The following is a 72,089-nucleotide window of genomic DNA, read 5'->3' on the forward strand; positions in this document are numbered from 1 at the left end:
ACTATGCACTCTCTACTTCTAAATTAAGTGAAATTAGGAGGTTGGGTCTTAGAAAGGAATGGAGTAATCTGTGTGATGTAGTTACCAAGGTCTTTTCTGGTAAAATCTGTAATTTTGATTCTGTCAATATCTCTATGCTTAACATGCTTTACATGCTTGTTACTGATAAATTTTTCAACTTTAGTGATCTTATCATAATTGAGTTGGGGTTTAAGTTAGGGGAGTTAAATAAGAGGGGTAAAAATGTTTATTATGCTAGATTTTTAATGATGATTGCTAACCACCTCTCTGAGGATATTGTTTTTGAGAACCCAACCAACAAATTAGATTGTTGGGTTCAAGAGAGAAGGATTATTGCAGATTTGAACAGGGCAAACCATCACAAAGAGGTGCCACTCTTCTATTTTCCTGTTATGGAGGCACCTCAGTTAAGTGAGGTAAGTTCAGTTGTCCCTACTCTTCCAGCCTCACAAATTTCTTTGCCTTATAGTGTAGCTCTGGCAACTGTGTCAATGACCAAACAATTGCCTACCCAAGCTACCAAACCATCAAAATTTTTTAAATCCAAGTCAAAGAAAGCCCCCTATGGTATCTCTCAAAAGATGCCAGTTGCAAAATCCACTAAACCAAAAGAGGGGAGTGTGAAGGTGGGTAAGAAAGGTGAGGGACAGGGTGAACATCAAAGAAACCCTAAAGATAAGGTTGGAGATGTGAGTGTTTCCCAGCCTAGTCACACTGCAGTTTCCCAACAAACTGCAGTGCTTAATAAGGACATAAGCTCATTGCTAGTTGCATCCTCCCAAAAGGATGTGACTATTGAACAAAGCTCTCAGCCAAGAGCACAGGCCAAAAGGGTAAAGGATACAAGCTCACCTCAAACCTATAGAAAGAAGAAACCAAAAACCCTTGGGGATGCACAAGGTTACACACTGTGCAAACTGGTGCTGAAGACACAGTCACTGCACCTTTTCATAGTCAGTTTGATGTGGCTCCAATAAATGTGGAGTCACAGCCAAAATCTTTAGTTATAGAAGCACCTCAAACACCAAATTCTCCCACAAACTCGATGGATATGGATATGATCAACACATCAATTCCTGATTCCCCTTCTTTAACTCTGTTGGAGAAGCCAAAATCTAGTGCAAGTGAGCATCATCTTTTGGATGATCTGTTGGCTCACTTGCCAATTCTTTCAGGAACTGTTGAGACATATGTGCCAAAATTCTCATTAATCTGCACAGAGTCCACAATAGTCTCCACTCCAAACTCATTTATTCCTACTCTCTCGATGGATATTGTTCATCCGTCGAGTAGTGATTGTATCCCGACGGATAAGCTTAACAGTAGTTATCCATCGGATAGTCAAACTGTTAACCCGACGGATATCCCTTATCTGTCGAGTGTCTCTGCACAGCTTCAAATTTCATCAATTATCTCAAGTGCAGAAGACTTAGTGGTAGTACAATCACTCCTAGAATTGAGGGAAGGGAGTGAACTGAGTGAGAGTCTGGGTTGCTCCCAGGAAAAAGGAGAGGAAAAGAGTGAAACTATGCAGTCCATTTCTTCAGGAGTGGCAAAAGAGAGTGTGAGGAGTCCCACCTTAGATGGTGAAGGTGAGGTTATGAGGGTGGGGATCCAAGGTGACACCTTGATGCAACAAAAGAGAGATAATGATAGAAATGTAGGTAGGGCTGAGCGCGGTGCGGGCGGTGCGGTTTTTTCCTCAAACCGCAAACCAAACCGCACATGCAGTTTGATCAAATTTCCAAACCGCACCCACAACGCGTACCCTCAAAAACCGCGTAAACCACACCACGAAAATGCGGTGCGGTGTGGTGCGGTTTACTGCGGTTTATACTTTAGAAGTTCATAAATCTAAATAAATACAAAACTTAGATTTAATTAAATTTCCAAATAATATAACAAAGTCGCAAATATTCTTCAATAATACAAATTAGAAATTACACACTGTAAAGTTTAACATAGAAGCTTGGCTCGACAATTAAATGAGTTCACTATTAAATAATTGGCTTTATATCCAGTGTCTCATTGTTTGTGAAGAAACACAAACAAGATGATCACTACGCAATAATTGGTCTTGAAAAAATAAGATGATCACTAAGCAAGCACTACCAGTATGTTAAATTAAATCAGACTTAATAAATGGAATCATGAAATATAAGTATATTATATATATAACATATTAAATATTACGGTGTGGTACAGTTTGAACCACATTTCAGAAATTTAAAATCACAACCCGCACCGCACCGCACGGTTTATTAAAAATTCAAACCATAACCGCACCACGAAAATTAAAAACCGCGTTTTGCGGTGCGGATTGGTGTGGTGCGGGCGGTTTTTGCGGTTTGTGCGGTTTTCTGCTCACCCCTAAATGCAGGTACAGGAGATATAAGGGTGGATGTCATTACAAGTGAGTTAATGAATGTCCAGGATGCAGACAGGGAGGGACTATCTCAGCAACCTCAAGCTATTATAGATTCTAACACCCTTGATGTTGAGACATTTACTCACCCTATTCCAACATATCAACTCTAGATGAACAGGGTAATGACAATGCAGAAAGGATGCTCAACTTGGTGCACACCACACAGTCAATGCTAAGAGCTAAGGATGCCATCACAGGTTTGCCCTCTACAGCTGGTGATGTTGATTATGAGACTGGTGGTTCAGAAGATTTCTTTGAAGGTGACGATGCAGAAAGTGGAGAAGAGCTATTGAACTTAGGGGGAGAAGCTGGCCCTAGTTCAAGGTCAAGCATGCCATCATGGGCCTTCTCCAAGAAATGTGATGAACATCACTTCAAATCTACTATCATCCAGCTAATCAGTCAAACACAGTCTGCACTTCAATCATCCACAAATGCTAGCACCAAGAAGCTTCTGCAAGCACATCTTGTTTCTCTCCAACTACATCAAATTCAAGGCTATCAACAAACTCTCAATATCTCTACTCTCAAACAAGAAATTGGTGAACTCAAGAAAGACTTTTCTGAGAGATTGGAAGCTAGACTTCCAGGGACAACAATTACAGACATCAAGAGACAGCTCAAGAAAAACTCAGATCTTGCCACCAAAGTTGATGCCTTGGATAAAAGAATGTTTGCTATGGAAGCATCTCTTACAGCAATTCATCTACACCAAGCTCAATAAATAGACTTGCTTCAGAAACTGGTGGCTGCACAAACCTCCTCCTCTACTCAGCTTGATGTCTTGTAATTCTGCATAAATGAAATGAAGTCAAGTGCCAAATAGCTACCCGACGGATAAACAACAATGCCACTCGACGGATGATCAACAAGGCAACCCGACGGATGATCATGTACCCGACGGATGATCAATTCAAACATCTGTTGACAGTGACAACACAGTCACATGCGTCGAGTGTATGCAAAAGGAATGTGGAACCTATTCAACTGGGTTTTAGAGAACAAAGAAGCATTGCCATTTCCATGCTATTATGAAGATATTCAAAGATGCTGGAATAGAGTAATGAAGCAGCATAGTATTAGACTTGATAGGTTTTGTTTTATTTTCTTGTCTTATTACTTTGTAATCTTGGTGATATATAAACCAAGAAGTAGCAAATAGAACAACAAGAACAAGACTAAGGACATTATCTCAGAGAAACAATTGTAAGCTGCATCCTTAGCATTTCTCTGTAAATATAGTTGTTCATATTTGTAAGCAGCTGTGAGCTAATCTTGCTACACAGAGTTCTCTTGATATAATATATATCTATGGTGGATACATTCAAATCCACCAGAAAGTTTTTAAAGACTTGTGTTTTGATTTTACTAACTTATTCCGCACTTTGCAAATCAAACACTTATATATTATTAAGATAGAACATTTTATATCTTTTGAAAAAGGTTCAAGAATTCCATTCAACCCCCCTTCTGTAATTCTTGTTGCATTGTTAGGGACTAACAATTTTGAATAATATTACAACTTGGGACGTGGGGTTTTAATGTCAAAAATATTATTGTGTGTGTACTACGTATTGGTAGAATTGAATCTCGGATATGTGTGTGTATGTGTATGTTTTTCATAACAAAGAATACCTCAGAACAATGTAAGAGATATAATAGCATGGTTGGGAATTGTGATCGAATAATGGGATTTATTCAGTGAAATCGGGATATCAGTATTGGGTCTCTCGTTTTATTGGTGCTACTAGTGTGCCTGCAGATATGGGGTGGAGAATTACAACTCCCTCATAAAGTCAAAACTTTTTTGTGGAGACTTTACAGGAATAATATTCCTGTCATAAATCTGCTTCGTAGTAAGGGAGTGTCGACCTCGATTATTACCTCAATGTGTAGTGTAGGTATTGAGCACATGAGACATTTATTCTGCAAATTCCTATACACAAAGGATGGATGGAAGCAATCAGGATTGGTAGTGAGCTTTGAAGAGGTGGAATCAACACGTGATGGTTATTGGAGGTGATGCGTACAAGTAGCAGTGAGTTGGTGGAAAAAATTAGATATGTTCTATGGGGTATATGGTTTTCAAAAAATAAAAAAATATGGTACGAGAAGATCATTACTCCAAAAGTGGCTTTGAAGATCAACTCTAATTTGGTATTGGGATGGCAGGAAGCTAACAAGAGGAAGCACTTATGAAAAAATGCAGTAGGTCTACCTCCAGCTCATAAGAATGTCCATTGGAAACCTTCCGAAGCTGGAACATTGAAAGTGAATGTTGATGCATCAGTTTTTAATGAAGATATTTCATTTTTGACGGGTATGCTGATTCAAGATAATTAAGGTAAGTTAGTTGCAGGGAAAAATGTGAGAATTGGAGGTAAGGTATCGGTGTTGGAAGCAGAAGCCATAGGTGTACAAGAATCTTGCAAATGGGTGGAAGAGTTACGACTGCAGAACGTGTTAATCGAGTGTGATTCTGAGTCTTTGGTGAATATTGTTCATGGGAAGATTGTCTTTTAATTATAGGGTTGGTCATGTAGTTGATGATTGCAGGGAGAAGATTTGACTGAGAGATGATATTTCCATTTGTCACATCAAAAAGCAAGCAAACATGGCTGCTCATGTGCTAGCTAGAGTCCCATATTTGTTAGATAGCTTTAGACATTTCATGTCTCCTCCAAGTCTGTTGTTGGAGATGCTACCTTCTGAATTTCAAAGTTAATGAAAATCTAATTCAAAAAACATTCATATCGTTCATAAGTTATTTGCTTAATAATATAATTTGAAGATTCGATCTCTAGTACAACCAAATAAAAGTAAATTATGAGTCGAACCTCACATCGAATTTGCCTAATTATTAGTAAGAAAGTAGCCCCAGAGTAAGAAGATTGTAAAGAATTAAACCATCAAATCTATCACAAGCCGGAAATAAATACTTCTGATACAAGTAAAATACTAGAGATAAAAAATTAGTTTCTAAAATAGTTAAAAAATATCATCATGTGTCTGGTTTTTTATTAGTTAAATATAAATGGACCCTTACATTTAGAATAATAACATTAATTAAATTATTTCATATGGGCACATTATCCACGTCACGTCATTTTATAAAAAAATGTAACTTTTTTTTATCTCTAGTATTAATTTTTAAAAATGTTTGTGTAATTTGGGAATGTCCGTGTATCAAATGCATAAATATACATACAAAATAACAAAGGAGATTGATAGGGCTGAGCATTCGGGCGGTTTGATCCGACCAACCCAGTAAACCGAAAACCGAATTATTGTTTTTTTAGGAATTGAAACGGACTGAAGTTATTTTTGGGTCTGGACCCAATCGAACCGAAATATTTCAGTCCAATCAGTGCGGGATATAAGGAAACCAAAATCTTTGAAGAATTTTCAATTTTCATTTCTGGTATATGATTAACAGTCTAACGCTAAGAGACTTTGTTTACATGTATATATCTTAGGCTCTTAATGGTACTTTGTCTAGTACTTGCTCAATTTAGAAAATAAAATGCAAAGGTTCCATGGAAGAATAATCATTTTTACTATATATAATTATTGTTATTAAAATCATACATTTGTATAATTTCTTGAGCCCCCATCATACTGGAGCCTGGAGGAACACAATGCTCTAATAATTTGGCAAGCCCATATATACACGGATTATACATGGATCGATAAAATGAAAGTCATATTAGACCACTAATGTTGAGCTGACTACTTATCAATAATCATGACACGGTCACATATGAAAATTATATGATCAAGAAATAAACTTTAGGCGATGAATAATGAGTATTAATACACACCAATTAGTCATCTAGTGGACATGTTCGTGATACTGTTGGGTTTGTGGAGTCTATTAATTATGCCCATAAAAATAGACTATCCAGATTCAGATTAGTTTATGGATTAGTCTACTTTTTAAATTTGTACTATAATTTGATTTGGACCCAATTTCTTCTCTTATAAATACTCATGTAATTGTTAAATCATAACACAACAAATTGTGAAAGATCAATACAAAATTATTGCGGCTTGTGAAGCAGAAATTTTAAAACCACGTAAATCTTTATCTTGTGTGATTGTCGTTTATTTTCTTGTTCTTGTTTATTCATTTTGGGTTTTTCTTTTGTATTCGTATACTCAATAACTGGTATCAGAGCCTAGATTTTTAGGCAAGTGGGAGCGATGACAGAAGACGGGAAGGTAAAGAGCGATAAATATGATAAGCAATGATAATTTATCTTTATAAAAACTCCTTGGTTCAAGGAATCCTGCAGATATGTTGAATAAGGTGGTTACCAATGAAAAATTAAAGTTTTGTGTAGTTTCAACTAGCCTTCAGAATTGATTGATGAGAATGCGTTGTACTAGTTAGAGTTATTGATTGAAGTATTGATTTTACTAGTTACAAAAGTGAAGTGGAGATGTGGTTAGACTCCAAGTGGTATCAGAGTTATGGTTATAACGGTACAAAATAATCTCACAGGGCTCCCAAAAGAGGTTTAGGAAGGGGCATATTGGGTTATCCCATGATTGGCTTTAAGGGGGAGGCAGATGAACCTTCCAGTATGGGTCTAGGGGAGCAGATAACCAGATGGACTTCCAGTATGAGTCAAGGGGAAACAAGATTACACAATTAGGAAGCAAATCCGACAGGTGTTGAGCCCGATGTGTGAAGGAGAAGATTGTTAGGATTTGTCCCACATCATTTATGGGAGAGCAGATTGCTAGAATATAAGGAGCCAGATAACTCCATTACTATGAGACTTTTTGGGAGTGATACAAAAACAAACTCATGCGAAGTCGGCCCAAAGCGGACAATATCATACTAATGTGGAGTTAGGTCTTCTTAGCAAGTCCAACTGATATAATACATCAGGTGCAGACAATTTGATAGAGCAATGCAACTTAGGCTTAATAGCTAGTCTGGTAATAATAGTATATAGGATATATGTAATTCGATTTATTCAGCCGAGAACCGATTTTTTTGAAAATTTGGAATCGAACCGAACCAAATTAACAAATTTTGGTTCAATTTTTCATTTTCGGTCGATTTTGCTCAGCCCTATGGACATCTCTAACAGTGATCTAAATATCCAAATTTGGGGCAGATTACTCCAAATTTTCCTTCAACAGTGATCCAAGTAATTTCTGTAATATTCGGGATATATTGTGTAATTATTTTTGCTAATAAATAATTATTATATGGGTTCAGTATCTATTCTGTGAATTATTTGTTAAGTGTTAAATGTGTTTGGATGTTTAAAAATATTATTAATTGAGTATTTTAATTTTTATATGTCCAAAATAAAATATAGATAATTGTCATATCTTCCTAATTATTTTTATGTTGATTTATGAATTTATAAGAATCATATGAAATTTATAAAATCTTTTTCCGGGTATTTAAAATCTATTTTATAAAAACGGGAACCAACTGACGTCATCCGTTGTTACGTTTTTGGAACCCGAAACTCTTCTGAAAACTCCTTCCTAATCTAATTGTAATATTCCGAGCATATTCCATATTTCGACTTTTTCGATCCGGTGTACGGTTTGTTCTGCACGGGCGCAACATTTTCGATACAATATTCGTTTCGGTAAATCAATAAAACTTGTATTTTCGAGAAACGGGAGCTTTTTATTAAACTATCATAATTATCACCTCGTAATACGTATAACCAGGCGCTGAGACCAAGACCGCAGTACAAATTGTACTGATTTGGATAATTATCCCGAAAACCGATACCGTTTGGATCAGTTTTTACAAATAAACGTACCGTTTTATATCCGGAATATTCCAACGAGATACTAATTTTCCGTAATTATAAATAGCCTTTTACCATATTTTATTTCGTATCAAAATTATTTGCAGTCAGTAATTATATAAATTTCCAGAGAAAATCCTTATATTCAAAAACCCTTCTGAAAATCAAACCACAAATTGAAGGTGTTATTGATCTCCGTTTGGAACGCTCGAGTAACCAAAACAGAGGTTTTAAGGTGTTCTTTCAGTTTCTTCAAGTTTCAGAACTGCATAAATCAAGGTTATTTTTCTATATTTTTATTTAATTTCAAATTATTTTTATTAAAAATATGAATTTTTGTTCGGATGATTGTTTGTAAGATTTGATGATTGCATGTGGTAGAGCTTGTTTTCCTGATGATTTTCATATGTCATACGTCTGATTTGGAGTTCAATAACATGCTCAAAAGTGGGTTTAATTCTCGAATTTTAAAATTAGGGTTTATCCCGTATGAATGTTTTCAATTGAAATTTGGGGCTTTTTGATTTAGGGGTTATTAGCTGTTGATTTATAGTGGATTATGTTCCTTATGAAATTTGCAATCGATTGGCATATAGCTCGTTAACAGAGGATGCTTGAATCGAAGGGAGTTGTGTTTTGAAAATTTTCGAAGTTCGCCAGAAACCGGCGATGTTCCTGGCTAATTTCCGGCCAGGACATGGATGATTGATGTGCTTTGATTGCATAAATAAGTTCCTGGTAATGTATAGATTAATTCTGGACAGTTTGGGGGCCTGAGGTGGCCGGAATCGTGTTCACCGGCCACACTCCGGCGAGTCGACGACGGGGGTTTGCAAAATTGCAAACAGGCCCCTAAAGTATTGAAGAAGAAACAGTTTGGTCCCTGAGGTTTCCAAAACTTGCAAATTTTTGATTCCTGTTTTAAAAATATTCAAAAATCATATTTCCTATTTACTTTTATTATAAAATTCGATTTTAATTTCTGAAAATTCAAAAAATTATTATTTTAATTCCAAAAATTATTTTTAATTCAAAAATAAATCTAAATTAATTAGTTAATTAATTTCAGTTAATTTTTTAATCGATTAATTGATCAATTAATTCGAAAATTAATTGATTAATTGATTTAATTAATTATTAATTGATTTTAATTAATTATTTAATTAGATTTAATTATTTAAAAATGATTTAAAAATTTCGAAAAACAGTTTCGAGCTTTAAAATATTATTCTAAATTATTTTCAAGGCTCAATAATTATTATAAAATTGTTTTGAAGCCAAAATGGGCCAACCGAACCCTGTTTATTACTCCGAAATTGATCCAACGACCCGTCTTAATTCCGAAAAATATTTTAAAAATCATTTTAAATATCTGAAAGCCTATTTATGACCCGAGACTTCCTTATAAATGATATATCATTGATTATGTGACGTGTTATGTGTTATATGTGACTTGTTGGTTAACTGTCGGTCTGTATATTCAATGTTTACTTGTTTATTGCGTAACTTTCAATCCGTTAATCGAATTTGGGTGAAACGAAGGGTAGATAGAAGTATGTGTCGAATAGAATCGTATGAATTGAATATTGATAGATGCCTATGATATGTGAGCAGAAGAGGCAAGACGTAGGAAAGGGAAACAAGTAGTCAAAGAGTAAGACAATGGTGATTGAAAGCAAGTGCAGTGTAGTAAGCTAGTACCAGGCAAGTGTTCTGAACTTTCTCGAGATGTTGTATTGATTGATAATCTTATTTTATATTGCAAGTGCTTTGAAGCACTGAACCCAAAACCATGATTCCAGTTATTGATCTTTAGCCGTAAACCTGATTCTTTCTAGACCATTGATTGTTGTATATCCAAATACGAACCTCAAATATACGATGCTACTCCACAAATACATACAAACTAAATATCAGACACTGAACCAGATTGCTTACACACTCAAACCATTGTATCTTATGCTTTGAAAGGCCAAATCCTTGAAACCCTGAAACACTGATTCTTTTGTTATCCAATTCTTTCATTACCTAACAGCCAAGATTTGGAAATGCCATATTGATCTTTATGCAGATTGAAACCATTTTCATTATTGAACGTCCAATATTGTTAATGATTCTGTTTATTGTTTATTACTTCATATTCTGTTATTATGTTAGAATTGGATTGTTTTTATAAAATTATGGACCAGATTCGTGGTCAGACCATATAATGGTCAAGTTAGGCCAATGTATGCCTTGGATCCAGTAGTTAGAGCAGTGTTGTGTGCTTTGCTCGGGGTTAGTGCGTGACTGATCAACAGCCTAACCTTGGTTTTTAAAATGAAAGTATAATATCCAATTCTAAATCATAATTCATTGTTCACTTGATATCGTAACCATTTTCACCTGATGATCATTATTCTCAGTTTTGTCATTATGACTTGATGAGCTAGTTAGCTCATTTGTGCGATGTTGTTTATGTTCTTTTCCAGTTAAGAAGGAACCGGTTGGTAACGAAAATCCCCAGTCCAGCGCGAGAGCTAGGGGTTCAGGTTGATCGAGTTGAGTTAGTAGGCTTCTTTTGGAATAATCTAAGTTTGTAAAAGTTTGTAATAATATTTAATACTCAATTCTGAGTTTGGAATAGTTGGGATTTGAACGTTTGTAATATAAGTAGGTGTGTTTGGCTTGTGGGCATACTTTAACCTGTTGTGGTCCGTGGTAGTTGGTAAGTAGGGTCGCCGCATATTATTATTATCTTTATTATTGTTATAAGCAGGTTATAAATAGTGTGGTGTGCGTGGACCCCAAACTTCTGACCCGGGTTTGGAGGGCGCCACAATTTCACTAATTCAAATTTGGATCACCACTATTGACTGATCCATATTTAGTTTAATATAAAATAATAGTTTTCTAATTAGTGTATTTTAGTTTTTTAGATTTAAAATTGATTTCTGATTAAATTAATGAATGTTAACGATGTTTTTATCTCTTATTTAATAAAATGAATGTGTTTTTCGTTAATTAAATATATATTTTCGATTATTTTTACGTATATCAATTTTTTTTACTTTGATATAAATAATCTATCAAATATAATATAAATAGTTCATAATGGTTAAACATTAATTTTAAAAATAAAGAGTTTAACATAATATTTGTGAATTATAATATGTAAAAGATAATTTGGATCATGTTGTTGGAGTACGTCAGATAATTAGATTAGAATTTGAACCAAATGATGATTCAAATTTAGATTTTTAAATTAGAACTATAGAAAGATGATATAAGAATGCACTCAGATAGTTACGAACATCATTTATTACTACGCCTCCGACTAAGATCCAATATTTTTGGGAGGAAATATCGTTGGTTGGTAGGTAGCAGAAGGCTATAGTCATTAGAAGGCTACAGTCATTAGGTCACCCGCCCTACTTTTTTTTCCAAATTCCAGCCACAACACCAGAATCACATGTTCAGATCAACTCATCCAAAGCCATAAAAGTCTCCCACACTGCATCGACGCATACACAGAGATGGCTGAAGCAGGGTACAAAAACATGAATTTGTTCGAGAAGCTATCAGAAGAATGTATGGAAGAGGTTGTTTCACGTACCGGGCCTATGGATGCATGTAGGTTGTCTGTTGTGTCTAAAAGCTTTCGGTTAGCTACCGAATCCAACTTTATTTGGGATACATTTCTTCTAGTTGATCATCAAACCTTACTTAATCGTGCAGATTCTTTCCCCACCAATGTTAAATTCGCTTCCAAGAAAGATTTATTTCTATTCCATGCTGCAAATCATATCCTCATGGATGGGAATACTTGTTGGGTATAATCCTAACTACACAACAACAATGGACAGTTATATATATAATAACAAGAACAAGGGAAATAATCAAATAACCAACTAACGAAACAAAACACGAAGGCAATAACAAAGTATAATTAGAGATTGTAATTGACAAAGAAAGTAAAGAAAACTGATCTCTTATCGCTTTCCAAATTCTGATAAGAAGAACACAAAATCTGAGTCGCCAAACCCTTCAAAATGACTTGACTGTTCTTCAAGAGATTATTGCCCCCACTTACATTGTGAGGGAATGCAACAATATCGCTTCCAGGATAAAACATCAACAGATCAATCTGGCCACAGAACCAGTAATGATCAACGGCGACTCACACCTCAGTTTACCAATAAAAAACCTATGCAACTCATATATGTTTGTGAGGTAGGCACCGAGACTTGTGTTATATTTATCTCAAGTATACCTCTCAATATAAAGGCATCTCAAGTTGCTCTTTTTCTATTTTACTCGATGTGGTATCTCAAGTAACAAACCAGAAAAATTAAACAAAATGGGGTTTCCTTATTATTTATATTATATCCTGATTAATTAATGTTAATATTACAAAATATATTCAGAGTATGTTTAAAATAATCCTTACTCAATATATTTAATATTAATAATTAAATAATCAATATAAATAATTAAACTTGTAATAGAAAGAAAAATATATGAGTTCCCACTAGCACTAGGCCATACAAGCATTCCACTTTTGCTAGTAGTTGTAAACAACACTAATACAAGATGTTATATAAACTCAATATCTTTCTTTTACAATATCAATGAGGAACAAAATCCCCATAATCCATTTCAAACAAGCAACTTTGTCTCAATATATTCATGGATTCCACTAAGAAAATGTCTTAGATCCAAATATGAAAGTTTAAGTCCTCATGTCAAGGAACAACCTCCAAGTGTTAGCGTCCGAAAATCATATCAAGAACATAAATAAAATATGCCTCAAACTTTCCATTTTCTAACAATCCCCCACAAATCCATATATAAATTGCATACCAGATTTTATACATGACATGTTTTTCAGAGTCGGTACCCTTTTGGGTATGAACCCTCCTAAGTCCTCTATTCGATGGCTACCAGATACAGATGGAATGTTTCACCTTGAATCTTTATGCATTGGGTGTAACCACACTCCATAGACGACGACAAGTCAAAGGCTATGGTGCCAATCTACGGCTTTGAGACGTTAATGGTCATGTCTCGATCCTGTTCGTCGAATGTTTCGAGGAATAACCCTTTCCTCTAATTATGACCACACAATTGCATTCGCTTAGCTGGGCATCTCAAAAGATGTATTACTAACATCTCATCTTTCGACTTGACCCCACTCAGAGTTTACAAATTCTGACACAGTATTTGGTCCATCGGAATTTATCAAATCCTGATCCAAAACGATTACAATCAGAGTTATTAAAACTCTTGCTAACTAGCAGTTCAAGTACCTCTTAAGGTTTACAGGGGATAGACTCAGATACATAAGTATCTAAATGTATATAGTAGAGGTACTACCAATTCATCCTTCTAACTTGTTATTACCACATTGAATACACTTCGAGGGATCTCCTCTCAGGTGTATTGGGTTCCCACTGTTGATGAATTATGATGGGTTACCAGCCCCATCCCCAACCCCGACTTAAAGACTACAACATGCTCAAGCCCTTTAGTCAGCGAATCAGCTATATTATCCTGATTTTCTATAAACTTTATAACAATAATCCTATCAGACACACGACCCCTTATAGACTTTAGTCTAACATTGTCTCTTTGTTTTAGCATTATACTTTACACTTCTGACTTTGTCGATAGTTGTAAGGCTATCACAATGAACAGAAATGGCAAGAAGCGGCATGCTTACTACAGGTAACATACTCATAAGTCCATGTAACCATTTAGCCTCCGTCCCCATGGAATCAAGTGCATACAACTCAGCCTCAAAAGTAGACCGAGTAATCAAAGTCTGTCTAAAAGACTTCCATGATACTGCACCACCCGTAAGGGTAAACACATATCCAGTCACTCCATTGGAACCAGATTTCTTAGCTATCCAATTTGCATCACTGTACCCCTCGAGTACCCCCGAAAATCTCCGGTAATGCAAGCCAAGGGAAATAGTTCCCTTCTGTTAGGTCACACACACTGTAGAGGGAGTGAATACAGTGTAAAGTACAATCAAATCGAACTCTAAAAACTCAAGTAACAGAAAACAAACTTTATTGAAACAATAAACTCTGTTACAGTACGGAACTGTTACCTCTCAGTGATGAATAAATATCACGAGAGCTGCTAGGGTTACAATGAATAATCTTCTCGAATATGATAACACTTATAGTGTAAACCCTATGTCTGTGTTTATATACTACACAGTTACAAGATAATCGCTAATTGATATGAAATATAATTCTGCTTCCTAAAATATATCAATCAGATATCTTTTCTTCCAAGTATTATATTCTTCATAGAATTCCTTCTTCATGCATATCTCTTCTTATGTTTATCTCGATCTTCTTTCCTTTAATCAACTACTGTCCTTATCTGAACATCCTTCAGCACTTAAGTTCTGATATCCATCTTCTGATGATTATCTCCTGATAATATAAGTACTGATATCCTTAAGTCCTGACCTCCAGTAAGTACTGATTTATCCTGTTTAAGTAAGATCTAAACATAAATCATATTAGTCATGACATTATCAAATATATCTAACAATCTCCCCCAACTTGTAAATTAGCATAATATACAAGTTTAATAGATATTTGATGATGTCAAAAACATTAAGTACAAATGCATGAGAATTAGACTAGATAACTACAACTTACAGTCCTTAAAGCTTTACCAACATTTAACTTCTGATATCAGCTTCAGTCTGTACAAATATCAGAATATAATCAGTTGTAGATCTTGACTTGGCTTCATCTTCTGATCTCTCTGATGTCAGGAGTTGTTCTGAGATAGTTCTTCAATAAACATCTCTCAGCATATCTAAGTTCATCAATCATCCTCCTTTTAGCATCTTTAAGCTCTGCAGTATCTTCACCAATTTGAAAGATTGCAGCCCTGAGATCATTAATCTTGGTTTTTCTTATATCCTGATCCAGTCTGATTAAATACGCCTTATCAGACTCAAGATTGAATTCCACAGCCCTGTAACCCAGAAAGGTAGTTATAATTTTAGCAGTGTTGGACTTCATTTCAAATATATCACCCTTGTGATCTCTGTACTTTGGAACATATGTGCTGTCAGACTTAACAGAATAAAGCCTTTTCTATCTCTGAATCTGATCCTTCAAATAGTTTGCAGCACTTCCTGTCAATCTGTCATCCACTTGAAGTAAGAATAGTACATGCTCTAATTCTTCAAAATTATTCAATGGAATGGCATTTTGCCTTATATGATAAACCCTGCCATCTATCATGAAGTACAACAAGATGTGTTCTTTCAAGTAGGTATGGTAAACCATTTGTACAGATTCCAGTTGATTCAATCTCTCAGGAGTTGCTCCAATACCTGGTTCACTCAAGGAAGTTGGATCATTGGTAGTGTTCTGTATTCTTCTTTCATCGGCACTTCCCAATCTAGTTTTATCTCTTGCTTCCTTTCCAGTAACTACTCTTGCTTCAAAACCACTTGCAGCAGTCTTCAAAGATTGAGTCTGTTTTGCTTTAGTGAATCCTGGTAGGAGTTTCTTTGATCTATCTTCTGATATCAAGTTAACTTGAGCTGTGTCAGAGGTTACTTGCTTCTTCAAAATATCAGAACTTACAGTCTCTTGACTCTGAACAACTTGAGCCATGTCAGAGGTTGTTTTAAGAACTTTTCTTGAAGTCAGAGCAAGATCATCCTTTTCATCAGTGATTTCTTCATTCTCAGGAGGCACATAAACCTTGATAGGTTCACCAACCTTTTCTTTACCCTTGGATCTTGGATCTATCTGCGGTTGTGATTTAGCCAATGTTGCTTCAGTATTTGTCCTTTCTTTTATCACAATGCCTTTGAGTTTTGGAAGTGTCCTTTCACTAGAAGCTTCAGATTTAGATGTGACTTTCTCTGATTTAAGTCTGGCTTCTTCTTCCATTAAACTCTCCAAGTCCATTCCTGGATTTTCCTGAAGAAATAATTGTCTTGACATTTCTTCATCAAGATCTAAAAGTTGATCAGAACTTTTACTTTTACCAGTAGCAGAACTAATTATTTTCTCAGTATCAGAACTTGTCCTGTGACTTGTGATTTCAGCTTTTCTTGATGAGAAACCTCTACCTCGACTATGACCTCTACCCATTCCAGAGTTTCCTTGATCATCCCTTTCATCATCCTTCCCCTTCAGTGTCTTATCAGTTTTGCATTTGGACTTAATTACTTTCTCCCCCTTTTTGGCATCAGCAGGTAATAGAAGAGAGACAAGAAATTCCACTGAGGCTTGGATTTCATTAAGTTGAGATTGCTGAGAAGCTTGATTTTTCAGAATATCATCAATCTGAGCTTGGTGAGTATCTTGAGTCTTCTCAATATAAGCAATCCTGTCAAAGGTAGGTTGGAAGAACTTTTTCTTATCAATCTTTTGAATTTGTTCCTGTTTTATGAATTATTCCTGAATCTTGTGTAGCTCTGAATGAGTAGTAGAATGAAGACCTTGTAGATGTTTAGTATTCAATGCAGTGACTCTAAGCTGAGTTTTGAAATCATCAGTATTTAACATCTCATCAGCTTTTATCAAGTGCACAGCCAGATTCTTTGCAGATAGAACACAAGTAATTGAGTTCCATTCCTTAGTCCACTCCTGTCCTGCAGGAGTATCACTCCAAGGCACTGGTGCTTCTCTTGTAACAAACTTCTTAACAAGTTCAGATTTAAGAACAGTTTGTTGAGGGGCATGTCCTGAAGGACCTGCTCCATCAGCATCTGCATCTGGAGCAGCATCACCAGTATCTCCAGCATTGGCAGCATCAGAACTTACAGAATCAGTATCTTCTGATAAAACAACAGTGTGAGTAGCAATGGAGGCTTCAGCATCCTCTAATTTCTGATCTGATTCCAAGTTCTGATCAACAGCCATATTCTGATGCTCACCTATATTCTGATCATCAGCATCTAGATGCAGAGAAGGTGTAGTAGATAATTCTGGAGTTTGAGCAGCATCAGTAACAGGTGTTGTTGATGGATTAGTTGCTATTGGAGCTTCTAAGAAAATTACTTCAGGCACAACCAAGGTCTGGATATCTATATCAGCACTTGTGCCTGTATTAACAGGAGATACAGTCTTAGGAGACACAGATGGTGTGTTGGCATTTTCAGTAACAGCTTCCTGAGTTGGAGTTGATGGAGAAACAGTGGCTTTAGCAGATTCTGGTTCTTGTGAGATCAGAGATTCCTGATCTCCTTCCTTAGCTGCTGCTTCCTCATCATCTGAATTTGGCCTTTTTGCCCTCTGTTTCTTGTATCTCTTTGAAGATATAGATTCCTTGGGAGTTTCAGCAACAGTCATTCTTCTAAGCCTTTTGAGAAGCTTAGATCCCCCAATTCCAGAATCCTTCTGAGAAGTCACTTTCTCAGCTTCTTTGACAACAGGTTCTGATGTAGAAACCTGTTCCTCACTGTCTAACTCATCTCTCAAAGCAATCCTCCTTCTCTTTTGAGGTGTTTGAGGAACAGTCTTTGTCCTCTTAGGCTTGGAAGATGAAGGCTTCACAGTAGGTTCTGAGGATGAAGATTGAACTTTCTGTGAAGTGGTGAGATATGATTTGAGATATTGCCTGAGGGTTGGTTGAGTAGTATGGGTGGTATGTTCTGATGGTTGTTGTGGTGTTTGGGAGGTGGTTGTTGGTTGAACATCAGGAAAAACAGATCTATAGGATTCAGGATCAGCATTTACTAAGATCTGTTTTACAGACTGAGGAATCTGTAAAGGTCTAACCACTTGTTTCTTAGTGTCAGCATTTACCAGGTCATTAAAGTAACGTTTTGCAACTTTGAAAGGTGGAGTTAAGGTACTGGCTAGTCGAGGTTCATCAGTACAAAAAGTATATATAAGTTCACAGAATCTAGCAAAGTAGACAACATTCCTATCTTCTGTCATCCTATCCCCAATAAAACCTATTACAACAGTTGCAAAATCAAAATGAGTTTGGTTAATGATGGCATACCCGATGTGCTGACTCATTATAGGGATGGCATCAAAATTTGAACACTTGTTCCCAAAAGCTTTAGTGATGCAGTCGAAGAAGAAGCTCCATTCCCTCCTGATATGAGCCCGTTTCAACTGCCCAAGCTTGGCCAAACTCTGCTCATACCCCAAACTGGCCATTAACTTCTGAAGAGCTGATTCATCTGGAGTTGAAAAAGTACATCCTTCTGGTAGATGTAGAGCCTTGCGTATTGTACCAGGAGTGACTGCATATGGAGAATCACCCACTTCGAAAATAATACTAGGAGTACCATTTGGACCACCATTATCAAAGTTTCCAGTCCTCCAAAATGTCAGAACTTGTTGGCTTGAGAAGACTAAAGGTTGGGTCAAGGCATACCCGATTTCACTGTGTGCAAGAAGATCCTGCACAAAATATAATTCAGACGGAGCTTCAGCATTATCAAGAATTGTAGCATAGTTGTTTGGAACAAATTTTGCTCCATCAATGATTAAATCCTTAGGTGTCATGAAATTAATCGAGATTTATAAGTGTCTGTTAGGTGTTTGATAGAATGTCTATATGAAAAACCAACTTTAGAAGAAGAAAGAGAGTAAAAGCAAATAGAGAGAAAAAAGTATAAAAGTGAATAAAAGATTAGAAAATCCTCTCTCTGTCTTACTTATACTTTTGAAAAAATGTAACCGTTGGACACCTGTCAGACATGCAGTAATAACGAATAGTTAATGGGCACGGGAAAACAGTAATCATTACTTACCCACTTGCAGTTTTTCAAGGAAAAACCGTTCCACTTACCCAGTTATTCCATTAAACAAGGTAAATCAGTTTTAATTTAGAATTGAAATTGTTCCCACTTATTCAATTTTTTACTGCAACACCAATATTCTGAAAAAAATTCGAGTGAAAATGACCAAAATAAATTAGATGAGCAAGTACTGATAAAGTAAAATCAGAACTTAATTTAAAACAAAATTTATATGGTCAACAGAATATGAATATTTATCAGGATTTATCAATGCATTACAGAATATCTCAGAGACAAGATCTTGAAAAAAAACAAATTTCATTAATATATCAAGAGAATACATACATGAAATTTAAATTACATCAGAACTTTTACAAGATTTCCCTAAGCTGCTAAACCTAACGTCAACAACCTTTGTCCTAGCTCAAGAAGCAGGGCAAGGCTGATGATGAAGAAAAATAGGAAGAAGAAAATAAATCATTTCTTCTTCCTACTCTCAACAAACAGAATAGCGAGTCGTATGATTCGCTCTTGCTGGCGGAGAGCTTCCAGCCTTTCCTCCTCCAATCGCTCCAGATGGCGATGGTAGTCCATGTAGAAGAACAGGAGGTGGGTGAGTACCTCCTGGGGAACTGAGTCCCATATCTCATCAGGAATGGCAGTGACGTGACATTTCTGCTGCCAATCGGCACAGCTCAGCTCCATGTTGAATGTTTCATAGTTCAAAAACATATTATAATTGACCATGGTGTTTTTGATATGAAGATAATGAAGGTGAGTTTGTGAGAAAAGATTTGATGGGAAGGCTGATGTGAAGTGGTTGTTTATATAGGCAAGAGAATGCCAGGAGACGCAAAGAAATTTAATGCTGACAGGTAGAATTAATTCTACCTCGTCTCCCCAGACTTGGAAAAAGAAAAACAGTCATTGGAAAGGTAAAACATGGTTTAATGCGCATAAGTAGCAAGTAAAAATTGACTGTGCATGTACGAGTATCACTATCCCTAAATATAGTGACTGTTAATCTTCCACTTCAACATATTCTGGTTTAAACTGAGACTGTTTGCAAATTTTATCCACAAATAAGTCAAGTAAAGAATCAGAATTTAATATCAGAACTTAGACTTATATCAGAACTTATCAGTCATCAGAACATAATTTCTTAACTTGATAAATGAATGCATATCTTAGTAAGCCCTCACACAAATTCTGATATAGGTTCTTCATAACTTAATCATCAGAACGTGCAATCAGAACTTGTCCTCAGAATTTTTTGCAATGTGACACAATAACTGTTCATCCAAAATAACATAGATCACCACAGTAATGTTCATCATTCATATGGAGTGTTTAATGTGTGCATTAAGCTAAATATCAGACAAAGAGAAAAGTATGATTCACTTCAGTACATCTTAGAAATAAGGCATAACTAAAACTTTACTAAAAACCTGTCATTATTCTGAAACCTACTATTGAATAAATTCATGCTTGAGTCCACCTCAACTATTTTGTGCTAATTTTGTGCATCTTTTTAAATTCCATTTTACAGTGGCTTCTCAGTGTAAGTGAGTCACGACTACTTATCAGAATTTATGCTATTATCAAAGTATTTCTCCAGTAATCATAGAGTGTGAAAAGTCACCAAGAAAATATTTTATTTGCTTTTCTGATGCATATTACTTAATACCAGCAATGCACTTGGGTCTTCCCTTCCACATTGTTTACTCTAGATCTCAAAGGAGTACCTGATTTTTAATCCTTGTTTCTTTTTCTATTTCTTTTGATAAGTGAGGTTTATCAACACTTAGGACATTCAACAGATTTACTAGCATCAGAACTTAACAGATGAGTAGCATTATTCTAGTTTGTGACTTAATAATAATATAGACAAAGTAAATTCAACTAAGCTCAATATCAGAATTTGCTTGTGTCAATAGATTTCCACAGAAATAATTACTTCTAACATGGGATCATTAGTATATTGAAGATTACTAGGTCAGCATCTAGCACAAGTATCCTCATAGGATTGAGTAATTATATTAACATACATATCACAATCAGAGTTTAGAAATTTACATCAGACAACAGTCAGTACTTTAGCAAATTTTCAATTAAGCACAGAATACACAAAGAGAGTAATTTCTGTAAATACTGATCATAAGGTCTGATGCATCAGAACAAAACTAAGCAGATTTAGAGAAAGAACCTGAAACCATTCCAAGTTCATTTACCAATCTTGTAAAGGTAGCTTCACATAGTGGTTTTATGAAGATATCTGCTAGTTGTTGATCTGTTGGAACAAAGTGCAATTCCACTGTACCTTCATCCACATGTTCCCTGATGAAGTGGTACCTGATGCTGATGTGCTTTGTCATAGAGTGTTGAACTGGATTACCTGTCATAGCAATAGCACTTTGATTATCACAGTAAATAGGGATTTTGAAATATGTTAACCCATAATCCAGTAACTGATTCTTCATCCAAAGAATCTGTGCACAACAGCTTCCTGCAGCAATATACTCTGCTTCTGCAGTTGATGTGGAAATTGACTTTTATTTCTTGCTAAACCAAGAAACCAATCTGCCTCCAAGAAATTGGCAGCTTCCACTTGTGCTTATCCTGTCAATTTTGCAACCTGCAAAATCTACATCAGAGTAACCTATGAGTTTAAAATCTGATTCTCTGGGATACCACAATCCCAGATCAGTTGTTCCCTTAAGATACTTGAATATTCTTTTTACAGCTGTTAAGTGAGGTTCTCTAGGATCTGCTTGAAATCTTGCACAAAGACAAGTAGCATACATGATATCAGGTCTACTAGCAGTTAGATAGAGTAGAGAGGCAATCATACCTCTGTAATCAGTAATATCTACTGATTTACCAATATCCTTGTCCAGTTTTGTTGCAGTGGCCATGGGAGTGGATGCACTTGAACAATCTTGCATTCCAAATTTCTTCAGCAAGTTTCTGGTGTACTTAGTTTGACAAATAAAAGTGCCTTCTTCATTCTGCTTGACTTGAAGGCCCAGAAAATAGCTAAGTTCCCCCATCATACTCATCTGATACCTTGACTACATCAGTTTGGCAAACTTTTTGCAAAGTCTGTCATTTGTAGATCCAAAAATGATATCATCAACATAAATCTGGACCAGAAATAAGTCCTCTCCATGGTTGAGGTAGAACAGTATTTTGTCTATTGTTCCTCTGTTAAATCCACTTTCCAGAAGAAATTGAGCTAAAGTCTCATACCATGCTCTAGGAGCTTGCTTAAGTCCATAAAGTGTTTTATCTAGCCTGTAGACATAATCTGGATATTTGGAATCTACAAAGCCTGGAGGTTGTTCGACATATACTTCCTCCTCCAATTCTCCATTGAGAAAAGCACTTTTCACATCCATTTGAAAGACAGTAAACTTTTTGTGAGCAGCATAAGCCAAAAATATCCTTATGGCTTCTAACCTAGCAACTGGTGCAAATATTTCATCATAATCAATTCCCTCCTGTTGAGAATATCATTTTGTAACCAGCCTTGCCTTATTCCTTGTAATTATGCCATCACTGTCAGTTTTGTTTCTGAATACCCACTTTGTACCAACAACAGATCTATTCTTTGGTCTTGGCACTAGGGTCCAGACTTTGTTTCTTTCAAATTCATTTAGCTCTTACTGCATTGCTTGCACCCAATCAGCATCTTGAAGAGCTTCTTCCACTTTCTTTGGCTCAGTATGAGAGAGAAAAGAATTGTAAAGACATTCATTTGAAGTACCTGTTCTAGTTCTGACACCTGCATCAGGATTTCCAATTATCAAATCAGGTGTATGTGATTTAGTCCACTTCCTTGCAGATGGAAGGTTTTCTCTAGAACTGGATGCTCCCCCATGATCCATGCTGTCTTCATTTTCATTTTCTGATGCTCCCCCTGAAACTATGCTCTCTGAGTTGGAATCTTCAGAATTTAGATTTTTAGAACTATCAGAACTTGGCTTATCAGAACTTGACGGATCAGAACTTGAAGAGCCAGATGTATGTTCTGATGCTTCTTGAGATGTGGTAAGATCTTGAGTATGCCCCCCCTGCATAGGTGCATCTTTCTTTGGCGTAGTCACCACAGTTTCAATAACATCAGAGTTTAATCCATCAGAGTTTACAGTATCAGGACTTTGACTGTCAGGATTTTCAGTATCAGAATTTGAGTCTTCATTTTCAAATCTCAGCTGATCATGATCAATAAAATCTTCAAGTCTAGTAATCTTCTTGTCATCAAAAGAGACATTGATAGATTCCATGACCACTCTTGTTCTCAGATTATAGACTCTGAAGGCTTTTATGGAAAGTGCATATCCAACAAAGATTCCTTCATCAGCTTTTAGATCAAATTTGGATAGCTGTTCAGGATGAGTCTTGAGAACAAAACACTTGCATCCAAATACATGAAAATACTTCAGATTTGGCTTCTTTTTCTTTACCATCTCATATGGTGTCTTTCCTTGCTTGTTAATGAGTGTTGCATTTTGAGTAAAACAAGCAGTATGCACAGCTTCAGCCCAGAAATAGGTTGGAAGCTTTGCTTCTTCAAGCATTGTACGTGCAGCTTCAATGAGAGTTCTATTCTTTCTTTCAACAACTCCATTTTGCTGTGGAGTTCCAGGAGCAGAGAATTCCTACTTAATTCCATGGTTTTTGCAGAACACTTCCATTATCAAATTCTTGAACTCAGTGCCATTATCACTCCTTATGGTTTTCACAGAGTCTTTGACCAATTTATCCAGTTGTTTGACATGATCAATCAAGATAGATGCAGTTTCACTTTTTGTGTGCAAGAAATACACCCATGTGTATCTAGTGAACTCATCTACTATGACCAAGGCATATTTCTTCTTTACAATAGACATGACATTCACTGGACCAAATAGATCAACATGTAGTAGATGATAAGGCTCAAGAATTGATGATTCAGTCTTGCTCTTGAATGAAGATTTTCTTTGTTTGGCCTTCTGACAAGATCATAAAGGCCATCAGGAGCAAATACTGACTTTGGCAGTCCTCTCACAAGATCTTTCTTGACTAGTTCATTTATATTGTTGAAATTTAAATGAGAGAGTTTCTTGTGCCAATTCCAGCTTTCTTCAATTGATGCTCTACTCATAAGACAGATTGCAGAACCATCAGTAATTGTTGTAAGCTTAGCTTCATAAATGTTACCACGCCTGTATCCTTTCAGAAAAACTTTTCCTTTAGATTTACTCACAATTTCACAGTGTTCTTCAAAGAAATCAATATGATAACCTCTGTCACAGATTTGACTTATACTCAGCAGATTATGTTTAAGTCCTGAGACTAGAGCTACTTCTTTAATGATGACATTCCCAAGATTGATATTGCCATATCTCAATGTTTTTCCAATGTTGCCATCTCCATAAGAAACACTTGGGCCAACTTTCTCCACAAAGTCTGATAGCAGGGCTTTATTTCCAGTCATATGTCCTGAACATCCACTATCCAGAACTAGGATATTTTTCCTGTTCCCTGCAATCACAAAGACCACTAATGATTAGTTTTAAGGACCCAGACTTGCTTGGATCCTTTGGCCTTATCAAGTTTGTTAACATTTGCAGCGGATTTAGCATCAGAATTTATGTTAACATTTTTCTTATCAGAATTTACACTATCAGACTTTGTATCATAATTTATACTAGAAGGAACAATGGAAACTTTCTTTAAAGAAAGTTTTATTTGATAATAATCATAGTACAAACTATGATATTCCTTACAAGTATAAATGGAATGCCATAAACTACCACAATGAAAACAAGGATTTTGTGGCTTATATCTAACAGACTGACTCTTAACTCCTGACTTTGAAGGTAAGGAGTTTATGTTCTTATTCTTCCTGCAAAAAGAAGCCAGATGGTTAGAACTTCCACAGTTATGACACGTTTTCCTAGGAGCTTCAGGAACAGGCTTATAATCATTGCTTTTATTCACACATTCCTTTCCATTCCTATTTTTCCTAGGCGATTTTACCTTGTTTGCATTCTTAACATCTTTCAGCTTATGCTTAAGCTGCTTCTTAGTCATTAAGCCTATGTTTACTTCAGCTATCTTTTCCTGTTTTAGTTTGTCAGAAGTTAATCCCTCTTTAACTTCTGATTTCTCATTATCAGACTTTACAGTTATAAACTTAACAGGTTTTAACTTTTGCTTTTGCTTAACAACAGGCTTAATTTCTACAGTTCCTGTGGCGCCCTCCAAACCCGGGTCAGAAGTTTGGGGTCCACACACACACCTTAATTATAACCTGCTTATAACAATAATAAAGATATTAATAATATATGCAGTGACCCTACTTATCAACTACCACGGACCGCAACAGGTTAAAGTATGCACACAAGCCAAACAAACTAATATATTACAAATCGTTCAAATCCCAACTATTTCAAACTCACACTGAGTATCAAACATTAATACAAACTTTTACAAACTTAAATTATCCCAAAAGAAGCCTACTAGCTCAGCTTCCTCAACCTGAACCCCTAGCTCTCGCGCTGGACCGGGGATCCTCGCTACCAACTGGTTCCTTTTTAACTGGAAAGAATATAAACAACATCGCACAAATGAGCTAACTAGCTCAGCAAGTCAAAATGACAAAACTGAGAATAATGATCATCAGGTGACTATGATTATGATATCAAGTGAACATTGGATTATGATTTAGAATTGGATATTATACTTTTAATTTAAAAGCCAACGTTAGGCTGCTGATCAGTTACGCACTAACCCCGAGCAAGGCACACAACATTGCTCTAACTACTAGATCCAAGGCACACATTGGCCTAACTTGACCATTATATGGTCTGACCACGAATCTGGTCCACAATTTTATAAAAACAATCCAATTCTAACATAATAACAGAATATGCAATAATAAACAATAACCAAAATCATTAACAACAATGAGTGTTTAACAATGAAAGGTTTTCAATCTTTGTAAGGATCAAATAAGTAGTTTAAAAGCTTGAACGCTGGGTAATGAAAGAATTGGATAACAAAAGAATCAATATTTCAGGGTTTCAAAGATTTGGGCTCTCAAAACATAGGATACAATGGTTGAATGTACAAGTAATTCAGTTCAGTGTTTGGGATTTTATTTGCAGGTATTTATGGAATAGTATCGTATACTTGAGGTTCGAGTTTGGGTTTACAATAATCAATGGCTTAGAAAGAATATGGTTCATGGCTCAAGAACAATAACTGAAATCAGGGTTTAGGTTTCCGTGCTTCAAAGCACTTATAATGTCAACAAGACTATCAAGAATTACAATGTCTCGAGAAAGTTCAGAACACTTGCCTGGTATTAGCTTACTACTCTGCACTGACTTCCAATCACAACCGTCTTACTCTTCAACTATCTGTTTTCCTTTCCTACGTCTTGCCTTTTCTGCTCACATATCATAAGTATATATCAATCATCAACTCATAGAGTTCCATTCAACACACACTTCTATCTACCCTTCGTTTTACCCAAATCCGATTAACGGATTGAAATCTATGCAATAACGAAGTAAACACCGAATATATAGACCGATAGTCAAACAACAGGTCACGTATAACACATAATACATCACGTAATCAATGACATATCATTTATAAAGAAGTCTCGGGTCATAAATGTGCTTTCGGGTATTTAAAATAATTTTTAAAACATTTTTCGGAATTAAAACGGGTCTTTGGATCAATTTCGGGTTAATAAACAGGGTTCGGTTGGCCAATTCTGGCTCCGAAACAATTTTAGAATAATTATCGAGCCTTGAAAATAATTTAGAATAATATTTTAAAGCTCGAAACTATTTTTCAGAATTTTTAAATCATTTTTAATAATTAAATCTAATTAAATAATTAATTAAAAATCAATTAATCAATTAATTTTCGAATTAATTGACTAATTAATCAATTAAAAATTAACTGAAATTAATTAACTAATTAATTCAGATTTATTTATGAATTAAAAATAATTTTCGGAATTAAAATAATAATTTTTAGAATTTTCAGAAATTAAAAATGAATTTTTATAATAAAAATAAATGGGAAATATGATTTTTAAACATTTTTAAAACAGGAATCCTATTTTTGCAAAGTCTGGAAACTTCAGGGACCTAACTGCATCGTTTTTAAAACTACAGGGGCCTGTTTGCAATTTTACCAACTCCGCCGTCGACTTCGCCGGAGTGTGACCGGAGAACACGATTCCGGCCACCTCAGGCCGCCAAACTGTCCAGATCACAACTACACCTCACCAGGAACATATTCATGCAATCAAATCATTATAATCATTCAAGTTTTGGCCGGAAATTGGCCAAGAACATCGCCGGTTTCCGGCGAACATCGAAAATATTCAAAACACAACTCCCTTCTCTACAGACCTCATTAGTTCATGAAACTTATACGACTGGATTGCTAATTTCACAGAGAACACAACCCACTATAACACAACATCAATCTATCACAGAATAAGAAACCCCCAAATTTCAATTAAGAACATTCATACGGGTTATAAACCCTAATTTTAAAATTCGAAAATCAAACTCAAATTTGAACATGTTATTGAACTCCAAATCAGACGTATGACATATGAAAATCATCAGGAAAACAAGCTCTACAACATGCAATCATCAAATCATACAAACAATCATCCGAACAAAAATTCATATTTTTAATAAAATAAATTCGAAAATAAATAAATTTTTAGAAATTAAACCTTTGATTCTGCAGTGAAACAAAGCTCAGAATCTGATAGAACACCTCAAATCCTTCGTTTTGGTTACTCAAGCTTTAAAAACAGAGATCGGTAACGCCTTCGTTTTGCTGTTTGATTCTTAGAACAGTTTATGAATATAAGATTTTTCTCTGTAAAATTATATAATTATCTGTTTGCAAATGATTTTTATACGAAATAAAATACGGTAAAAGGCTATTTATAATTACGGAAAATTAGTATCCCGTTGGATCATTCCGGATATAAAATGGTACGTTTATTTATAAAAACTGATCCAAACGGTATCGGTTTTCGGGATAATTATCCAAATCAGTACAGCTTGTACTGCGGTCTTGGTCTCAGCACCCAGTTACACGTACTACGAAGTGATAATTGGGATAGTTTAATAAAAAGCTCCCGTTTATCGAAAATACGGGTTTTATTGATTTACCGAAACGAATATTGTATCGAAAATATTACGCCGGGACCCGCACATGACAAACCGTACGCCGGATCGAAAAAGTCGAAACATGGAAAATGCTCGGAATATTACAATTAGGTTAGAAAGGAGTTCTCGAAAGAGTTTCGGGTTCCAAAAACGTAACAACGGTTGACGTCGGTTGGTTCCCGTTTTTATAAAATAGATTTTAATTACCCGGAAAAAGATTTTAAAAATTTCATATGATTCTTATAAATCTATAAATCAACATAAAAATAATTAGGAAGATATGACAATTATCTATATTTTATTTTGGACATATAAAAATTAAAATACTCAATTAATATTATTTTCGAATATTCAAGTACATATAACACTTAACAATTAGCTCACAGAATAGATACTGAACACATATAATAATTATATAATAGCAACAATAATTACACGATATATCCCGGATATTACATCCTTCCCCCCTTAAAAGGATTCTGTCCTCAGAATCTCCTAAGAAAACAAATGAGGGTACTTTTCTCTCATATCACTTTCTAACTCCCAGGTTGACTCTTCAACCTTTGGGTTTCTCCACAATACTCTTACTAACTTTATCGCTTTATTCCTCAATACTTTCTCTTTTTCCTCTAAAATCTCTATTGGATTCTCTACATATGATAAATCTGCCTGAAGCTCTATTGGCTCATATTCTATTACATGCCTGGAGTCTGGATTATATTTCTTGAGCATCGATACATGAAAAACATTGTGAATGTGCCCCATGTTCGGAGGTAACGCCAATTCGTAAGCGACTTTGCCAACGCTCTTTAGGATCTCAAAAGGTCCGACATATCTTGGGCTTAGCTTCCCTTTCTTCCCAAACCTCGTTAGTCCTTTCCACGGTGATACTTTCAATAATACCAAGCTCCCTTCTTCAAATTCCATGTCTTTCCTTGACTGGTCTGCATATCTCCTCTGACGATTTTGTGCGGCTATTAATCTCTTCTGGAAAATTTCAACAACTTCCTTTGTCTGTTGCACCAATTCAGGTCCGAGTATTTTGCGTTCTCCTACTTCGTTCCAATATAATGGAGATCTACATTTGCGTCCATAAAGGGCTTCATAAGGTGGCATCCCAATGCTGGCGTGATAACTGTTGTTATAAGCAAATTCTACCAGGGGTAAATGCTCGTCCCAACTTCCTTTGAAATCAATAGCACAAACACGTAGCATGTCCTCGATTGTCTGGATTGTTCTTTCACTTTGGCCGTCCGTCTGCGGGTGATAGGCCGTACTCATATTCAATTTTGTTCCCAAACATTCTTGAAAACTCTTCCAAAATCTTGAATTAAACCTTGGATCTCGATCAGATACGATAGACACTGGAACTCCATGACGAACTACAATTTCTTTTAGGTATATATGGACTAACTTGTCGAGCGAAAATCTTTCATTTATAGGCAGAAAATGAGCTGACTTGGTAAGTCTATCCACTATAACCCAAATGGCATCATGATTAGCCCTTGTCCTTGGTAATCCAACTATTAAATCCATGGTAATATGTTCCCACTTCCATTCTCGAATCTCCAATGGCTGTAGCAATCCGCTTGGTCTCTGATGCTCTGCTTTAACTCTCTGACAGGTATAACATTTGCTAACCCATTCCGCAATTTCCCTCTTCATATTTGGCCACCAATAATTCTTCTTTAAATCTCTGTACATTTTGGTACTCCCTGGATGGATGGAATATCTTGAACTATGTGCCTCTTGTAAAATTTCATTCTTTAACTCCGTCACTGGTGGAATCCAAACTCTTGAAGAAAACCTAAGAATACCTTGATCATCTTGTTGCGTGCATAATTCCTCACCTACCAAACTATTTATATCTTGATCCATTACCTCTTTCTGGCATTTCTTTATTTTCTCCAATAACTCTGGTTGGAAAATCATACTGTACACTTTTGCTTCCTTAGGCTTGCAAATTCTAACCTCCAATTCTAATTTCTGAAATTCTTTATATATTTCTTCAGGTACAGATAACACATTTAACCTTTCCTTCCGACTTAACGCATCTGCTACAACGTTCACCTTACCGGGATGATAATTAATCGAGCAATCATAATCCTTGATCAATTCTAACCATCTCCTTTGCCTCATATTAAGTTCCTTCTGGGTAAATATATATTTCAAACTTTTGTGATCCGTGAAAATCTCACACTTTTCTCCATACAAATAATGTCTCCAAATCTTCAAAGCAAAAACTATAGCTGCTAGCTCCAAGTCATGAGTAGGATATTTCTGTTCGTGTGGTTTCAATTGCCTTGACGCATAAGCAATCACCTTGTCGTGCTGCATAAGAACACATCCTAATCCTTTATGAGAAGCATCGCTATAAATTACGAAATTCCCTTGATCGTCTGGAAGTGACAAAACAGGTGTCGTGATTAATCTTCGCTTCAACTCCTGAAAACTTTCTTCGCACTTATCGTTCCATATAAACTTTTCATTCTTTCGTGTAAGCTTTGTTAATGATGTGGCAATCCTTGAGAAATTCTGAACAAATCGACGATAATATCCCGCCAATCCTAGGAAACTTCTTACCTCAGTGGGTGTTCTCGGTCTCTCCCAATTCGTAATTGCTTCGATGTTTATCGGGTCCACTTTGATCCCTTCGTTACTGACTATGTTTCCTAAGAACTGAACTTCCTGTAGCCAAAACTCACACTTCGACAGTTTAGCATATAACTTCTTTTTCCTTAAAATCTCCAAACCGTTCTCACATGTTCCGCATGATCCTCTTCCGTCTTGGAATAGATTAAAATATCGTCTATAAACACAATAACAAACTTATCCAAATATTCCTTAAAAATTCTGTTCATCAGGTCCATAAACGCTGCTGGGGCATTGGTCAATCCAAAAGACATCACTAGAAATTCATAATGCCCATACCTTGTTCTGAAAGCTGTCTTTGGTATATCTTCTGGCTTGATCTTTAGTTGATGATATCCCGATCTTAAATCAATTTTGGAGAAGTACTTGGCTCCCTTCAATTGGTCAAACAGATCATCGATTCTGGGTAACAGATACTTGTTCTTGATTGTCAGCTTGTTGAGTTCCCTATAGTTAATGCACAGTCTCATGCTTCCATCTTTCTTCTTGACAAATAATACCGGGGCTCCCCACGGGGATACGCTGGGTCTAATTACTCCTTTCTCTAACAATTCTTGCAATTGCCTTGCTAGCTCTTTCATCTCAACAGGCGCCATTCTGTACGGGGCTTTGGACACCGGTTCTGTTCCAGGTTCTAAGTCGATCGCAAATTCAATTTTTCTATCTGGAGGAAGTCCTGGTAACTCGTCGGGAAATACGTCTGGAAATTCATTCACTACTGGAATATCTTCAAGTTTTGCTGGCTCCTGACTTCTGTCGATTACATATGCTACGAAATGCTCACATCCTTGTCGTAGTAACTTCTTGGATTGAATCATTGTTAAGAATTTCCTTATTTATTTCTGACCTTTGAACATTATTATTCTTTCGTCTGGCATTTTCACCATTACTTTCTTATTTCGACAATCTATCTGAGCATCATGCTTAGATAACCAATCCATCCCTAATATCACATCAAATTCCCCTAACTTAAATGGTATCAAATCTACACAAAACTTACTACCAGAAATCTCAATCTCACAATTTCCACAAACTTGGTTTACAGTTACACGTTCTTGATTTGCTAATTCCACAGTCATTATTTCATTTAAATACCCAACTGGACAATTTAACTTACTAACAAAATCTTGTGAAACAAACGATCGAGTTGCTCCCGAATCTATTAACATTTTCGCACATAAAGAATTCACATTAAGCGTACCTGCCACGACATCCGTATCCTGGATCGCATCCTTCACCGACATGTCAAAAACTCTAGCCCTTGAAGTCTCATTCACTGTTGGGGTAGATCCCATAATCCTCAATGCATTACTGACTGGGGCTGGTGTCTTGCAATCCCTGGCCATATGTCCTGGCTTCCCATATTTAAAGCATGTAAATCTAATGACTGGAACCTTCACTGCTGGATTCCGGATAGGCTGATCCTTATTTGCTGGCTGATTTCGGCACTCCCTTGAATAGTGCCCTTTCTGGTTGCATTTAAAACATACCACATTCAACTTGTTACAAACTCCTCCATGCTTCTTTCCACAAACTTGACAATCTGGAAAAGTTAATCTCAACTGATTCGGCTGATTCACATTAGCTGGACGATTGCCCTGGCCTCCGTCTCCTGCATTTTGTCTCCTGAAATTAAAATTTCTCCCTGGCTGAAACTTGCCCTTCTTAAAATTTGGAAACTTCCCTGTTTGTGACTGACCCTCACTTCCCTCAACTTTCCTTTTCTTGCTTTCCTTATCTTTCTGGAACATCTCACTCTCCGTCTCTGCAATCATAGCCTTCTGTACAACCCCGGCATAGGTATCTAATTCAAAAATAGCTACCTTCCCTCTGATCCATGGCTTCAAGCCTTGCTGGAATCTCTTAGCTTTCTTTCTATCAGTATCAACATACGACGGCACATACCTTGACAATTCCTCAAACTTCCCCTCATAATCTGTTACCGACATATTCCCTTGCTTTAACTCTAAAAACTTCAGCTCCATTTGATCCTGAACAAACTGAGGAAAATACTTTTCTAGAAACAATTCCTTGAACCTTTCCCAAGTAATAACATCCGTACCTTCCAATGTCTTCACCATCTCCCACCAATAGGTGGCTTCATTCTTCAGATAGTAACTTGCAAACTCAACCTTCTGTTCTTCCATTACTTTCACTAAGGCAAATGCCTTCTCTATTTCCTTTAACCAAACATTTGCTTCAATTGGCTCTAAGGAACCCTTGAATTCTGGTGGGTTTATTGCCTGAAAAGTTTTGAAAGTTACCTGGGGATTGGTCTGTCTTTGTTGTTGTTGTGCTAGGTGAACTGTTTGTTAGGCCAAGATTTGAAGAATCTGGGCTATTGCTGGGTCCATAGGTCCTGGGTTCACATTCGGGTTTGTATCATCTTGATTGTTGTTGTTGTTGGTTTCTTCATTTCGGGTGTTGGTGCGGGTATTTCTTTTGGGAGGCATTTTCTGTAAAGAATCAATCAATTTATTTAGCTTTTGAATCAAATACTTGCATAGAAGAAAAGTTTTGTAAAACAGGAATATCTCTTTTTTTTTTGAAAACAGTGGTAATTAAATAAATTGCATGCTTCTTTACAGAATATAAGCAGTTATGGAAAACAGGGTACATGGCATCACAGGGTATAACTGGTGCAATGAATAAGGTAAGGTAAAACAAGTGCAGTAAAATAAATGTCACTGCTGGAAAGGAAAAAGGTACTGATATATATAGATCAAAAGTTTTAGGGTAGTACAAGCGTAAAGACGCTTCGAAAGTAAAAGCAAAAAGGGTACAACAACCTACTCACTAGTCAGCATAGCTAGTCTATAAATACAACTCAAGAGTCTACTGATACACACTACACACTACTATCCATACTACATAATCATAACAACACTACTCAACATCTTCATCTCAAAATCTCTAACTCAGCTCCAAGGAAACTCTGGTCCTGCCAGCCTCTCAAAGTCCTCCATCACCTCAGTAGCCCAGCCCAGCAGTGCATCAGGGCCTCTTTCAGGTAGTGTAGCTCCATGTAACCTAGCCTCAAGAACCCTCCGTGTCACATGAATCTCCTCTCGGAGCTCCCTCACACCACGATCAACATCTGTAGTCCTGATGATATGCTGTAACTCTCTAATCTGAGCCAACAAGGAATCACGCTCCAATAGAAGAGCCTCATACCGGTAATAAGGAACTGGGGGCAATGTAGACTGGAATGGGGCACTCGCTACTGAATGCCCAGTGGAATCTGAATCAGCTGGTGGGGGTCCTCTAACAGGTGGCCTCATGCCTGGAGGTGGAATAGCCTGCAGTGGCACGGGCTGCAACACCGGTGGAGGTAGGATAGCCAATGCTGGTGGAACAACAGGACGTGGATGCGAAAACGGCACTCCAACTGAAGGCTCTGAGTGATCAGCTGATACGGGAATAAAAGAGTCGACCATCTCTGCTATCTGAAATCATATCGCAATATAAGAATCTCGTTCCATAACGCAAACTATACTAATACCTGATATACCGAAGCACTCAACCTCTCAACGTTCTCTCATCCTATGCCTTACTTCTAATCTTAACCCTCTACCCATTCCCGTTAACCTAGGCTTGTGTCAGTGACTTATAACATGTAGCTCTGATACCAAACCTGTGGCGCCCTCCAAACCCGGATCAGAAGTTTGGGGTCCACACACACACCTTAATTATAACCTGCTTATAACAATAATAAAGATATTAATAATATATGAAGTGACCCTACTTATCAACTACCACGGACCGCAACAGGTTAAAGTATGCACACAAGCCAAACACACTAATATATTACAAATCGTTCAAATCCCAACTATTTCAAACTCACACTGAGTATCAAACATTAATACAAACTTTTATAATCTTAAATTATCCCAAAAGAAGCCTACTAGCTCAGCTTCCTCAACCTGAACCCCTAGCTCTCGCGCTGGACTGGGGATCCTCGCTACCAACTGGTTCCTTTTTAACTGGAAAGAATATAAACAACATCGCACAAATGAGCTAACTAGCTCAGCAAGTCAAAATGACAAAACTGAGAATAATGATCATCAGGTGACTATGATTATGATATCAAGTGAACATTGGATTATGATTTAGAATTGGATATTATACTTTTAATTTAAAAGCCAAGGTTAGGCTGCTGATCAGTCACGCACTAATCCCGAGCAAGGCACACATCATTGCTCTAACTACTGGATCCAAGGCACACATTGGCCTAACTTGACCATTATATGGTCTGACCACGAATCTGGTCCACAATTTTATAAAAACAATCCAATTCTAACATAATAACAGAATATGCAATAATAAACAATAACCAAAATCATTAACAACAATGAGTGTTTAACAATGAAAGGTTTTCAATCTTTGTAAGGATCAAATAAGTAGTTTAAAAGCTTGAACGCTGGGTAATGAAAGAATTGGATAACAAAAGAATCAATATTTCAGGGTTTCAAAGATTTGGGCTCTCAAAACATAGGATACAATGGTTGAATGTACAAGTAATTCAGTTCAGTGTTTGGGATTTTGTTTGCAGGTATTTATGGAATAGTATCGTATACTTGAGGTTCGAGTTTGGGTTTACAATAATCAATGGCTTAGAAAGAATATGGTTCATGGCTCAAGAACAATAACTGAAATCAGGATTTAGGTTTCCGTGCTTCAAAGCACTTGTAATGTCAACAAGACTATCAAGAATTACAATGTCTCGAGAAAGTTCAGAACACTTGCCTGGTATTAGCTTACTACTCTGCACTGACTTCCAATCACAACCGTCTTACTCTTCAACTATCTGTTTTCCTTTCCTACGTCTTGCCTTTTCTGCTCACATATCATAAGTATCTATCAATCATCAACTCATAGAGTTCCATTCAACACACACTTCTATCTACCCTTCGTTTTACCCAAATCCGATTAACGGATTGAAATCTATGCAATAACGAAGTAAACACCGAATATATAGACCGATAGTCAAACAACAGGTCACGTATAACACATAATACATCACGTAATCAATGACATATCATTTATAAAGAAGTCTCGGGTCATAAATGTGCTTTCGGGTATTTAAAATAATTTTTAAAACATTTTTCGGAATTAAAACGGGTCGTTGGATCAATTTCGGGTTAATAAACAGGGTTCGGTTGGCCAATTCTGGCTCCGAAACAATTTTAGAATAATTATCGAGCCTTGAAAATAATTTAGAATAATATTTTAAAGCTCGAAACTATTTTTCAGAATTTTTAAATCATTTTCAATAATTAAATCTAATTAAATAATTAATTAAAAATCAATTAATAATTAATTAAATCAATTAATCAATTAATTTTCGAATTAATTGACTAATTAATCAATTAAAAATTAACTGAAATTAATTAACTAATTAATTCAGATTTATTTGTGAATTAAAAATAATTTCCGGAATTAAAATAATAATTTTTAGAATTTTCAGAAATTAAAAACGAATTTTTATAATAAAAATAAATGGGAAATATGATTTTTAAACATTTTTAAAACAGGAATCCTATTTTTGCAAAGTCTGGAAACTTCAGGGACCTAACTGCATCGTTTTTAAAACTACAGGGGCCTGTTTGCAATTTTACCAACTCCGCCGTCAACTACGCCGGAGTGTGGCCGGAGAACACGATTCTGGCCACCTCAGGCCGCCAAACTGTCCAGATCACAACTACACCTCACCAGGAACATATTCATGCAATCAAATCATTATAATCATTCATGTTTTGGCCGGAAATTGGCCAAGAACATCGCCGGTTTCCGGCGAACATCGAAAATATTCAAAACACAACTCCCTTCTCTACAGACCTCATTGGTTCATGAAACTTATACGACTGGATTGCTAATTTCACAGAGAACACAACCCACTATAACACAACATCAATCTATCACAGAATAAGAAACCCCCAAATTTCAATTAAGAACATTCATACGGGTTATAAACCCTAATTTTAAAATTCGAAAATCAAACTCAAATTTGAACATGTTATTGAACTCCAAATCAGACGTATGACATATGAAAATCATCAGGAAAACAAGCTCTACAACATGCAATCATCAAATCATACAAACAATCATCCGAACAAAAATTCATATTTTTAATAAAATAAATTCGAAAATAAATAAATTTTTAGAAATTAAACCTTTGATTCTGCAGTGAAACAAAGCTCAGAATCTGATAGAACACCTCAAATCCTTCATTTTGGTTACTCAAGCTTTAAAAACAGAGATCGGTAACGCCTTCGTTTTGCTGTTTGATTCTTAGAACAGTTTATGAATATAAGATTTTTCTCTGTAAAATTATATAATTATCTGTCTGCAAATGATTTTTATACGAAATAAAATACGGTAAAAGGCTATTTATAATTACGGAAAATTAGTATCCCGTTGGATCATTCCGGATATAAAATGGTACGTTTATTTATAAAAACTGATCCAAACGGTATCGGTTTTCGGGATAATTATCCAAATCAGTACAGCTTGTACTGTGGTCTTGGTCTCAGCACCCAGTTACACGTACTACGAAGTGATAATTGGGATAGTTTAATAAAAAGCTCTCGTTTATCGAAAATACGGGTTTTATTGATTTACCGAAACGAATATTGTATCGAAAATGTTGCGCCGGGACCCGCGCATGACAAACTGTACGCCGGATCGAAAAAGTCGAAACATGGAAAATGCTCGGAATATTACAATTAGGTTAGAAAGGAGTTCTCGAAAGAGTTTCGGGTTCCAAAAACGTAACAACGGTTGACGTCGGTTGGTTCCCATTTTTATAAAATAGATTTTAATTACCCGAAAAAAGATTTTAAAAATTTCATATGATTCTTATAAATCTATAAATCAACATAAAAATAATTAGGAAGATATGACAATTATCTATATTTTATTTTGGACATATAAAAATTAAAATACTCAATTAATATTATTTTCGAATATTCAAGTACATATAACACTTAACAATTAGCTCACAGAATAGATACTGAACACATATAATAATTATATAATAGCAACAATAATTACACGATATATCCCGGATATTACAGTTCCTTTATCATCCTTATCATCTCCATAACCTAAGCCTTCTTTCCAATTTTCACTACTTAGCAAATTTTGAGTTGTTCTTCCAGAGTTAGTCCAAGTCCTGATAATCTCTCTTTCCTTTTCTAACTCATTTTTTAGAGATTCATTCATTTTTAGCACTTCATCCCTAACATAAAAAGCATCATCTCTATCCTTCTGAGTTTGATGGAACATAACTAACTCTTTTTCTAAGAAATCATTTCTTTTCTTAAAAGCAAGATTTTCAGAAGTTAATCTTTCACATGTTAAAGTTTGATCTCTATAACTAACAAACATGGTTTTAAGATATCTTCTAAACTCATTAATATCATCAGTATGAAAAGCATAAGTAGTCTGAGATACCTTTGTTTCAGCAGCTTCAGAACTGCTCTCAGCACTTTCTTTATCAGCATTTTCCATCAAAGCATAGTTCTCCTCACTTTCAGAGTCTGAGGTGTCTGTCAAGCTTTTCTTCTTTGTGACAAGAGCCTTGCCTTTGTCACCCTTCACTTTCTTGCAATCAGGAAATATGTGGCCTTTCTCACCACAGTTATAGCATTTGACATTGGTATAATCTCCTCTATCAGACTTTCCTCCTCTGCCCTCAGATCTTCTGAAATTCTTCTTATCAGAACTTGTGCCTTTCCTGGAAAACTTCTTTCCCTTCCTGAACTTCCTGTATGCAATCTTTATGATCCCTTTCACCATAAGAGCACACAGCTTCATGATCTCCTCATCAGCATCAGTCTCAGGTAAGCTTTCAAAATCTGAGTCATCATCACTTTCAGAACTTGATGACTCAGTATCAGACTTTGTGAAAAGAGCTTTACCCTTGTCTTTCCTTGAGGTAGCTGCCTTGGGGGATTCTTCTTCAGCTTTAAGAGCAACTGTCCTTGACTTTCCTCCTTTCCTCTTGCTTCTTTGTTCCATCTCAAGTTCATGAGTCTTGAGCATTCCATAAATTTCATCAAGAGTTGTTTCATCAAGACTGTAGTTGTCTCTTATTGTTGTTGCCTTCAAATCCCAATATTCAGGAAGAGCTAACAGGAATTTAAGGTTTGAATCTTCAAGATCATACTCCTTATTAACCAGTGACAAATCATTCAAGAGTTTGACAAATCTATCATATAAATCAGTCAATGACTCATTAGCCTTTGAGTCAAAGTGTTCATACTCTTGAGTGAGTATTGTCTTCCTGTTCTTCTTAATTGTATCAGTTTCCTGACACCTTGTTTCCAGAGCATCACATATCTCATTTGCAGTCTTGCAGTTAATTACCTTGTTTGACATTACATTATCAATGGCACTATGCAGTAAGTGTCGTACCTTAGCATCCTTAGCAATTGATGCGATATCTTCAGCAGTATAATCACTCTTCTCCTTTGGTACAGTCTTTGCTGCTTCACCTGCAACTGCAACAGCCAGCTTGGTTGGTTTGTGAGGTCCTTCCTTAATTCTATCAAGATATTCTGGATTTGTAGCTTCTAGAAACATGGTCATCCTCACCTTCCATATGGCATATTCAGATGGTCTTAATATGGGAACTCTGATGGTCTCATACCGACTTTGAATTTGTGTCTTTGGAGGTTCTTCAGTTTTGGTAGGCTTAGTTGGAGTTTCTGTGTCAGACATGATTGTGTTTGGATCTTAAAATGTATGTGCGTTAACAGATAGGCTCTGATACCACTTGTTAGGTCACACACACTGTAGGAGGGGTGAATACAGTGTAAAGTACAATCAAATCGAACTCTAAAAACTCAAGTAACAGAAAACAAACTTTATTGAAACAATAAACTCTGTTACAGTATGGAACTGTTACCTCTCAGTGATGAATAAATATCACGAGAGCTGCTAGGGTTACAATGAATAATCTTCTCGAATATGATAACACTTATAGTGTAAACCCTATGTCTGTGTTTATATACTACACAGTTACAAGATAATCGCTAATTGATATGAAATATAATTCTGCTTCCTAAAATATATCAATCAGATATCTTTTCTTCCAAGTATTATATTCTTCATAGAATTCCTTCTTCATGCATATCTCTTCTTATGTTTATCTCGATCTTCTTTCCTTTAATCAACTACTGTCCTTATCTGAACATCCTCCAGCACTTAAGTTCTGATATCTATCTTCTGATGATTATCTCCTGATAATATAAGTACTGATATCCTTAAGTCCTGACCTCCAGTAAGTACTGATTTATCCTGTTTAAGTAAGATCTAAACATAAATCATATTAGTCATGACATTATCAAATATATCTAACACCTTCAGATATCTAAGAACTCTATCCAGTGCCTCCCAATGAGTCTTGTTTGGACAACTTGTATATCTAGCCAACTTAGACACATAATAAGAAATATCTGGCCTAGTCACATTAGCAAGATATTGTAAACTCCCAATAATCTGAGAATACCTTAATCGAGACACAGGAATTCCTGAATTATTCTTGACTAAGGCAACTTTTGAATCATATGGTGTACTAGCGATTCTATAATTTGAATAACCTTACTTCTCCAGTATAGATTTCTCTATATAATAAGACTGTGACAAAGTTATTCCATCAGTTGACTGAGTCAACTTGATCCCAAGAATCACATTTGCCTCACCCATATCCTTCATCTCAAAGTGCCTCTTCAAGAAACTCTTTGTCTCGTTAATAATCTCAATATTGGTTCCAAGTAACAAGATATCATCTACATACAAGCACACGATCACACAATTATTACCTCTAAACTTATAGTAAACACACTTGTCACTTTCATTAACTAAAAACTCGAAGTCTAAAACAGTTTCATCAAACTTTTTATGCCAGTCTATAGGTGCTCGTTGAAGGCCATAGATGGACTTGACTAGTCTACATACTTTCCTCTCATTACCAGAAGCAACAAATCCCTCAGGTTGATCTATATAAATCTCTTCTTCAAGGTCACCATGAAGAAAAGTTGTCTTTACATCCATTTGATAGATGATAAGACCATGTACAGAAGCCAATGCAATAAGCATTCTGATTGTTGTCATTCGGGAAACTGGAGAATATGTATCAAAATAATCAATGCCTTCCCTTTGCCTAAAGCCCTTAGCAACTAGTCTAGCCTTGTACTTATCTATTGAGCCATCAGGGTTTAGCTTCCTCTTGAAGATCCATTTACATCCAATAGTAGAACACCCAGGAGGGACATCAACTAACTCCCATATTCTGTTTGAAATAATTGAGTCAATTTCACTCTTTATAGCGCATTTCCAATGCCTTGACTCCGAAGAATCCATGGCTTGACGGAGAGTTAAAGGTGCATCCTCGACATTATAAGTGATAAAGTCACTTCCAAAGTCTTTGACTACCTTTGCACGCTTACTCCTTCTAGGTTCCTCTACTTCGCTAGGAGTAGAGCTACTACCAGGATCCACCCCCATATTTGTCATCTTTTCCACATGATCAAGAATAGAACTTGATGTGTGTGTGGGATCATCCTCATAACTACCCAAAGTTATATCAGTCTTCATAGGGAATACTTTCTCAAAGAAAGTTGTATCACGAAACTCAACTATCATATTCGCTACAATACCATCTATGTCAGATTTTATTACTAAAAATCTCATAGCAGTAGTAGTTTCAAGATAGCTCAGAAAGATACAATCAACAGTTTTCAGACCCAGTTTCTTTCTCTTGTGTTCAGAGACAAGCACCTTAGCAAGGCACCCCCACACACGAAGATAACTCAAACTTGTCCTATGCTTTCTTCATAATTCATATGGTTTCTTGTTCATATGTTTCAGAGGGACTCTATTCAGAATATGGCAAGCCATATTCAGAGCCTCTCCCCACATGTACTTAGGCAACCCGGAATTAATTAGCATACTGTTAATCATGTCTTTAAAAGTTCTATTTTTTCGCTCTGCCACCCCATTAGACTCAGGTGTGTATAGTGGAGTAACCTCATGAACTATACCATTGCTTGCGCAAAATTTATTAAACAAGGTACTCGTATACTCACCACCGCTATCAGACCTCAAACGTTTAAGTACTTTTCCAGTTTGTGTTTCAGCTTCATTTTTATACATAATAAATTTATCTAGTGCTTCATCCTTATGTGTAAGCAAATAAACATAACAATATCTACTACAATCATCTATAAAGATAATGAAATATCTACAGTGATCCTTAGTCAACACACCACTAAATTCACATATGTCCGAGTGAACTAAATCTAATAGGTCTAAATCCCTAACAACATTATGAAAAGGTTACCTTGTTTTTTTAGCAGTTACACACAATTGACACTTAGATTACTTATCAATGACATGCTTTGGAATCAACTCTAAATTCATCATATTATTTAGAGCACCAAAATTTAAATGACCAAGTCGTAAGTGTCACAAGTTAGACGATTCTACACAATTAACAGAAGGTGCAATACTATCATTAATAAAACCACCCAAAATGGGTTCAACATTTATTAAAACCAATCCAACAGACAAGTAACCCTTGCCAAAGAATATACCAGTATGAGTAATAACTGCTTTATTACACTTCAAAGAAAGTTCAAAGTCGTTTTTAACTAAACAACTTCCACTTATAATATTTCTATGAATAGAGGGAACATGATGCACTCTAGTAAGAGATAGAATCCTCCCAGAAGCAAACTTCAGGTCCACGTTTCCTATTTCAAGCACTTGTGCAACACTAGCATTCCCCATCGTCACTGTCACTCCATGACTCTGTTGCTAAGATACAAACAAGCTAAAATTAGCACAAATATGTACACTAGCTCTAGTATCAATCAACCACTCATGTGACAGATAAGTGGAAAGTAGTACAGGGTTGTAAGTAACATACGCGTCATCGGTTCCAGAGGCAACAACCTCACCAATGACCATGTTAGCTACTGGCCCACTCGTGGTTCCAAGTCCAAGCACAGTATTTACTTGAGCTACCACTCCAGCTTTCTTAGCTTTCTTACTTGGACAGTCCTTGCTCCAATGACCAACTTGTCCACAAGACCAACATGGTTTGTTCGCCTTTGGTTTCTTAGCTTTGTTCTTGTCAGGTTTAGTGTTAGCCTTCTTAGTGACTACCTTTCTTTTCTGTCCAACAATCACTACATTTACCTTCGAGCTCCCATGTTCCACATGCAACACATGTCCCTGTTTGGACTTGTGCTTCTCATGTACAGAGATGTCCAACATCAAGTTAGTCCATGTGATCTCTCCTTTATGTCTTTTCAGGGAGAGAGCAAACTCCTCCCAAGACTTAGGGAGCTTTTCAATCACAAACATCACTCGAAAATTCTCAGGCAAGACCATGTCAGATTCAACCTAAGCATGAACCAACATCTCAAACTTATGAACATGTTCAGTCATGGATTTCCCATCCACCAACTTGAAATCAAGAAACCTAGCCACATAATACTTCCCAAGACCTTGAGAATCAGTATTATGGGTTTGGTCCAGCTTATCCCATAAGACTTTAGCAGTATAGGTATCTGATGAATAAACATCGAACAAGGTGTTCTCCAAGGCTGCCAAAATGGCTGCCCTAGCCACCCCATCATTCTTAGCCCATAAAGCAAAAGCCTTAACAGATTCAGCTTTCTCTTGATCCAACACATGAGGATCATATTGTACCACTGGCCATAGACCCTTAACCGTTAACCAGAGCTTCATTTTTTTCTGCCAACTAGAAAAAGAAACTCCACCACCGAATTTATTAGGCATACCCGATAAATCAATTGGCTGGGGAAAACGGTACGTAGTCTAATCAATGGAAACAGTACCACCAGAACCAGAACCAGTCTCAACAGTCTTAGGAACATCACTAGTTTCGTTAACCATCTTGCTAATTAACTATATGTATAACTATAATCTCTTCGAGATTGTTGGGTATAATCCTAACTACACAACAATATGGGCAGTTATATATATAATAACAAGAACAAGGGAAATAATCAAATAACCAACTAACGAAATAAAACACGAAGGTAATAACAAACTATAATTAGAGATTGTAATTGACAAAAAAAGTAAATAAAACTTATCTCTTATCGCTTTCCAAATTCTGATAAGAAGAAAAACACAATATCTGAGTCGCCAAACCCTTCAAAAGGACTTGACTGTTCTTGAAGAGATTATTGCCCCCCACTTATGCTGTGATGGAATGCAGCAATATCGCTTACAGGATAAAACAGCAACAGATCAATCTGGCCACAGGATCGGCAATGATCAACGGCGACTCACACCTCAATTTGCCCATAAAAACCTATGCAACTCATATATGTTTGCGAGGTAGGCACCGAGACTTGTGTTATTTTTATCTCAAGTATACCTCTTAATATATAGTCATCTCAAGTTGTTTTTCTTCTATTTTACTCGATGTGGTATCTCAAGTAACAAAACAGAAAAAGTAAACAAAATGGGTTTTCCTTATTATTTATATTATATCCTGATTAATTAATATTAATATTACAAAATATATTCAGAGTATGATTAAAATAATCCTTACTCAATATATTTAATATTAATAATTAAATAATCAATATAAATAATTAAACTTGTAATAGAAAGAATAATACTTGCACTAGGCCAAACAAGCATTCCACTTATACTAGTAGTCGTAAACAACACTAACACAATATGTTATATAAACTCAATATTTTTCTTTTACAATATCAATGTGGGACAAAATCTTCATAACTCATTTCAAACAAGCAATTTTGTCTCAGTATATTCATGGATTCCACTAAGAAAATATTTTAGATTCAAATATGAAAGTTTAAGTTCTCATGTGAGGGAACAATAATCTCAACCCTCATAAGATGAAATCAGTAGCACAAAATGATCTTCAGTATCCGCAACACAGGAAGGATAACAGGTTTGAAGTTGAATTAGGAGATTACTTGAACAGAGGAGGAGAGGAGAAGAATTTGGAGATGACAATGATGGAAGTAGAAAGTGGGAAGCGAAAGGCTGGCCCCAGTATAGAAGGCATTGAGATCCGACCAAAGGGCGCATGACTCGGTTTTCTCGACTTGTTTATCAATATTTTTTATGTGATTTTGTCCGTAGATCATGATTCCTTGTTTTTGTTATAAGAATTTGTGTTACTCCTTTATATTTTTGGTGTATAAATATTTCTATAGGGTATATTGACTAGTATTCTAAAGACTGATGGGATAACTGAGGATTATCCGATCGTGCATGCAAATGTTGTTAATATTGTCGTTGATGTGTTGCATATGCACTGAGCTTGTTTTCAATGATGGCTGTAAACTGTTGTATTTAGTGTCTGGTATAATCAGGAACAGTTAAGTTTCAGTCAATGGGAAGGGAATTCACTTGACAAACATGCTTAATGAACCTCAGATGAACTGATAACAATTCAGTAAAGGATTCTCAGTGATAATGATACTAGTGCTTCATAAGATTCCAATATAGAGATGTATTATCAAACTAGTCTTGATACAGAAATGTTCTGCAGCTTGACATAAATAAACTGGCACTGACATACAAGCTACATTGAGAAAAATGTAAGAAGATGCTGAAATAATAACTTACTACTAAATGTTGTCCCAATGGAGGGAACCACCGCTGCCTCTAGCATTTGTGAACTTATACACAGGACCAGAAACTAGCAAAATAGGATGTTAAAGAGTTATATATTTCAATGTAGCTGAAACTAAAGTCTAAAACACAAAAGACATAAGTGTATATTCATCATTCAAAAAAGAACTTCCGTACAGTAAGACAATTTTACCTTCATAACCCTCAACAACTGGATCTTCTGATAGATGCAGTGGTGCGTCTAGGTCAATGAATCTGTATGAATATTGAATGATACAGATCATTTTTCACTTAACCAAACTGTATTTCCTAGTATGTGCTACTACTTACTTGAAACATCCTAGCCCTGCAGCAAGGTGACCAGCGAAGCCCATGGAAAGTCTACTCTCGACCATTCCACCGATCATGAGATGCAAGCCCGATGCACGTGCAAACTCAATGACTTCAAGGGCACCTAGTACCCCAAGTTTCGCAAGCTTAATATTGACGACATCTGCTAGCTTGCGCTCAACAATCAACTTTGCATCATTTAAACCACGGCAGCTTTCATCAGCAGCAACATATACCCCGTATTTTTCTTTTGCTATCTGAGTGACACGGCCTAGACCTTCCAAGTCATCACGATGAACTGGCTGCTCAAACAGAATTGGAGTGAGCTTCATCTCTGCAAAGCAGTAACAATTACAGTAATTGACTTGTTCAAAATTTATACATTTGTTAAGATTTTTGTGACAGGGAAATAGAGGAATATTGACAAAGTTGAGAACTCACCATGTAATGTCTGAAGAACTTGAATAGCTTCTGTACAGTTATAACCTTCATTAGCATCTAAGATAAAACCGCAGTCGGGGTAGGCTGCACGTATCGATTGTAGCACTTCAATGTCTCCATTCAAATTTTTTCCCACCTTGAGTTTCAAGGTTTGAAATCCTTTTTCGCGATACTTCGAAGCCAATCGAGCAGCTTCCAATGAAGAAACAATTGGGATCTATGCATGATATGTTTCACGTTTCAGTACAAATTCATGAATACTATGAACTTTTATGTTAAAGAATAATCTAATGGGGAAAAAAGTATTGCTCAAATGGAAACTAAACTGTCATATCTGTAGTTATCGTGCATGAAACTCCCCCAAACACTCCCCACAAAGGCACACCCATGCTGTAAGCAACTGCATCAATCACGGCCATTTCAACTCCTGCTCTAACCTTAAATAGCAAAGGAAACTATTTAACTGATAATACAGAAACTTTATGATATTTCAGGAAAAAAATATTGAAAATTAAAAGCCTACGGAAACCGTTTGCAACTTACAGAAGCATATGCATGCCCAGGCAGAATCCTACCAATTTCGCCCAACAGTGAACCTAAAGTCATAGAAGGACTCTTCCTCAAAAACTGACATGTTTCGGCCACCTTGGCCATAGCAAGTGGCTGATCCTCTGCAGTTATAGGAGGAAGAACAGGAACCTCACCCCATCCAACACATCCATTGCTCAACTCAATCCTGATGGCCACATTCCGAACTTCTTCAAGCTTTACTGTGGCAGCATTGATAGGTGAAATCAAAGGGAGATTCAATGCTTTTCCCTCTGCCTTTTGCACATTAACTATGAATGTGTCTATCAAATTCTTGAACCCAATATTTTTCACAGGGGCTGCCATTGTTTTACCGTCAAATGAAGAAGAAGCCATTTTTACCCTGCAAAGAATCCTGTATTAAAATCCAGGTGGATTGCCCTGAGAAACAACAAAGCTAGGTCTAAGTTAAGCAAAAGAATTTTATCCTGAATGATTTGGATATCAAAAAACAGACATGTGTAGCTGAAGATATGCACTTTCAAAGTTGAACTACATAGTTTGAAACTCTGAACCTCTACGGGGTGTTCGTTGGTCTTGTTGTTGTCTTTAGATATAGTTATTCATAATCTGAACTCATGCAGGAGCGGAAGAAGGTAAAATGAAGTCATTTTAAAAAAATGTGTAGAAGCTATTGATAGTAAGATATTAAGCATACTTAACATAACTTATCCTGTCTCAAAGATGTTAAGAGCTAGGAGTGAGCAATAAAGATACTGAAAAGAGTTCATCACAGAAAGTCATTGAAAGATATTGAAGCTTAGTAGCCATGCAACTTATGGTAAGAATGACTATAGATTTGATTTTCTAATAGAATTTGTTTTTACCTTATATCCAAAGGTCTGCAACTTCAACCAACAAAATGTGATAATACACAGATGACAGATCTCTATGTACACATCATAGAAGGTCTGCTTGTCATTATAGATCATCCCCTGCTTTTTATAATTAATATAGACTAATGTTTGTGATAGGAAAAAACAATTCATGCAACTTATTTAGCTCCAAATCATAAATGACAACCTTAGAACTAGAATTTTAACACAACATACATATATATATTATAGAGTGCAGTAGAGAAAATCAGAAACTCACCCTTGGATTTAGAGTGATGGAGTCGGAAGGTAGATTTGTAGATATGACAGAGTCTTAAATTTGCAGATGCCAAATTGAAGATCGAATGAACTTATGAACGATGAATTCTGACATCTTATACACAAAGGAATGGCTTAGGAGTAAAACAAAGCATTCCATTCTTGGAAGAATGAAAAATGAATGGATCATCCCATCTAAAGCAGAACAAAAACTGGTGGTGGCAGTTACTGTCAAGCAACTACTTTACCTTCAGTCTCTTGTCACATAATATATGAACATAAATGCCTGTATGAACACTAATTTTCTACAACTTAAAGCAAGTCAAATTGGAACCGCATCAACTTATTATTTTTCTAGTGGAAAAAAAGAAGCAAAGTGTGAAAAAAGAATACTTCTGTGTTTTATGTAGTAAAATCATCTAATCTATATTGCAAAGTTTGTTATTGATGTTAATTTCTAAATACAAATAAAATTTAAACTAATAAAAATATATATTAAAAAGTTCAATTAAAATGAAAGCAACTAATTTGGTGCATTAGTAACAGGGTCCATGACAGGTCTAGCAATTTGTTACCTCATAGAATAAACAACACACTGATTCTGGCAATATCAAATCCAATACGCTCACTTATGGTCATTCCCTGGAAGAAGACATTTTCAAAACGCAAAGACACAACTTGAATTTTGCTGCACAGACTCAGGCACTCGATAACCACTACTTTAGGTCTCCAATTCTAAGTTCATGCCCTGGCAGGTCAAAAGAGAATGCAACGGCACCTGGTGAAGGAGTATTCGGATTCTCATACTAGTTGCAGAATGCAAAGATTTTAGCTCTTTAGCAGCTGCTGTTACTCAATTTTCCAAACCGAAAAAAAAAAAAAGAACAGCTGATGGTGCTACAAAAGGAATGTTTCTTCCAATCTTCGATGGCACTATGTCATACTGACTGAACTAAACAGTCCTGAAACTTCTCTGCTCTCTTGACTGATATACTTAACTTCTATACTGGGGTGGTTTAGTATCCTCACCATTTTTAGGTGAAGAAGTCAAAAGGTGATTTTGATTCATACATTAATTGTTATGGTCAAAATTTGTTATTGATCATTCCGGGTCAAAAAATGAGTTAATTGGAATCAAATCAGGTTAAAGAAATGAAGGAATAGGTTTTAGGCCGTAAGGGATAAGGATGGACAGTCCCCATGACGCGTCCTTAATGGGTGATGGGTGAGGCGTATGTTATGGACCGTTTTGAGATTAAAATTGCCGTGCAAAAAGAAGTGGGGGCATCTCATTAGGCGAAGACGCGTTTAAAGAGTAGGATGCGTTTTCGTAGAGTGAAAGACATGAGATGGACTGCCTACATATTTGAGTACTGGATACAGGGAAAATGTGTGAATTCCACATGATGAACGCATCCTGACACAATGGGATGTATGGTTTTGGATATTTTGGCCTACTCCTCATCTAGAAAAAGGTAAACAAGAGCAAACTCAGGACAAGTGCAAGCATGGAAGGAATACTGGAAGATTATAATCACTAATGTATTTGTTATAAGTGCTCTTTGAAGGATTCCCTCCTTGAGACGGTCAAGGAGGGGATATCCGTGAAAAGTTTGAAGGCCTCCAGGGGTATGCCTGATGATTGAAAGATTCCTCCTGTATTCGACGATGTTCTCGTTGGGGATGCGGGGTAAATATTGGTGTGTGCTTTGGAGCTCTGTTCTTGCATTCAACTGGTGTCCTCGTTGGAGAACTTTGGAGTCATCCTGCACTTTGCACCCAAGAGTTTGGGATCACCTGTCCTGTTATCTGGTAGTTTATCCTCATTCGGGAGACAGGGATGCGTCCGACATTTGGGGTGAACTGTGGCTATACATGCGTTTGTAAATTAAGGGAGATAGTTGTAGCTTAGTGTTATCCTTGCGCAGAAAGATGCACTGTCCATAAAATCCTACGATTATGAACGAGTCTTGGGCCTTTGCGGTTGGGCCTCATAGTTAGACATTCATAAAGTAAGCGGAAGATGGATTATTAAAGGACTTCTACCGGTCCTAAGTAGGAAATCTAAACCCATTAGATTTCTTGTTCCCCAAGAACTACGTTAGGCTTGATCCTTATATAAAGGGTACGTAGGCACATTGAGAGGGGTAAAAAGTTGAGAGCTGATAAGGAGCCACCACTAACCCTAATCAATCTCAGCCACCAATTAACACATAAACACCACACACCGCTTAATTTTTCGGCGAAGAACCATCGTCACAGATCTTGATTCTGGCTAGAAACCTCAAACTTTGTTGTTACCAAATTCCTCCGTCAACAAATTGGCGCTAGAAGGATGGGTGTTGATCAAAATCATAATCTTAGGAGAAAAAGATGTCTTACAATTTTGATGAAAGTTCTTATGATGGGAGTGATAGTGGATCTAAAGGAGATGTTGAGGGCGGATACGCTCTACATGAACCCTATGTGCCCAGAAACGTGGTAGATCCTCCACGGGCTCAGATGTTGGAGGGACACCACCTGTACTCATCAGGAACGCTGATATCTTGGAGTAGTTGTATTGCATGGAGGACACCTTAAATAAGTTAATTCAAGATTGAACACGGTTGAACGTCGCAAGACGAGGAAAGGCCATCTTTATCCCCTCCGTGGTCATACTGTGGGGAAAGCCCTTATGATTATGGGGGGACACTCAGGATGTTCGTGGCCAAGCTAACGGAGGAAACCCTCGAGTCGCTCCATGGCGCTTGGAGTATTCTGATTTAACATGTGTAAATTATTAGGAAACGATTAGTTACTGATTTTTAAAGTTAAATTTGAAATTGACTATGGTTGCAAATTTACAAATCATATTTTTGCGAATATTTTTCTAAAAAAATTATTTGTGTAAAATATTTTAAAAAAAAATATATTTTTGCAAAAAAGTGCTTAGATATTTTCGACAAATCCAAATAAATGTACTCAAATGTATATGGAAAATATTAGAGGCCCAAAAAATTGTTACAATCTATTTTCCCAAATTATATTATATTTTAGGGCTGTAAACGAATCGGGTTATTTGTGAACAGTTCGTGATCGGCTCGTTAAGAGCTCGGTTATGCTTGGCTCGTTAAGAGCTCGAACTCGAGCTCGATCACAAAAAATGTTCGTTAAGCCAAACGAGTTCGAACCGAGTTTAAGGCTGTCTGACTCGAGCTCGGCTCGAGAATAGCTCGAGATTGATAGCTTGAGATCGGTTCGTTAGTAGCTCAAAAGAATTATATATTTTTATGATTTATATTTATTTAAATACTTCAAGTTTTTTTAATCTAAAATTACAATACACATTTTCAAGTCAAAACAAAGAATGTTTGTAACACTTGGTCAAAAACATACAATTAAAAAAGTACTTACTCCCTCCGTCCCAATTTATCTATCTTGTTTGACTTTTGATGGTCAAATTGACTCAACTTTGACCATAAATATAAACTCGTTATTTCATTATTTTGAAAAACTGAAAAATACATATCGAAGTAGATTGAACATACTTTCTAATGATATAATTTTTATAATTATTTTCAATAATATATTATATGCAATTTTCAGTCAAACTTGGGTCAATCTGACCGCAAAAAGTCCAACATGATAGATAAATTGGGACAGAGGGAGTAAAAGTTTCTAGACTTAAAGCCTTCAAAAATATTAGATTTTAAAAAATAAAAACACAAAGTTGTTCAAGACTTGAACTAGTTGTAGTCTTCATTCTTTAAACTTGAGACTTAGAGGCCCAAGGCATTCTGCATATCTGGAAGGTGAAGGCAAAGCATTCCGCAAAACTAAAAAAACATTGATCACAAATGTTGTGGAAATTATGTAAATTACCTATGGCCATTTGGCTTTCATACAATACGTAATTAGTTAGAGAAAAAACACTAGTAATTTTTTATTTAGACCAAGTAGGCTGAGATCAGAAATCAATAATCATAAAGCAGAGTTTAAACATATAACCCTCAACATAATTGTGGCTATTGTAATCAAAAGATGTGTGGCGACCTCCAAACCCGGGTCAGAAGTTTGGGGTCCACACACATACACCTTATTAATAACCTGCTTATAATAATGATAAAGATAATAATAATGATATGTAGTGACCCTACTTACCGATTACCACGGACCGCAACAGGTTAAAGTATGCACACAAGCCAACCACACTTACTTATATTACAAACCGTTCAAATCCCAACTATCCAAACTCAGAACTGAGTATTAAACATTATTACAAACTTTTACAAACTTAAATTATTCCAAAAGAAACCTACTAGCTCAACTCGATCAACCTGAACCCCTAGCTCTCGCGCTGGACTGGGGATCCTCGGTACCAACCGGTTCCTTTTTAACTGGAAAAGAACATAAACAACATCGCACAAATGAGCTAACTAGCTCAGCAAGTCACAATGGAAAAACTGAGAATAATAATCATCAGGTAAATATGTATATGATATCAAGTGAATAATGGATTATGATTTAGAATTGGATATTATATTTTCATTTTAAAACCAAGGTTAGGCTACTGATCAGTCACGCACTAACCCCGAGCAAAGCACACATCACTGCTCTAACTACTGGATCCAAGGCACATATTGGCCTAACTTAACCATTATATGGTCTGACCACGAATCTGGTCCACAATTTTATAAAAACAATTCAATTCTACCATAATAACAGAATAAGCAGTAATAAACAATAAACGGGATCATTAATAACATTGGACGTTCAATAATGAAAATGGTTTCAATCTACATAAAGATCAATATGACATTTCCAAAGCTTGGCTGCTAGGTAGTGAAAGAATTGGATAACAAAAAGATCAATGTTTCAGGGTTTCAAGGATTTGGTCTTTCAAAGTATAAGATACAATGGTTTGAGTGTGTAAGCAATCTGGTTCAGTGTTTGATAATTAGTTTGTATGTATTTGTGGAGTAGTATCGTATATTTGAGGTTCGTATTTGGGGATACAACAATCAATGGTTTAGAAAGAATCAGGTTTACAACTCAAGATCAATAACTGGAATCAGGGTTTAGGGTTCAGTGTTTCAAAGCACTTGCAATATAAACAGGACTATCAATCACTATAATATCTCGAGAAAGTTTAGAACACTTGCCTGGTACTAGCTTATTATACTGCACTCGCTTTCAGCCACGACTATCTTACTCCTCGACTACCTGTTTCCCTTTCCTATGCCTTGCCTCTTCTCCTCACATATCATAAGCATCTATCAATATTCAACTCATATGATTCTATTCGACACATACTTCTATCTACCCTTCGTTTCACCCAAATCCGATTAACGGATTGAAAGTTACGCAATAAACAAGTAAACATCGAATATACAGACCGACAGTTAACCAACAAATCACATATAACACATAACATGTCACATAATCAATGATATATCATTTATAAAGAAGTCTCGGGTCATAGATAGGCTTTCGGATATTTAAAATGATTTTTAAAACATTTTTCGGAATTAAAACAGATCGTTGAATCAATTTCGAAGTAGTAAACAGGGTTCGGTTGGCCAATTCTGGCTTCAAAATAATTTTATAATAATTATCGAGCCTTGAAAACAATCTAAAATAATATTTTAAAGCTCGAAATTATTTTTCAGAATTTTTAAATCATTTTTTAAATATTTAAATCTAATTAAATAATTAATTAAATCAATTAATCAAATAATTTTTGAATTAATTGACTAATTAATCAATAAAAAATTAACTGAAATTAATTAACTAATTAATTCAGATCTATTTTTGAATTAAAAATAATTTTTGGAATTAAAATAATAATATTTGGAATTATTAGAAATTAAAATCGAATTTTTATAATAAAAATAAATAGGAAATATGATTTTTGAATATTTTTAAAACATGAATCCAAAATTTGTAAGTTCTGGAAACCTCAGGGACCTAACTGTTTCTTCCCCAAAAGATAAGGTACTAAACTGTAATTTACAGGGGGGGTTGCCAGAAAAGTTCTGTCTCGCCGGAGAAGACGATCCCGGCGTCCTCACCCCACCAACACCTCCAGATAGGATCTACACATCACCAGGAACTTATTCATGCAATCAAAACACATCAATCATCCATGTTCTGGCCGGAAAATGACCAAGAACATTGCCCGTTTCCGGCGAACATCGAAAATCTTCAAAACACAACTCCCTTCGATTCCCTAATCCTCTGTTAACGAGCTATATACCAATCGATTGCAAATTTTATAAAGAACATAATCCTCTATAAATCAACAGCTAATAACCCCTAAATCAAAAAGGCCCAAATTTCAATTGAAAACATTCATACGGGTTATAAACCCTAATTTTAAAATTCGAGAATTAAACCCACTTTTGAGCATGTTATTGAACTCCAAATCAGAAGTATGAAATATGAAAATCATCAGGAAAACAAGCTCTACAACATGCAAACATCAAATCATACAAACAATCATCCGAACAAAAATTCATATTTTTAATAAAATTAATTCGAAAATAAATAATTTTTCAGAAAATAAACCTTGATTTCTGCAGTGATTTGGAACACAGAATCTGATAGAACACCTCAAGACCTTCGTTTTGAGTACTCGAGCTTTTCAAACGGACTCCGGTAACACCTCTGATTGTTGTTTGATTATTAGAAAGGTTTATGAATATATGAATTTTTTCTGGAAATTTATATAATTACTGACTGCAAATGATTTTTGATACGAAATAAAATACGGTAAAGGCTATTTACAATTACGGAAAATTAGTATCCCGTTGGATCATTCCGGATATAAAATGGTACGTTTATTTGTAAAAACTAATCCAAACAGTATCGATTTTCGGGATAATTATCCAAATCAGTACAATTTGTACTGCGGTCTTGGTCTCAGCGCCTGGTTACACGTACTACGAGGTGATAATTGGGATAGTTTAATAAAAAGCTCTCGTTTATCAAAAATACGAGTTTTATTGATTTACCGAAACGAATATTGTATCGAAAATATTGCGCCGGGACCCGCGCAGGACAAACCGTACGCCGGATCGAAAAAGTCGAAACATGGAATATGCTCGGAATATTACAATTAGGTTAGAAAAAAGTTCTCGGAAGAGTTTCGGGTTCCAAAAACGTAACAACGGATGACGTCGGTTGGTTCCCGTTTTTATAAAATAGATTTTAAATACCCGGAAAAAGATTTTATGAATTTCATATGATTCTTATAAATTCATAAATCAACATAAAAATAATTAGAAAGATATGATAATTATCTATATTTTATTTTGGACATATAAAAATTAAAATACTCAATTAATAATATTTTTAAACATCCCAACACATTTAACACTTAACAAATAATTCACAGAATAGATACTGAACACATATAATAATTATTTATTAGCAAAAATAATTACACGATATATCCCGGATATTACATCCTTCCCCCCTTAAAAGGATTTTGTCCTCAGAATCTCCTAAGAAAACAAACGAGGGTATTTTTCTCTCATATCACTTTCTAATTCCCAGTTTGACTCTTCAACCTTTGGGTTTCTCTATAACACTCTTACTAGCTTTACCAATTTATTCCTCAATACCTTGTCTCTTTCCTCTAGAATCTCTATCGGACTCTCTACATATGACAAATCTGTCTGAAGCTCTATTGGCTCATATTCTATTACATGCCTGGAGTCTGGATTATACTTCTTAAGCATTGATACGTGAAAAACATTGTGAATGTGCTCCATGTGCGGAGGTAATTCCAATTCATAAGCTACTTTGCCAACGCGCTTTAGAATCTCAAAAGGTCCGACATATCTTGGGCTCAGCTTTCCTTTCTTTCCAAACCTCGTTAGTCCCTTCCACGGTGATACTTTCAGTAATACCAAGCTTCCTTCTTCGAATTCCATGTCTTTCCTTGACTGGTCTGCATATTTCCTTTGACGGTCCTGTGCAGCTATCAATCTCTTTTGGATAATTTCAACCACTTCTTTTGTCTGCTGTATTAGTTCAGGTCCAAGTATTTTGCGTTCTCCTACTTCATCCCCATGCACTGAAGATCTGCATTTGCGTCCATAAAAGGGCTTCATAGGGTGGCATCCCAATACTGGCATGATAACTGTTGTTATAAGCAAATTCTACCAGAGGTAAATGCTCGTCCCAACTTCCTTTAAAATCAATAGCACAAACACGTAACATGTCCTCAATCGTTTGGATCGTTCTTTCACTTTGGCCGTCCGTCTGTGGGTGGTAGGTTGTACTCATATTCAGTCTTGTTCCCAAACATTCTTGAAAACTCTTCCAAAATCTTGAATTAAATCTTGGATCTCGATCAGATACGATAGACACAGGAACTCCATGATGAACTACAATTTCCTTCAGGTACATATGGATCAACTTGTCGAGCGAAAATCTTTCATTTATAGGCAGAAAATGAGCTGATTTAGTAAGTCTATCCACTATAACCCAAATGGCATCATGATTAGCCCTTGTCCTTGGTAATCCAACTATGAAATCCATGGCAATATGTTCCCACTTCCACTCTGGAATCTCCAATGGCTGTAGCAATCCACTTGGTATTTGATGTTCGGCTTTAACTCTCTGACATGTATAACATCTGCTAATCCATTCCGCAATTTCCCTCTTCATATCTGGCCACCAATAATATTCCTTTAAATTTCTGTACATTTTGGTACTCCCTGGATGGATTGAATAACTTGAATTATGTGCTTCCTGTAAAATTTCATTCTTCAGCTCCGTCACCGGTGGAATCCAAATTCTTGAAGAAAACCTAAGAATACCTTGATCATCCTTCTGCGTGCACAATTCCTCACCTACCAAACGATTTATATCTTGATCCATTACATTTTCCTGACACTTCTTTATTTTCTCTAACAACTCCGGCTGAAAAGTCATACTGTACACTTTTGCTTTCATTAGACCTGCAAACTTTAATCTCCAATTCCAGTTTCTGAAATTCCTTATATATCTCTTCAGGTACTGATAACTTTTCCTTCCGACTCAACGCGTTTGCTACAATGTTCGCTTTACTGGGATGATAATTAATCGAGCAGTCGTAATCCGTGATCAATTATAACCATCTCCTTTGCCTCATATTAAGCTCCTTCTGTGTGAATATGTACTTTAAGCTTTTGTGATCCGTGTAAATCTCGCACTTTTCTCCATACAGATAATGTCTCCAAATTTTCAAAGCAAAAGCTATGGCTGCTAGCTGCAAATCATGAGTAGGATATTTCTGTTCGTGTGGTTTCAATTGCCTTGACGCATACACAATCACCTTCCCGTGCTGCATTAGAACGCATCCTAGTCCTTTATGAGAAGCATCGCTATAAATTACAAAATTCCCTTGGTCTTCTGGAAGTGACAAAACAGGTGTTGTGATTAATCGTTGCTTCAATTTCTGAAAACTTTCTTCGCACTTGTCGTTCCATATAAACTTTTCATTCTTCCGTGTAAGCTTTGTTAATGGTGTTGCAATCCTTGAAATTTTTTGAACGAATTGACGATAATATCCCGCTAATCCCAAGAAACTTCTTACCTCGGTGGGTGTTCTCGGTCTTTTCCAGTTTGTAATTGCCTCAATCTTTGCTGGGTCCACTTTGATCCCTTCATTACTGACTATGTATCCTAAGAACTGAACTTCCTGTAGCCAAAACTCACACTTCGAGAATTTAGCATATAACTTCTTTTTCCTCAAAATCTCCAAAGCTGTTCTCAAATGTTCCGCATGATCCCCTTCCGCCTTTGAATAAATCAAAATATCTTCTATAAACACAATGACGAACTTGTCCAAGTATTCCTTGAAAATTCTATTCATCAGGTCCATAAACGCTGCCGGGGCATTGGTCAATCCAAAAGACATCACTAAAAAATCGTAATGTCCATACCTTGTTCTGAAAACTGTCTTTGGTATATCTTCTGGCTTAATCTTCAGTTGATGATATCCCGATCTTAAGTCAATTTTGGAGAAAATCTTGGCTCCCTTCAATTGGTCAAATAGATCGTCAATTCTGGGTAACGGATACTTGTTCTTGATTGCAAGCTTGTTGAGTTCCCTATAGTCGATGCACAGTCTCATGTCTCCATCTTTCTTCTTGACAAATAATACCGGGGCTCCCCACGGGGATACACTGGGTCTGATTACTCCTTTTTCTAACAACTCTTGCAATTGCTTCGCTAGCTCTTTCATCTCAACGGGCGCCATTCTATACGGGGCCTTGAATACCGGTTCTGTTCCAGGTGCTAAGTCGATTGCAAACTCAATTTCTCTATCTGGAGGAAGTCCTGGTAACTCATCGGGAAACACGTCTGGAAATTCATTCACTACTGGAATATCTTCAAGTTTCGCTGGCTCCTGACTCCTATCAATCACATATGCCACGAAATGCTCGCATCCTTGTCGTAGTAACTTCTTGGCTTGAATCATCGTTAAGAACTTCTTTACTTGTTTCTGGCCCTTGAACGTTACTATTCTTTCGTCTGGCGTTTTAACCATTACCTTCTTATTTCGACAATCTATCTGGGCATCGTGCTTAGATAACCAATCCATTCCTAAGATAACGTCAAATTCTCCTAACTTAAATGGTATCAAATCTACACAAAACTTACTACCAGAAATCTCAATCTCACAATTCCCACAAACTAGATTAACAGATACTCGTTCTTGATTTGCCAATTCCATTGAGTTGCTCCTGAATCTATTAACACTTTGGCACATAAAGAATTCACATTAAGTGTACCTGCCACGACATCCGTATCCTGGATAGCATCCTTCACAGACATGTCAAAACCTCTAGTCCTTGGAGTCTCATTCACTGCTGGGGTAGACCCCATAATTTTCAATGCATTACTGACTGGGGCTGGTGTCTTACAATCCCTGGCTATATGTCCTGGCTTCCCACATTTAAAGCACGTAAATCCAATGGCTGGAACCTTCACTGCTGGATTCCGGATAGGCTGATCCTTATTTGCTGGCTCCCTTGCTGGCTGATTTCGGCACTCCCTTGAATAGTGCCCTTTCTGATTGCATTTGAAACAAACTACATTCAACTTATTACAAACTCATCCATGCTTCTTCCCACATACCTGACAATCTGGAAAAGTTAATCTCAACTGATTTGGCTGATTCGCATTAACTGGACGGTTGCCCTAGCTTCCGTCGCCTGCATTTTGTCTCTTGAAATTAAAATTTCTTCCTGGATGAAACTTGCCCTTCTTAAAATTTGGAAACTTCCCTGGTTGTGACTGACCTTCATTCCCTTCAAATTTCCTTTTCTTGCTTTCTTTCTCTTTCTGTGACATCTCACTCTCTGTCTCTGCAATCATAGCCTTCTGTACAACTCCTGCATAGGTATCCAATTCAAAAATGGCTACCTTCCCTCTGATCCATGGTTTCAAACCTTGCTGGAATCTTTTAGCCTTTTTCCTGTCAGTATCCACATACGACGGCACATACCTTGATAATTCCTCAAACTTACTCTCATAATCCGTCACCGACATATTTCCTTGCTATAATTCTAAAAATTTCAGTTCCATCTGATCCTGGACAAACTGGGGAAAATACTTTTCCAAAAATAATTCCTTAAACCTCTCCCAAGTAATAACATCTGTACCTTCCAATATCTTCACCATCTCCCACCAATAGGTGGCCTCGTTCTTCAAATAGTAACTTGCAAACTCAACCTTCTATTCTTCCCTTACTTTCACCAAGGCAAATGCCTTCTCTATTTCCTTTAACCAAACATTTGCTTCAATCAGCTCTAAGGATCCCTTGAATTCTGGTGGGTTCACCGCCTGAAAAGTTTTGAAAGTTACCTGGGGATTGGTCTGTCTTTGTTGGTGTTGTGTCAGGTGAACTGTTTGTTGGGCCAAGATTTGGAGAATCTGGGATATTGCTGGGTCTATAGGTCCTGGGTTTGCATTCTGGTTTGTATCATCTTGGTTGTTATTATTGTTGTTGGTTTCTTCATTCTGGGTGTTGGTGCGGGTATTTCTTCTGGGAGGCATTTTCTGTAAAGAATCAAACAACTTATTTAGCTTTTAAACCAAATTTTTTGCAGAAAAGAAAAGTTTTGTAAAACAGAATACCTCTTTTTGAAAACAGTTGTAACTAAGTAAATTGCATGCTTTTTTACAGAATATAAACAGTTATGGAAAACAGGGTTCATGGTATCACAGGGGTATAACTGGTGCAATAAATAAGGTAAAGTAAAACAGGTGCAGTAAAATAAATGACAATACTGAAAAGGAAAAGGTACTGATATATATAGATCAAAAGTTTTGGGTAGTACAAGCGTAAAGATGCTTCGAAAGTAAAAACAAAAGGGTATAACAACCTACTCACTAGTCAGCATAGCTAGTCTATAAATAAAACCAAAAGTCTACTGATACACACTACACACTACTGTATATACTACACAAACATAACAACACTGCTCAGTATCTCTAAATCTCTGACTCAATTCCAAGGAAACTCTGGTCCTGCCAGCCTCTCAAAGTCCTCCATCACCTCAGTAGCCCAGCCCATCAGTGCATCAGGGCCTCTTCCAGGTAGTGTAGCTCCATGTAGCCTAGCCTCAAGAACCCTTTGTGTCACATGAATTTCCTCTCGAAGCTCCCTCACACCACGATCAACATCAGTAGTCCTAATGATATGCTGTAGCTCTCTAATCTGGGCCAACAAGGAATCACGCTCCAATAGAAGAGCCTCATACCGGTAGTAAGGAACTGGGGGCAATGTAGACTGGAATGGGGCACTCGCAACTGAATGCCCAGTGGAATCTGAATCAGCTGGTGGGGGTCCTCTGATAGGTGGCCTCATGCCTGGAGGTGGAATAGCTTGCAATGGTACGGGCTGCAACACAGGTGGAGGTATTATAGCCAACACTGGTGGAACAACATGACGTGGATCCAAAAACGGTCCTCCAACTGAAGGCTCTGAGTGATCAGCTGATACGGGGATAAAAGAGTCGGTCATCGCTGCTATCTGAAATCATATCGTAATATAAGAATCTCGAACCATGATGCGAATTACACTAATACCTGTTATACTGAAGCACTCAACCTCTCGACGTTCTATCTTTCTATTCCTTACTTCTAATCCTAACCCTCTACCCATTCCCGTCAACCTAGACTTGTTTCAGTGACTTATAACCTGTAGCTCTGATACCAAACCTGTGGCGCCCTCCAAACCCGGGTCAGAAGTTTGGGGTCCACACACATACACACCTTATTAATAACCTGCTTATAATAATGATAAAGATAATAATAATGATATGTTGTGACCCTACTTACCGATTACCACGGACCGCAACAGGTTAAAGTATGCACACAAGCTAACCACACTTACTTATATTACAAACCATTCAAATCCCAACTATCCAAACTCAGAACTGAGTATTAAACATTATTACAAACTTTTACAAACTTAAATTATTCCAAAAGAAACCTACTAGCTCAACTCGATCAACCTGAACCCCTAGCTCTCGCGCTGGACTGGGGATCCTCGGTACCAACCGGTTCCTTCTTAACTGGAAAAGAACATAAACACCATCGCACAAATGAGCTAACTAGCTCAACAAGTCACAATGGCAATACTGAGAATAATGATCATCAGGTAAATATGTTTATGATATCAAGTGAACAATGGATTATGATTTAGAATTGGATATTATATTTTCATTTTAAAACCAAGGTTAGGCTGCTGATCAGTCACGCACTAACCCCGAGCAAAACACACAACACTGCTCTAACTACTGGATCCAAGGCACACATTGGCCTAACTTGACCATTATATGGTCTTACCACGAATCTGATCCACAATTTTATAAAAACAATCCAATTCTACCATAATAACAGAATAAGCAGTAATAAACAATAAACAGGATCATTAACAACATTGGACGTTCAATAATGAAAATGGTTTCAATCTACATAAAGATCAATATGTCATTTCCAAAGCTTGGCTGCTAGGTAGTGAAAGAATTGGATAACAAAAAGATCAATGCTTCAGGGTTATAAGGATTTGGTCTTTCAAAGCATAAGATACAATGGTTTGAGTGTGTAAGCAATCTGGTTCAGTGTTTGATAATTAGTTTGTATGTATTTGTGGAGTAGTATCGTATATTTGAGGTTCGTATTTGGGGATACAACAATCAATGGTTTAGAAAGAATCAGGTTTACAACTCAAGATCAATAACTAGAATCAGGGTTTAGGGTTCAGTGCTTCAAAGCACTTGCAATATAAACAGGACTATCAATCACTATAATATCTCAAGAAAGTTCAGAACACTTGCCTGGCACTAGCTTATTATACTGCACTCGCTTTCAGCCACGACTGTCTTACTCCTCGACTACCTGTTTCCCTTTCCTACGCCTTGCCTCTTCTGCTCACATATCATAAGCATCTATCAATATTCAACTCATATGATTCTATTCGACACATACTTCTATCTACCCTTCGTTTCACCCAATCCGATTAACGGATTGAAAGTTACGCAATAAATAAGTAAACATCGAATATACAGACCGACAGTTAACTAACAAGTCACATATAACACATAACACGTCACATAATCAATGATATATCATTTATAAAGAAGTCCCGGGTCATAAATAGGCTTTCGGATATTTAAAATGAATTTTAAAACATTTTTCGGAATTAAAACAGATCGTTGAATCAATTTTGAAGTAGTAAACATGGTTTGGTTGGCCAATTCTGGCTTCAAAACAATTTTATAATAATTATCGAGTCTTGAAAACAATCTAAAATAATATTTTAAAGCTCGAAACTATTTTTCGGAATTTTTAAATCATTTTTTTAAATAATTAAATCTAATTAAATAATAATTAAAATCAATTAATAATTAATTAAATCAATTAATCAATTAATTTTTGAATTAATTGACTAATTAATCAATTAAAAATTAACTTAAATTAATTAACTAATTAATTCAGATCTATTTTTGAATTAAAAATAATTTTTTGAATTAAAATAATAATTTTTGGAATCGTTAGAAATTAAAATCGAATTTTAATCATAAAAATTAATAGGAAATATGATTTTTGAATAGTTTTAATACATGAATCCAAAATTTGTAAGTTGTGGAAACCTCAGGGACCTAACTGTTTATTCCCCAAAAGATAAGGTACTAAACTGTAATTTTACAAGGGGGGTCGCCGGAAAAGTTCTGTCTCGCCGGAGAAGATGATCCCGGCGTCCTCACCCCACCAACACCTCCAGATACGATCTACACATCACCAGGAACTTATTCATGCAATCAAAAAACATCAATCATCCCTGTTCTGGCCGGAAAATGACCAAGAACATTGCAGGTTTCCGGCGAACACCGAAAATCTTCAAAACACAACTCCCTTTGATTCAGTAATCCTCTGTTAACGAGCTATATACCAATCGATTGCAAATTTTATAAGGAACATAATCCACTATAAATCAACAGCTAATAACCTCTAAATCAAAAAGCCCCAAATTTCAATTAAAAACATTCATACGGGTTATAAACCCTAATTTTAAAATTCGAGAATTAAACCCACTTTTGAGCATGTTATTGAACTCCAAATCAGACGTATGACATATGAAAATCATCAGGAAAACAAGCTCTACAGCATGCAAGCATCAAATCATACAAACAATCATCCGAACAAAAATTCATATTTTTAATAAAATTAATTCGAAAATAAATAATTTTTCAGAAAATAAACCTTGATTTCTGCAGTGATTTGGAACACAGGATCTGATAGAACACCTCAAGACCTTCGTTTTGAGTACTCGATCTTTTCAAACGGACTCCGGTAACACCTCCGATTGTTGGTTTGATTCTCAGAAAGGTTTATGAATATATGAATTTTCTCTGGAAATTTATATAATTACTGACTGCAAATGATTTTTGATACGAAATAAAATACGGTAAAGGCTATTTATAATTACGGAAAATTAGTATCCCGTTGGATCATTCCGGATATAAAATGGTATGTTCATTTGTAAAAACTGATCCAAACGGTATCGATTTTCGGGATAATTATCCAAATCAGTACAATTTGTACTGCGGTCTTGATCTCAGCGCCTGGTTACACGTACTACGAGGTGATAATTGGGATAGTTTAATAAAAAGCTCCCGTTTATCAAAAATACGAGTTTTATTGATTTACCGAAACGAATATTGTATCGAAAATGTTGCGCAGGGACCCGCGCAGGACAGACCGTACGCCGGATCAAAAAAGTTGAAACATGGAATATGCTCGGAATATTACAATTGGGTTAGGAAGGAGTTCTCGGAAGAGTTTCGGGTTCCAAAAACGTAACAACGGATGACGTTGGTTGGTTCCCATTTTTATAAAATAGATTTTAAATACCCGAAAAAAGATTTTATAAATTTCATATGATTCTTATAAATTCATAAATCAACATAAAAATAATTAGGAAGATATGACAATTATCTATATTTTATTTTGGACATATAAAAATTAAAATACTCAATTAATAATATTTTTAAACAACCTCACACATTTAACACTTAACAAATAATTCAGAGAATAGATACTGAACACATATAATAATTATTTATTAGCAAAAATAATTACACGATATATCCCGGATATTACAAGATGTACTATAATAGTTATTAGATAATAGCATAACAACTCTGGATATACCCTGTTACATGAAGAATAAATATAATTAAAAATGTACAGAACTCTGGATAGCTTTGTCAAATAATCAGAATGCATAGATAATGTTAGATGATTGTTCCTTTGAGAAGTCAGAATGCATATATAATCCTTTATTTGCAGGTTATAAACAACATGTGGTTATTTTCTACCTTGTTCATACAGATAAAATAATAGTGTCATTTTCTTGACTGGTGTCCTAAAGTTGTGCACCATTATCATATTCTCTACCCCCTATACATGAGAATGAGAGTATTAGCTCCAATACAAGAATGATAATCATTTAAGTATTGTTAATCTTTATTATAGACATTGCTTCCTAGTTTCACACAATCTTATGATGTTTAGCATTAAAGTAGGGTAGAAAATTTAATTAGTACTTAATGTCTCAACTTTTAATTAATTAGCTAAGAACTGTTAAACACTTATCAACATGCCTATTACACAATGTTGTGCTCCCCATTTTACTAAATTTCATTGGATATTTGCAGAGCTTGTACATGACTATCTTCTGATTCTTTACCTAACAGTGTCCAAATGATAGAATTGTAAATGTAAAACTATGAATGTATATGAGTAAACTTGAACAAGAAGAAAAGAGAAAAACTGATAAAATATATTTCAACAAACTTAACTAAACCAAATTATGGTTTACATATTTATAGACAAAACAAATCCTAACAGAATGACAGCTGGCTAAGTAATGACTCAAGTCCAAGTAGCCTTATCTAACTCCTGCATAACTTGTGACTCTATAGCACGCCCTATAGTGAGCCTATGCTGTGGCTTGAGGCTAACCAATACAGCTTGATGCTCTGTAACTTTGTGCTCTACTGATGTATCATTACCATCTTCATTACTCGCCCCACAAGTTTGAGGTACACATGGATTGTGAAGACCAAGCTTGGAACATATGAACCGGTGAGAAGTTTCTCATAATGCCTTTGTTAGAATATCAGCCAATTGCAACTTGGAAGCAATTTTTGTAGGCACAATAACCCCATCCTGAATTTTCCTACGAATAAAATGGACATCCAGTTTAATATGTTTAGTGCAAGCATGTTGAACTGGATTGTTATTAATATCAATTGTTGCTTGGTTGTCACAAAACACATCAATACCATGTGTAATCGGAACACTCAAATCTGCCAACAAGTATTTCGGCCACATGATTTCAGTAGTAATTAATATTAAAGCTCAATATTTTGCCTCAACAGTGCTTTGAGAAGTAACAGTCTGCTTCTTGGCTTGCCAAGATATTAATGCAGAACCCAATAACAAGCAAAAAACGGTCATAAAATGACCAATGATAGTACAACCACCCCAATCACTGCCACAATATCCAACTAAATGCAAAGTATTGGCGGCAGGAAAATAAAGACCCATACTAACAGTATATTTTAAGTACCTTAAAACTCTGAATAGCACATCCAAATATTTTTCTCGTGGAGCTTGGATAAACTGGCTGAGAAAATGAACAGAATAGCTAATATCGGGCTTAATGAACGTCAAGTACAGAAGTTTACCAACCAAACTTCGATAAAAAGATGGATTGGAAAGAAGAACACCGGACTTGATATTGTCATATAGCTCAGTTTGTTGATCCAGTGGAATAGAAAGTGGCTTAGAATGAAGTAAATTTGTGTGAGACAGCAAGTCAAGTATAAACTTCTGTTGACTAAGTAACAAACCTGGATCGGTACGTGAAATCTTCAGCCCAAGATAATACTTTGCTTGACCTAAGTCATTAATGCTAAACTTCTTATGAAGTGCTTCTTTCACTGTAGTGATGAATAATGTGTGATTACCAGTTATCAAGATATTATCAATATAAATAACTTCCACAGTAAAATGTGAACCTTGTTGACAACTGAAAAGAGCATAATATGCAAGAGACTTCTTAAAACCAAGAGTTAACAAAAAATCCGATAGCTTTCTGTTCCATTGTCTAGATGCTTAATGCAATCCATAGATCGATTTGATTGACTTGCATACTAGATGTATTGAATCAGAATATAAAATATAAATTAATGGCAAGTTCATGTATACCTCTTCATTTAAATTGCCATATAAAAATGCATTATTGATGTCAAGCTGATAAAGAGGCCAATTCTTAGAAGAAGCAATTTCTATAACTGATGTCACAGTCATCCCTTTTGCAACTGGTGCAAAGGTATCATGAAAATCGACTCCAGGTTCTTGAGTATACCATTTCTCCACAAGACGGGCTTTGAATCTATCCACCTTACCATTTTCCATATATTTCATTTTGAAAACCCAACGACAGCCTATAGTCTGCTTTCCAGAAGGCATAGGCATCAAAACCCAAGTATTATTAGACTCAAGAGCATCAAGCTCTTTGTTCATAGCTGTTATCCATCTAAGATCTCTAATTGCTTGAGGGAAAGAATTGGGTTCCTTGTTCTGGATCAATGTTGTCATAAATGCAGAATGTTCTGGTGAAAATGAAGCAGTAGAAATAAAATTTGAAATGTGATACTTGATAGGTTTCAAATTCTGAACATTATGAGTTTGATAATCTGACCACTAAGCTGGAGGTTTACGATCTCTGGTAAACTTTCGAACAAAATTTTCTGTGAATTCTGCTAAGAAATCAGTAGCTGGTTGTAAATGCACCAAAGTATCAACATCAGGTGGAAAGCCATGTCGATCTGAAATATCAGAACAAGTGGTGTCCTCGAAAAAATGTCCATCGGTCTCTGCAACTGTGTGCTTTACTTTAATAATAGGATTACCCTCCAAATTGAGATTGCCAGTATCAAGAGGAAACGAACCTGAAGAATCTAACCACTGAGCAACACAATAATAATCATTAGGAGCAGCCTGCAAGTTGATATCATGAAAAGGAATCCTGAATTCATGAAAAACCACATGACGAGAAATAAAAAATTTCTTAGTGTCGAGGTTTAAGAGTGTGAACCCTTTATGATCAAGGGGATAACCCAAGAAAACTAAACGAATAGCACGAGGACCAAACTTGTCTCCCTCATGAACTGATAAATCTAGTTTCTTACCATACAAACAAAGAAAATGTGTTTTATAATCAAGAACCGGGGTTGGTAAATGATTTATGATTTGACAAGTTGTCTGTATGTAGTCACCCAGTAAATAATTGGTAATCCAGATTGAAAGTGAATGGCACGAGCTATAGACAAGAGTTGTCGATGTTTCCAATCAACTCATCCATTTGGAGCTGGTGTGCCCACACACGAGGCCTGATGTGCAATCCCTTTATCATCCAATTGGGAAGTCAGTGTAGAATTAAAAAATTCAGTGTCATGATCACTGCGCATCTAGTGTACTTTAGCGTGGAATTGAGTCTCAATAGAATTAAGAAAATTTTGAATTTGAGTAAAAACATACGGCTTATTGGGAAGAAGAAACACCCAAACAAAGCAAGAATGATCATCATATACAGTGAGAAAATACCTGCAACCTTGATGCGTCTCATGTGCAAATGGTCCCCATAGGTCAAATGAACTAACTGAAAAATACGATCAGCTCGAGCAGTATTGAGATATAAAGGCAACTTGGTTTGTTTCGACAAAGGACAGACTGGACAAGCTTGATTATATTTGTCCAAAATAGTGCCTTGAAGATCTGCTATTTTATGAAGAACCTCAGTGGAGGCATGCCCTAGACGAAGATTCCAAAGGGCACTAAGCTTATGCTTAGACATTACTGTATTCACCAGTTGAGAATTATCACCAACAGGATTATTGAAATTCAAGATTATATAAACCATGAATCAATTTCCCATGTTCCAAAGGCACTATAGAAGTCAAGCCAAAGAAATCACAAGATTCAAGCTGAAAAGCAATTACTCCTTTAGAATCACACAACCATTTGGAAACCAAAAACAAATTGTAACTAAAGGAAGGAACAAACTGTTAGGCCCTTGATCAACTGTAGATGGGTGAATACAGTTAATACAATCAATTTGATAAAGTTTCAACAGAATCAATAGTTTTTATATTAACTGATAAAAACTTATTACAATCGTACTCTCTCAAAAGGATGAACAAATATCCTCAAGAGCTGTTAGGTTATGCGAAAGATATAATAATGTCACAATGCATATAGCATGAACCTAATATGTGCTTTATATAGGGCACAACTACCAATATATAAGAAATCCTATTCTATTAACAACAAGGAAACCTATACAATTGCTTCTGAGATAAAGTCTTTCACCGACTTGAGCCTGTTTCCTTTTCCTTCTTAAAGATCAACTCATGTGACAAATACTGATTTCATCATCCATTGACATCATCACCCATTGATATCATTATCCATTGATTATTAACATCTGTCGATATCATCATCATCCGTCGACGCTTGTAGTCATCATCCATCGATGCTTGTAGTCATCATCTGTCAATGCTTGTAGTCATCATCCGTCAATGATTCTGATAAATTCTGTTTGATATCATCAATTACTCCTAACAATCTCCCCCAACTTGTTCATTATGAAATTATCGACAAGTTCCAATTGATGATGTCAAAACTATCTAAATACATGAATCAAGTATGCATATTCAATCTTTCTTCAGTGAATATCAGACTTTACTTTTCATCCCAAACTGCTTCTTTAACTTGAGCAATGTCAGAGGTTAATTCCACTTCCTCAGCTCAGATTACTTCAAAAATCTTCCTTTTTATTCTTTTTAACAATAACTTTGACTTTAGACTTTGAAAAGTTTGACTTCTCTCTTATCTTCTCTTTTCCTTTAAGCTTCAAGTCAACAGTTACTGTAACTAGTAATTTGAGATCTTTTTCTTGACTGATTTCCCTTATAACTACACCTCTGGTTGGTCTGTTATAGGGATCATCTTCATAAAGTACTTGAGAAATTACAACAATATCAACATTTGTTGTCTTCATGGATTTCTTGAAGTCTTCCTCCATTTGCTTTAGCTATTATCTTTCAGAGATTGAGAAATTTAAATTGCTTCAGTACCAGCTTCAGTACTTTTCAATGACAACTGTTTGCATTTAGATTTAATAATATTCTCCCCCTTTTTGGCATCATTACCAAGCAATAGAGAAATAATCAGCTCCATTGAATTCTATACTTCTGTAAATTGAGCAGACATTTGATCTTATTTAGATTCCAATCTAGCTTAACTGGTTTCAATTGAAATTTGTCTGGAAACTATTGGTGAAACTTGTTTCTGAATTTCCCGATGAGTAGTCAGTTTTGAAGCAATCAAAGATTCTTTAATCTGATTGATTTGAGTAGTAGTTGATTCATGGGTTGTGTGTAAGGATCTGACAACTAAAGTTGATGCTTTCAGATGATTCAACATATCAGGATTTGTAATCTTTTGTTCTGCTATTTCCAGATGTGCAACAGCTTGTGTTTTGGAAATAGGATACATGTTATCTTTCCAATAAGCATTCCAGAGATTATCATAATAATCCTTTTCTTTTGTTGCATCTACTCTTTTAGTTTTTGTTGTCTCACATGCATTGGCATATCTTCAGGGAAGAATAGATCATCTTTAGGATCTATAATAGCATTGGAAACATTAGATTCTTCACCATCATTAGATTCTTCAACAACAACCGGATTTTGCACTAATTGCTGAACTTCATCACCAGCTTTAGCATGAAGATTTGAATGAGAAATTGGTGCAATATATGATCCAGTATTTTCATAAGCTTCCACACCTTCAGTAGTTAACTCCATATATTCAAGTATTGTAGTTAAATGAATTGGAGCTTCAAGATTAACTTCCAGAACTTCATTTCTTGTAACATGCTGTGGTGATTCTGAAATGGATGAAAGTTTATGAATGGACTTTTGTGCTACTACATCTTCAGCAACAACAGGGATTTCCTCCGATGATGGTAAAACGGAGTAAATGGACTATTTTTTAACAAAAAATAGGGATTGTCTCATGTAATAGAATAGTAGAATGTATGGACTGCAAGAAAGTATCAGTACTTAGACTTGCAGGGAGATTAATAGCCCTTGGTGTATCAGAGTGTTCTTGAGATTCAATAGACTGCAGTTCAGCATCCGTTTCTTTAGTACTCTGAGCACCTGCAAACATATATCAAATATACCTTAATCTCTCTATTCTTTTAAAGTAGTCTCACTATTCCTCACACCACACATCTCATGACTTTCAATAGTCAGAGCTTCCTCACAAGGATTACTAAATTCTATCTCTCATCTACCTCTCCTTTTTCCAGGAAGGATCATGTCTCTCTTAAATTCTATTTTTCTCTCAATTTTTTCACACATCTCACACAAAAAGGTCAGAAAGATTTTCCTACAGAAATAAGAGGTGGCTAAAGAAGGGTGACATGTGGTCAGCCAACTAGAGGTAGTACTAAAATAAGGTCTAGTAATAATCATGCCAACAAGTTTTATGTTATGAAAAATATACTATAAATGCTAAAAGAACTAAATCAATATTTAAAATAAATGATAATAAAGTAACAACTGTATTTATACCTTGTGATTACACAATTTTGCTCACAGTTGATACTGTGGTTATGACAGTTGTTGTTCATCAATAAAGAGAACCTCCATTTGAATTGGAGAGGATTTGATCAGGTTACTGTCATGTACCATGATCTCAAACCTTTGTTCTTCTTGCAAAGAACTAACACCTGAATGTGTTTATTGAAAGCTATCACAGAGTCTTCAGTAAAAACTAATGAAACCTTTGTTTCTCTGTTAGTATCATTAAGATCTACCTCAGCAAGTAGTCTCTAACCAACTTAATGTTGTTTCTGAGTGTTGAACATAATTCAAGAATTATTTCACTTGATTTTTGGCAACATTTGAGAAAAGAATTCAAGTGTTTCAGTTGTGAGAAGAAATTTAAGATATAAGATATATGAAATTTGAGTTTGAGTGTGGATAACTTTCTTGATCAGAAAAAGAAAGTTTCAATAGATTTTGAATTGTAAGCAACACTCAAAGATTATAACTCTTAGTGATTAATAATTAAATCTTTCCTTAAATTTTCCTCTTTAAGAATCAGTTACTTCCTGTAGTGCTCAATCTGTACTAAAGTGATCACATGAACTTAAACAGAGATTAGTTTATTCACATGCACTATTATAAACATTCAAAGTTTAGCATGCAGTACCGATTTGAATTTAACATTTAAGAACATTCAAGCACATATAGGAAAGTAAACAAGAAATTACTTAGAAAGCAAAGAAGCTTAAAGATTTTCATTAAGCATGAAGAAGATGAATACAAAGCAAAATCATAAAACAATCCTAACAAAAGCTAGAAACTATTCCTAGAAGCTATCCCATCTTCAACTTATTCAGAGCTTCTTGCTTTTTCATGGCTCGATGGTGATAGATTCCCGAGATAGTCTTTGCAAGAGAGATAATTTTCTCTTGCAACTCAAGTTTCTCTCGCTCATCCTCCTTGGCTAAGCGTTCATTCTCAAGAG

The 72,089-nt window shown here is 36.0% G+C and overlaps 1 protein-coding gene across 8 annotated transcripts; it reads right to left on the reverse strand.

Moving 5' to 3' along the window:
• Window positions 1–35,265: 35,265 nt before the first annotated feature.
• LOC141720707 (L-Ala-D/L-amino acid epimerase-like) lies at window positions 35,266–48,091 on the reverse strand. Of its 8 annotated transcripts, none has more exons than XR_012574488.1 (9): window positions 47,929–48,091; window positions 46,789–47,214; window positions 46,572–46,682; window positions 46,246–46,462; window positions 45,805–46,138; window positions 45,668–45,729; window positions 45,469–45,541; window positions 42,755–44,114; window positions 42,504–42,642 (listed from the first exon to the last, which is right to left on the reverse strand). XR_012574488.1 is itself a non-coding variant. In XM_074523286.1 (8 exons), exons 2-7 carry the CDS (start codon window positions 47,167–47,169, stop codon window positions 45,471–45,473), a joined length of 1,176 nt encoding a protein of 391 aa, XP_074379387.1. In that variant the 5' UTR covers window positions 47,170–47,214; window positions 47,929–48,091; the 3' UTR covers window positions 35,266–35,655; window positions 45,469–45,470. The 8 variants fall into 8 exon arrangements, 6 of the variants coding, with proteins under 6 accessions (XP_074379387.1, XP_074379388.1, XP_074379386.1 ...); XR_012574489.1 differs by having other exon boundaries at window positions 42,512–42,636; XM_074523286.1 differs by lacking the exons at window positions 42,504–42,642; window positions 42,755–44,114 and adding an exon at window positions 35,266–35,655.
• Window positions 48,092–72,089: the final 23,998 nt, after the last annotated feature.

Source organism: Apium graveolens, chromosome 4 (genome assembly GCF_009905375.1).
Source record: "Apium graveolens cultivar Ventura chromosome 4, ASM990537v1, whole genome shotgun sequence".
NCBI lineage: Eukaryota > Viridiplantae > Streptophyta > Magnoliopsida > Apiales > Apiaceae > Apium > Apium graveolens.

Bases quoted from the DNA above. Each gene is read 5' to 3' on its own strand.
- LOC141720707 (XM_074523286.1), bottom strand. From the start codon at position 47,169: ATGGCTTCTTCTTCATTTGACGGTAAAACAATGGCAGCCCCTGTGAAA. The intron at 46,683-46,788 runs GTAAGTTGCAAA...TTGCTATTTAAG, and splicing joins CTGGGCATGCATATGCTTCT to GTTAGAGCAGGAGTTGAAAT. The intron at 46,463-46,571 runs GTTTAGTTTCCA...TATCATGCATAG, and splicing joins CGATAACTACAGATATGACA to ATCCCAATTGTTTCTTCATT.